The sequence below is a fragment of the Molossus molossus genome, unplaced genomic scaffold (genome assembly GCF_014108415.1).
Source record: "Molossus molossus isolate mMolMol1 unplaced genomic scaffold, mMolMol1.p scaffold_m16_p_20, whole genome shotgun sequence".
Lineage (NCBI taxonomy): Eukaryota > Metazoa > Chordata > Mammalia > Chiroptera > Molossidae > Molossus > Molossus molossus.
The window spans coordinates 11,243,182-11,312,192 of NW_023425356.1; the positions used below are offsets into that span (position 1 = coordinate 11,243,182).

Sequence of the window (69,011 nt, forward strand, 5' to 3'; positions counted from 1 at the left end):
GGTAGCTGGTAGCATTTGACAGCATGGGAGTGCAGGCAAGGAAAACACCTGGGACAGATCATCCTGTGGAAGTTGCATTTCTGGGTGAGCTGGAGGAAGGAAGGCTCTATAATGCCACCTGGCAGGCCAAGCACCAAGTTCAGGGTGATTTTTTTTTTTTTTTAATCTTTATTGTTGAATGTAGAATGTATTACAGATGTTCCTCATTTTTCCCCCATTGACCCCCTCCTCCCCACTCCAGCCCCCTCCCGCCTTTTCCCACACTATTGTCTGTGTCCATTGGTTATGCATATAAGTTCTTTGGTTTATTTCTTCCCATCCCCCAACCCCTTTCCCTTTGAGGTTTGACAGTCTAGCAGTGAATTTGTACTTCTTAATCCCTTCACCTTTTTCACCTATTCCCCCAACCCCCCTCTCATCTGGCAACCAACAAAATGTTCTCTGTATCTATGAGAATGTTTCTGTTCTACCTGTTCATTTTGTATGTAGATTCCATTGTCAATAAATATGTATTCATTGCCATTTTGTCTGTTCATATATTTTATCTTTTTCTTCAAAAAGACCCTTCATCATTTCATATAATAAAGGTTGGTGGTGATGAACTCCTTTAACTTTTTCTTGTCTGGGAAACTCTTTATATGGCCATCGATTCTAAATGACAGCTTTGCAGGATAGAGTAATCTTGGTTGTAGGTTCTTGCTTTTCATCACTCTGAATATTTCTTGCCACTCCCTTCTGGCCTGCAAAGTTTCTTTTGAGAAATCAGCTGACAGCCTAATGGGAACTCCCTTGTAGGTAACTAGCTGCCTTTCTCTTGCTGCTTTTAAGATTCTCTCTTTGTCTTGAACCTTTTGCATTTTGATGATGATGTGTCTTGGTGTGGGCTTCTTGGGGTTCATCTTGTTTGGGACTCTCTGTGCTTCCTGAACTTGTATGTCTGCTTCCTTCACCAAGTTAGGGAAGTTTTCTGCCATTATTGTTTCAAACAGGTTTTCAATTTCTTGTTCTCGCTCTTCTCCTTCTGGTACCCCCAAGATGCGAATGTTGGCATGCTTGAAGTTGTCCCAGAGGCTCCTTACACTATCCTCATTTTTTGGATTCTTTTTTCTTTTTGCTGTTCTGATTGGGCATTTTTTGCTTCCTTATATTCCAAATCGATGGTTTGCTTCTTGGATTTACATACCCTACTATTGAATCTGTGTAAATTATTCTTTATTTCAGTTAATGCCTCCTTCATCTCTGATTGTGCATCCATCATTTCTGACTGGTCCTTTTTTATGTTCTTGAGGCCCTTACTAAGTTCACTGATCATCCTTATAAGCAGTATTTTGAACTCAGCATCGGGTAGGTTGCTTGTCTCCATTTCACTTAGTTCTTTTCTTGGGGTTTTGTTCTGTTCTTTCATTTGGGACCTGTTTCTTTGTCTCCTCATTTTGGCTGCCTCTCTGTGTTTGTTTCTGTGTTTATTACTTAACGAGAGGTATGGGGCTAGCTGAGACCAGATGCTGCTTGTTTGAAAGAATTTAGGAAAAACCTGAAGCAGGATCCAAGACAGGCCAATCCATGGTTAAGCAAGTGGCAACAGCTTGGGTGGGCCTGAAAGTTGGGTGGGGCGGGGCCTCAGGGAGTCACAGGGCGGGGCTACCAGTGTGAGCCAGGTTGCTGGAGTCCCAGATATGGCGGCTGTCTGCCGCCCCCGGGAAGGGCTCACCAAAGGAACAAAGGCCTCTGACAACATGTCTGTCTAAGAGAAAGCCCCCTCTCCAGTCCTCACTCCAGTGCCAGACAGCTCAGTTCTTCCCTGTGTGTCTCTGGTGCCCCTCGAGCTGCCTCCCCTCCGAGCTTAGAGGGAGAGAGTCCGATAAGTCTGTGCGCGGGCCCTTTAAGGAGCTGCCTGGGGCTCCAGCCGCCTCAGCTTCCCTGAGCCTCAGTTCCCACTGGTTTTTCCAGCCAGAAGTGATGGGGATTCTCTTCCTGGCACTGGAACCCTGAGCGGGGCACCCGGTGTGGGACAGGGACCCCTCAGTCCTCAGGGAGGACCTTCCCAGCCGAGGTGTCCTCCTGATTTGTATCCGCCACACGTGGGTGTGGGACCAGCCCTCGCCTCCGCCCCTCCTACCAGTCTGGATGTGGCTGCTGCTTTAATTCCGTAGTTGTAGGACTTCCATTGAGCTTGATTTCAGGTGGCTTTGAATGACGGTTGTTCTGTAGTTTAGTTGTAACTTTGATGTGGTTGTGGGAGGATGCGATACTGCATTTACCTACCCGCCATCTTGACCGGAAGTCTGAATTTTTTCTGGATGTTAAAGTCTGAGTGTGGCCATCCTCTAGCTATTTATTCACAAAAAGCAGCTGCTGCTGGCTAGGCAGGATGCCCTCCTTGTCTCAAATTTGGCTTTAACATTCTCAATGATGTCACTGGGTTCAAAGCAAAAGCAATGATCTTGTACATCAGGGTCTCACAAAGATCTGCATCTCTACATCTGCTGATTGGTTGCCTCATTGAAGAGAAAAAGCTAAGTCTACAGTACTTTTAGACTCATGTGTTTTAAATTCTGTTTTCTCTCCTCTTTGAAGGAGAATAATGATTGTGAAAAGGGAAACAAAGATGGAAAATCTCAGCATGCAGGCTAGTTTTCAGGCAAATAAATTCTAGCAAACTGTACATAGTAAATTTGAGAATCTGGACAAGTATTCTATTTAAAAAGGGTTATTAGACATTCTAGCATCAGGTGTGAAGGCACAGGGGAGAGAGAGGAAGGGTGAGAGCACGTTAACCTGCTCCTGGAAGGGACCGTGGAAATAATTTGCTACAAATATATGAGGGTAAAATAATCAGTTAGTGCTATCCAAACAGAGAGTATAGTCTGCTGTACAAAACCATTTTGAATTATCTAAGCTATTCCATAATGGAGCTTATTAGTATAGTTCTGGGCTTGAGCCCAATCCTTTCTTCTTGGAAAGTGAAATCAAGATAATATGGTTTCCCTGTCAGTAATGGACTTGAGGTTTTAAGTACTGCCAATATCAACGTTGGCTTCAGAGGCAATCATGCTAACGGTGAATCTGATAAGTCACGGGAGGGGAGGAAGGGGTATAAAAGGCATGTTGAACTAGGGAGTCTCTACCACTGAGGCAAGATGATCAAGCTCACCCTCCTCACTGGTAAGGAACCACTCTCTCCCTCCTGCTTTTCTGCCCCTTTATAACTTTCTTTTTCCTTCTAACTCAATAAAGTCGCCCGAGATGATTGCTTTGGGGAAGCACAGAGGCACAGATCCTTCCCTGGCAATAGGTCTCCCATTGCCCTGCAGTCCCCTCCCTTCCCCGGGCCTCAAGGCTCATGGCCCTTAGTGGTCTCGTGAGCCAGCGTAGAGGGAGTGGGCTTCCAGGAGAAACCCCGAGACGTGATCAGCCTCGGTAGGTTGGGAGTCTACAGAGAGTGTTAAAAAGACTCGAAGAGTAAAGCCCAGTCAACATGCCCTACTGCAAAGGGACTCGACACGGCGTGGAAAGGCCGCCGTGGCCGCAGATGCGTTCCTCCGGCTCACTGTCGTCTCTCTCTTGAAGGTCTGCTGCTCGTGCTGACGGCTGAGATAGGTATGCACCCCGCTCGGCATGGCCCCGTTCTGCCTTCGTTTCTTCATCATCTGGAAACTCAGCACAGCCCTCTGTCCTTCTACATTCATTAATTCCTTTAGAGTCTGAAATCCTCTAACCAAGTTAGCAGTTTGGGATCATTGGCCTAAAACCCCAAAGCTGAAACCGACTAGACAGTGGTCTTACAAATAAATGTTAACAATAAAAAATAGCGTGGTGAGACATCTTCATGGTGCCTTCTGCTCTGTTAAAACTTTTTCAAATCTGTCATCTCACTGAGTCTTTTAAACAACTCTTCTTTAAGAGGTGGACAGGAAATGTATTACCACCCATCTCGCAGCCCAGTGAACCAAGAAACATAGGGAGGCCACGGCAGAATCCAGCCCTGAAGCCAGGACTTGACTCCGAGGGGATAGTCCATTTCCCTCCGAGTGAAATTATTGCTCAGGGAGACAGCAATCAGTGCTACACTGACTTATACTCTCATCCTTTCTGGGTTGTACTTTCCAAATGAGTAAAATGAGAATAATAACCTCGTAGGGTTTTGGTGACGATTAATGAATGAATTTAAGTAAATTACTGAGAGCTGAGCTTAGTACAGGAATACTTAGTAAGCATTACTGATTGCTAGTGTTAGCATACAGAGGAGACTAGAATACATTTAAATCAGAGTTTACAGCTTTCAGGTTTTTTTTTCAGCAAAAGGCACTGCTTTCTAAGGCTCTTAATTTTTTAATATGTTTTTATTGATTTTTAGAGAGAGAGGGAGAGAGAGACAGAAACATTGATGAGAGAGAAACACCCGTCTTTTGCCTCCTGCACACCATGGCCCCACACTGGGGACTGAGCCCACAGCCTGGGCATGTGCCCTGACCGGGAATCGAACCAGTGACCTCTTGGTTCATGGGTTGGTGATGCTCAATCACTGAGCCACACCAGGCAGGCTTTTATGTATTTATTTATTTTTTACTATAAGGCTCCTTAATTCTCTCTTGAGGGACAGAGCTGCCACTGAGAGATAGCTGCAGCCCAGATTGCCTGCTAATTAAGGGTTGGTTGCAATAGACAAGGCTCTCGGCACATCTTTCCCTTCCCCCTGAGAACCAACAAGAAAGTTATCTGGAAGTCTGTAGTTTCTTAGGCAATCCATAACTCCCCAGGGAGCTGGCCCTGTCACTGTCTCACCCTCTTCCTCTGGCTAACAGGTTCTGCCTACCAGCTGATATGCTACTTCACCAACTGGGCCCAGTACCGGCCAGGCCTGGGGCGCTTCAAGCCTGAGGACATTGACCCCTGCCTCTGTACTCACCTGATCTACGCCTTTGCCGGGATGCGCAACAACGAGATCACCACCATCGAATGGAATGACGTGACCCTCTACCAGGCTTTCAATGGCCTGAAAAACAAGTAAGTGATGAGAGGACTGAAGTTTGAAATCTTTTAACCTTCAAGAACAGTTTAAATAAGACCTTCCACAGTAGCCTCCAGGCTGAAATTCCAGACAGGCCTACGAGCAGCACACAGATAAATTCCGAGCTTTCTTACTATTTCCATTACAGGGGTGACTTTAACTTAAGGGCAGTGGGTGGTCACAGGACGGGGTTATCAATCGAAGTCCAGCTCAGTTGCCAAGGGAAATTTAGAAAAGTCCAAGTACTGTGGACTCAGGTGAGAACAATCTTGCACTTGGAAGCAACCCCAGGCTGGCATTGGCCAAGCACTCAGTACCCTTAGTGGCCTCGCTGCAAGGGGAGTCATTAGAACCATAACCACATTGAAACTACCAGCCTTAGGTCACCTGCTCCAACTGCTCTCACAATTCAAGGGAAAGGATGAGAATGAAGAAACCCGTATGAAAGGCTGCATGAGGCTTCTCCTGGCTTCTCAGTCATAACAGCTGGTGTTGAAATGCTTTATCTTTCTTTTCACTTGTTCTGACACACTCTTTGCTTCTTTTCCCTCAGAAACAGTCAGCTGAAAACTCTCCTGGCTATTGGCGGCTGGAACTTTGGAACTGCTCCGTAAGTTTTTCAACATGACTGCCTATACTGATATTACGACCAGGTTTGGGGACCACTGAGGCATGCCCTCACCCTGCCTGGTTGGGGTCTCCCTTAGTTTCACTACCATGGTTTCCACTCCTGAGAACCGCCAGACTTTCATTAACTCGGTCATCAAATTCCTGCGCCAGTATGAGTTTGACGGGCTGGACTTTGACTGGGAGTACCCTGGCTCACGTGGGAGCCCCCCGCAGGACAAGCATCTCTTCACCGTCCTGGTGCAGGTGAGCTGCGTTCCTTGTCGCTTTGTAAAATTTAAAGTTCATTTTTATTTTTTAAATATGTTTCTATTGTTTTTTTAGAGAGAAATAGAAATATCAGTAGGAGAAAGAAACATTGATCGGCTGCCCCTTGCACGCCCCCTACTGGGGACTGAGCCTGAAACCCAAGCATGTGCCCCAACCAGGAATCAAACCAGGACCTCTCAGTCCCTGGGACAACGCTTAATTCACTAAGCCACACAAGGCAGGCTTAAAGTTCATTTTTAAATTTCAGTTTACATTCAATGTTATTTTGTATTAGTTACTGGAAAGCACACCACCAATCTCATGTGAAGGATCACTGAGTCCATACAGAAAATCTAGCTCCTTGCAATCTCGGTGGGAGATGAAGAACCTGGATGTCCTACTGCAGTGAGAATGTTGAAGCATGAAAGATGGAAGATTAATTCAATTGAATTCAAAGAGTAGTCATGAAAGTTAACTTAGAGTTCATATTCATCAACGTTTTCCTACTCCTGTATAGGAAATGCATGAAGCTTTTGAGCAGGAGGCCAAGCAGGTCAACAAGCCCAGGCTGATGATTACTGCTGCAGTAGCTGGTGGCATCTCCAACATCCAATCTGGCTATGAGATCCCCCAGCTGTCCCAGTGAGTGATCCCTTGTCCCACACTCCTCTGTGCCACTTGTATAAGAGATGCTCATCCTCAGTCTATCTTGCTATTCAGGGACCTTGTTGAGGAAACTTTGGAAGTGGTTTCTTTGCCTGCAGAGGTGTGGGAAATGACCATCAGAGATAATTTTAACTGCTGTGCCTGGACTACAGGTACCTGGACTATATCCATGTCATGACCTATGATCTCCATGGCTCCTGGGAGGGCTACACTGGAGAGAACAGCCCCCTCTACAAATACCCAAGTGACACTGGCAGCAACGCATACCTCAATGTGGTGAGTCCCTACACAGACACATATTTAGACCAGAGATGGTGTCATAAATCACATGGAAATTCAGGAGCAAAACAAACATAGATTCTGCAAATATCTCACTTGTTATAACTGTCCTCTTAAGTGGCTGATCAAATCTAACATTCCACCAAAATGTTTTCTAAAAATACTAACAAATCCTCTTTCATTAATATCAAACAATCTGCCTGCTAGAAAAGGGGTCTAATATAACCAAACCCTGGGCCATCAGCCTGGCGTCCTCTTGCTAACCCACTGCCATTGCAGGATTACGTCATGAACTACTGGATGGAAAACGGGGCCCCAGCTGAGAAGCTCATTGTTGGATTCCCAACCTATGGACACACCTACATCCTGAGCAACCCCTCCAACCATGGAATTGGGGCTCCCACCACTGGCCCTGGCCCTGCTGGGCCCTACACCAGGCAGTCTGGGTTCTGGGCCTACTATGAGGTATGCCCCTGGAGTCTGAGAGAGAGAAAAGCACCTCTCTCTAGGCCATGAGTTTAACAGCATAAACAACTCAACATTTCTTGGCTCACTTAACAAGTAGTTGGCTCATTATGGGAGGCAAATGAGCACTCACGTTGCACATTAGGCTGGATTCCAAATGCAGGGAGCGTAGGAAAGATCAGCGTGCAGACACTGCTGGCGGCCTGCTGAGGCTCTTTACGAGCTCCTCCCACATGGCGACAAAGACTTAGAGTCCTGATGAACGAGAAACTGGCTGACAGAGCTCTAGGCCTTCCTTTGCAAGTAGCTGTTACATATCTCTTCTCTTTTCCCCTCCCTCGTGCCCTTTACCCCTGCTACGTGGATACCGTGCCTACCTTTTGACCTCCGCCTTATCCCCTCTTAGATCTGTACCTTCCTGAAGAATGGAGCTACTGAAGTGTGGGAAGCCGCTCAGGATGTCCCCTACGCTTACAAAGGCAACGAGTGGCTTGGCTATGACAACACCAAGAGCTTCAAAATCAAGGTAGACTGTACTCTGTGGACTGTTGTTGCCTGAGTGTGTTCCCCCTTGTAGCCCTGGAGCCCCATGTTGGCCTTGATGTCTGCACTTCATTGGATTTCTCCGTAATTACCACAGGCTGACTGGCTGATGAAGAACAACTTTGGAGGGGCCATGGTCTGGGCCATTGATCTGGATGACTTCACAGGCACATTCTGCAACCAGGGCAAATTCCCCCTGATCACCACCCTGAAGGATGCCCTGGGCCTGCAGAGTGCAAGTGAGTGACAGCAGGAGGAGCTCCGGGTCTGTAAATGCTCCTTCTCCAACTCAGTCACAGCTCTCACACCTGCCCATACCCACTGACCAGGGAGCCGCTTCCCCTTCGCCTCCCTGCTCCTGAGAGACAAGCACTAAATCTTTCCCTGTCCTTGGACCTCCACGTCAGAAATGTCATGCTCTTATGGGAAACCAAGCCCACCTGGGTGGCTTTCACAGGTCTGCTAAAGCTTAACTAAAGGTGTGGCAAAGCCTCAAGAAATGAGGCTGACCTTATAACATAAGCGTTTACTTCTCTATGATCCCCTTATTAAAAGTCTCTTTCAGCCCACCTGGGGAGATTCAACAAGAGATAATACTCACATATTTCCATCTGTAATTCAGGAAAGGTATCAACTCCCTGAACTTTTTCCATATTTTCTCTTAGAGCTTATTTGCTAAAGACTTATACTCAGATCCTAAAAAGTATTTTGTACCGTTTGGTGCTCAGTAAATTTGTTTTACTGATTATGACATCCTACGGGAAGAAAGAACTGTATAAATTAGAAACCAGACTGGCCTGAAATTTTAGCTTTCCTTATTTCTCAGTGTGGATCTATCTTGCCATCTTTTTAGTTGTAGGGGTCCAGAGCTGACTGTACCCCACCTCCAGTCCTCACCCCCAGGTCCACTAGTCTCCACACTCAGGCCAAAGCGGGAGCCTGTGCTGGTCACTAGCCTGCTCTTGTATCATTCCAGGTTGTACTGCTCCCTCTCAGCCCATTGAGCCAATAACCACTCCTCCCAGCAGCGGGAGCGGGAGCGGGAGTGGGAGCGGCGGCAGCGGGAGCGGCGGCTCCGGGGGCACTGGTTTCTGTGCTGACAAAGCCAATGGCCTCTACCCTGTGGCGGACAACAGAAATGCCTTCTGGCAGTGCCTGAACGGAATCACGTACCTGCAGCACTGCCAGGCTGGGCTTGTCTTTGACACCAGCTGTGACTGCTGCAACTGGCCCTAAACCTGACCTGTCTCCTTTGCCAGGGTTCTGAGCGGTCTGCATTCTTTGTTACACCTTGCTTCTACCTGGAGTTCTGCAATAAAATTCATCAGTCAAAACACGAGTGGCCTTGGTGTTCAGTGTCTGGGTGGAAACCTCCCCAGATGTGACAGTGCAGGCTGTGCACGGAGTGGCGGGAGCGCGTGTGTGAGGAAGTGGTGGGGATGGCCGTGCACTTCTGTCTGCCTGCTCTGATCCGCACAAAGGCTGGGGCTGTCGGTGCTGGGATGGAATGAGGGCATGAAGAAGGGAGGTCTGTAGCCTGGTGAGTGTCCTCAGAGAGGAGCCACAGTGATTGTGTGAGACTCTGGGGCACAGGCCTGCTTGGCTCACTCAGAGCAGAACAAAGCATTCTCTTCATGTCTGCTGAGGTCCTAGAGCTGGTCCAGCACCTCCTGGATTGTCAGCTTTGGGGAGACCTGTACAGTGGACTCCTTTTGGGGTGCCTGCCCAGCCTATGGGCAGCAGTTCCCTTTCTCAGGAGAGTGCCCCCCTTCTTGAACCCACAGCGGTGGCCACCAGCTTCTGGGCTTGCACTGCATCATGTCCTCCCCTGGCCTGGCTGGTTGACTGGCGTGGACATCAGACTCCAGGGCCAATCAGTTATCACCTCTTAGAATCTGCAGGGGGGAACAAGGACTGGTTGTCAGTCCCTGAGAGTGGCTGGGACTGTAATCTGCCAGCTCAGGAGCTGTAGTGAGAAGGTAAGAATGGAAAGTTGCCTGGACGCAGAGCAAGGATGCTAACGGGGAACCACAGAGGAAAGCCACGGCACCACGGCCACAGAACACCACCACCAGCTTTCCCCACTCGATTCCGCCTCCTCCTGAGGCCCGGATGCGTTTCTGCCTGTGGGCTCTGTGACACACCCCTATGACTACACAATAAGTTCTTTGCTGCTTAAGATGGCCCAATTTCTTTCTTTCATTTGAAACTAAAAGAACTTGAATATAAAAAGAATGTGATGGCTCCTGTTTTTTCCTGGCATGCTTGCTATGTGTCAAACTCTGTTTTAAATGTTTTACGTGTATTGACTTATTTGTTTCTCCCAACAACCTTGTGAGGAAGATAATAGCAATTCCAGGAAACTGAGGCACAGAGGAATTAGGTGACCTGCCCAACATCACACAGCTAATAAGTCGCAGAGCCAGATCCAAAGCCAAGCAGGCTGGTTTCAGAGCCGACAGTCCTAGCGACTCCATTTTACTGCCTCCCTTGACGCTACTTCGCGGTGGAAGGCAGCCTTCTGGTAGTGGTGAGGCACAGGCCCCAGCTTTCCAGGTAATCACCGTTCATGAGCTCACAGCATTGACTGATTATTTACTATATGCCAGCTAATGTCCTAGATAATACAGTAATCAAGTTTAAATTTTATTGTAAGTGAGCTGCGAAGCCATTAGAAGGGCGTAGCAGGGATGAAGGGATGATGACAATTCAATGTTGATAAGAGGGGCCTGGAATAGAGTCACAGAACATAGGGGGAAAATGCTCGCTGTGACTGTAGCCGATGTGTTTTCTGAGTCCTCACGTAACATGCCTTGGAGATCAAAGACATAGACATGGGAGACCAGGGTACTCAATGAGCAGGTGATAGCAAGAGTCAGTAAAATTATGTATTGTGATAAATGTAATTACACTTCTAGTTAGATAATGACAACGCTTGGAGAAAAATTAACCTCTGTGAAGACAAGAATTTCTGTCCCGTGCTATATTCCCATTGCCTAAAGCTGTGCTTGGCATATTTCAAGAGTTTAATGAATGAATGAATAAATCAAAGAAGGCAGAAAGGGACATTGAAACTAACCAGCTGAGTATTCCAAGCTTTGGACTAGGTACTTTTTATAGGTCATCCCCCATGTGGTGAATATTGGTACAAGTGAGAAAATTGAGATCTTAGGTGGACAACTTGTCCAAGGTCAGGTAGTTCATAATTGGCAGAGTTGCTTTTCAAGGTTGGGCCTTCCTGGCTCCCTTTACACCACAATGTGTTTGTTTGAAGAAAGCCATGTCATAAAGACTTGAAAGGGGACCTCAAAGGTGGGACTATTGCTTAGCAGCCGGTTTTAGTTTCATCTTTCATTTTCTTGGTTGAAGTCCACTTGAGAGTGGTGACTCATGGAGCTTAAAGATGAGCACAGCTGGATTTTTGGAACCTCCTCTGAGACAGAGCTCTGCTCCAGAGCTTCTGGGAAACTTTCCAAGTCCGTGCAGTCCGATCAATCGAAGAACAAAAAGGGCAAGAGAATGATGCCACAGATCGCCCACCCATTCCTTTGGAACTTTGCTAATGGTAATCATGTCCTTGAACTCTAGTACATTATGAAAACTCATTCTTTTAACACTGGAGTCTAACTGGAAAGAGGTGGGGTATGCAAAAGATTACATAAGGACCCTGATCCGGGTCGGGAGGGGGAAGTGGTCCTCTCACAAAGTCATAAGCCTTGGCATGGGGTGGCACCCATTCAGATGAAAGGGCACCATTTAAAAACTTTGCACGAGCCCTGGCCAGTTTGGCTCAGCGGTTAGAGCGTCGGCCTGCGGTCCGGAGAGACCTGGGTTCGGTTCCCGCTAAGGGCACGTACTTCGGTTGCAGTTTGTCCCCGGCCTTGGTTGGTCGTGCGGGTGGCAGCCACTCGATGTGTCCCTTCACGTCAATGTTTCTCTCTCTCTCTCCCTTCCTCTCTCTCCCTCCCACTCTATCTGTACAAAAAAATGGAAAAAATATCCTCAGGTGAGGATTAAAAAAAATAAAAAAATAAATAAAAACTTTGCACGAGCCCGGCTTGTGTGGCTCACTGGTTGAGCATTGACCCATGCACCAAGAGGTTACTGGTTCAATTCCCAGTCAAGGCACATGCCCAGGTGTGGGCCCAACCCCAGTGGGGGGCATGCAAGAGGCGGCCGGTTGATGTTCTCTCTCGTTGATGTTTCTATCTCCCGCTCCCTCTCCCTCTCTCTCTAAAATCAATAAAGAAAAAAGAAAAAAAATGTACGAAGGTACCTTTGGAGTTAGCTGTAAGCCTGGGCATGGAGGTGATAGATTGGAAGTACACTGACATTTGTTAAATGCCAAAAGTCCTTTGAGTGCAAGATTTTTCCTGCGGTGTCTCCTAAATTCTCATGGCAGGCTTAAGAGGCAAGAATAATTAGAGCTATCTTATAGATGGACCAAGGTTTATAGATGACCTTGTAGATGAGTAACTTCCACAAGGTCATGTAGCTAGTAAACAATAGACCAGGGCCTACTGGGAAACAGCTCTGAGTGGCTTCAAAGCTTGTGTTCATTCTTCTAGCCCCAGAAGAGAGATGCTGGTATTCAAGAAAGAGTGAAAAGTGGGATTTAGAAAATCTGTTCCCTTCTTTTTTAATCTAGTTACATTCATCCTCCAGCAGAGTCCAGATCATGGGTTTGCAATGCTATTCAGACCCAAGTCCTGCTTTGAGTAACAAATTATTTTATAACATTTTTGGTAACCTTTTGAAATATTATTTTGTCATTATTTTGTCCTAAAATCAAATTCATGGATAACATAACCTACCACATATGATTTCATAAATAATATAATGCCATACTTTTAATGTAAAGAAAAAATAATAATTCCTAATAAAATAACATATATAAATACTCAGATATGACTAATTTAGAAGACAATGAAGTAGTCAGGCTCTTGCACAATATAATGACTAATAAATAAGTCTAGAATTAAGAGAGAAGGTTAAATGACATTTCATACAAGCAGTGTAGGAAAATAAAAGAGAATAATTATCAACGAATACCAGAATTCATACTAGGAGAATTAGTAACACTCCAGATTTACTGGTTTCTGATAACAGAAAATGGTAAATAGCTTTGGTTAGAGTAGGGGTAATACTCAACAAATTACAAACCATTGAGTTAAAAAGAGGAAAGGGGTGTGACTATGTTATCTTTTTTTGTGTGTGTGACTGTTATCTTTAAAAAATAATAGTATTATTAATGTCCTTCCTCTAGGGTAGCCAGATTTTTTAAATAAACTATTTTATTGGTTTTTCATATATACCAAAAAAGACCCAAATTACAATTGAACAGATTAATGAAATACACAAGTTGAACACACAGGTATAAGCAGTCAGTACCCAGTTGAAGAAATGGAACATCACTATCCCTGCAAAAGCTCTTCTCACATCCCTTCTGATACTGCTTTCACTCTCCTTTGCAAAGCTATCACCATTCTGACTTCCAACACGTAAACAGTTTTGCTTATTTTTGAACTTTATGTAAATTTAGTGTATAAATGTTCATGTCTGAATTCATTCAACATTATGAACTTAATGTATATTACTATATATGCAGGATTTTATTCATTTTCATTGCTGTATAGTATTTTTTGTATGAATAGCACACAACTTATGTTTCCATTCTGCTGTTAATATACAGTTGGTTATTTCAGGTTGGGACTACTATGGATAATATTACTTCTATTGTTCTTGTAAATGTTTTTTGGGACACAGTTGTATGTATTCCTGCTGAGTAAATACCAAGGAGAAGAAAGTATTAGGTCAGAGGGATGTCAATGTTAATCTTCAGTAAATATTGTCAAACAGTTTTCCAAAGTGAATGTGTCAATTTACTCTTACATTAAAAGTGTACCAAGAGCCCTGACCAGTTTGGCTCAGCAGTTAGAGAATTGGCCCATGGACCAAAGAGTCACAGGTTCAATTCGGGTCAAGGACAGGTGCCTCGGTTATGGCTCGGTCCCCAGCCTTGGTCGGGTTCCTGCAGGAGACAATCAGTCCATGTATCTCTCTCACATTGATGTTTCTCTCTCTCTTCCTACCTCTCTCTCCTCCACTCTAAAAAATAAATAAATAAATAAAAGTGTATCAAGTGTAGTTTGACATCCTTAGCAGCACCATTTCTGTATTTATAATTTTAGCCATCTGCTGGGTATCTCATTGTGGTTTTAATTTGCATTTCCTTTATGACTATTGAAGTTGAACATTTTTTAAATCTATATTGAAGTTGAGCATTTTATATATTTCATTTGTGTAGTCATTTTTCTGAGGTACCCATTTAAGTCTTTTACCCATTTTTATTCATTGTTTTTTTCTTATTAATCTGTAATAGTACTTCACATATTCTAGATCAACACTATCTAATGGCAGTATAATGTGAGCAATGAATTTTAAATTTTCTAATATCCACATTAAAAAAGAGTAAAAAGAAACCAGGGAAGTTAACTTTAATACTGTTTTATTTAACCCAATATGTCCAAAATATTATCATTTCAACAATTACCAATACAAGATTCCTTAATGAGATATTTTTCATTCTTGTTTTTATTCTAAGTCCTTAAAATCTGGTATATTTTACACTTTTTACATATCTCATTTTGGACTAACCACATTTCAACTCAGTAGTTGTATAGATAATAGTGACTACTGTGTTGGACCTCACAGGTCTAGACAAGCTTTTTTTCTTTTGCTTATATCTTCTCCTAAACCTTGGCTTACTTTCTCACTCTCTTAATGGTATCTCTTTAAAAAAAAAAATTATTACTTTGAAACAGTTTCTAACCTAAAGAATGGTGCAAAACAGTACAAAGAATCCTATTATCCCCTTCACCAAAATTCTTCAATTGTTAAATGTTACTTCTCTCTCACCCTCTTTCTCTATATATACTTTTTTCTGAAACAATGCCCCATTCTACAATGCCTCATTCTCCCTAAAAATTAGTGTAACTCTCTCAGAGATTCTTTCCTACAGTATGACCATACTACCCTATCAATCTGAAAATCAACATTGATATAACACTACCATTAAATTCACAGACTCATAAAATTTGCCAATTGTCCAAACAACATACCTTTCCTATCTCATCCAGGATCCTGTTCAAGAATACGTTGTATGACATTGTCATGTTTCATCAAAATTCTACAATCTAAACTAATTATTCAACTTTTCTCTGTCCTTCATATCCTTGATTGTCTTGTTATATACACATTCACTTTATTTGTGCTAGAATTCATATGAAATATGTATTCCATTCTTTTACCACTATTTCTTTTACCATTCCATTGTCTCCTGGCTTCTATTGTTTCTGTTGGAAAGTCAGCCATCTGGCACATTGTTGCCTCTTTCAAAGTAACATGCCTTTTTAATCTGGTTGGTCTCAAGAATTTCTTCTTTTGATTTTCCTCAGTTTTACTATAATATAATCAAGTAAAGTTTTCTTTGCATTTGGTCTTGCTTGAAATTGCTGCACTTGCTAATCTCCAGTTCAATGTTTTTCATCAGTTCTGGACATTCTCAGCCATTATCTCTTCAACTCTTGCATCTGCCTCTTGCATCTGCCACATTCTCTCTCTCTCTCTCTCTCTCTCTCTCTCTCTCTCTCTCTCTTATTAGTCATATCTCTTTAATCTCTTCTAGTCTGTAACAGTTCTTCAGCCTTTCTTTGACTTTCATCAAAGGGATATTTTTGAAAAGTACAGAGAAATTATTTTGTGGCATTTCTCTCTCTCTCTCTCTCTCTCTCTCTCTCTCTCTCTCTCTCTCTCTTCCTCTCTCTCTCTCTCTCTCTCTCTCTCTCCCCAGTCCTCAAGAAACTCCAAATACCTGTGTATTAGACCTTATCATTGTTTTCATCTGTCTTTTACACCTTTTTTCCTGTATTTTCTGTCCTTTTTCCTCTCCAAGCTTCAGTCTGGGCAAATTTTCCTGATTCATTTTCTATTTCATTTACCCTTTTATAAGTGCTGTTAAACTCAAGTATTGAGTTCTTACTTTCAGTGGTGACACTTTTTATTTCTATAATTTTTATTTGATGTTTTTATTGCTTCTAAAATTCTCCATCTAGTAGTCATTTAGTTTCTGAAATATCCCCTTTACTGAACTGATTTATTATCATTTATATAAATAAAATTTTAATGAGATAAAAATCAATTTAAAACATTATACCAAAAATCAAATCTATTTGTCCCCATTCAATTAGATCACTGCAACAGAGCAGGTGGTTTCCTGGAATGATAATTATTATAATGGCCTCATAGTAGCCAAATGAGAAAAGCAGATAAAGCTTAACAGACAGTCTCCATAAACATCAGGCACGATATTTTAACTAGGGGTAGAAATGTACATGATGGGAACTGCTGAATTCTTTCCTTAAGGGCTTCATCAAAAGTATGCACAATATAAACTTTTATCTAAGTATTCCTCTATATTAAGCAGTCACCTGCATAGATTTTTGTGTGTGCATGATTATCATTTAAATCTTGGATCTTTGACAGTCCTTAGCACTACCTGAAATTCTGCGTTAACTTCTCAATTTTACTGTTAGACCATTGTTTATATAGGAGATACACATACCATATAGACGGTCCATCTTCAACTGCACTATATTTGGATTGGCTTTACAGAAAAGCTGACAAATTTGCATCAATCAGGATGTAAGTGTGCCCAGTGTGTGTTTTAATAGTAACATGAACAAGAAGATTGATGGGGGAAAATACTCTTTCTTTAATACACTAGGATCTTTATTGACTTTGTCTTTAGAGTCTGATCTATCTTTTTCTTTTAGCCTCTAATCTATCTCAGAAGACAAGAATTTACATCATAATCACCTCTTTCCTTGTCTTTTGCTTCCTATGTTCACCCTGCAGTCTTGAGGCTTCCTCCAAAATCTCAAGCCAAGTACAGTTATTTTAAAATTCATGTTTGATAACTCCAAATATCTAGGTTTATTTCTACTCTTTTTATTTTGGGTTGTTTTATATTGCGTGCCAAACATTTTTCATGAGGGTCTAGACGATGTTATATTCAGAGATGATGTACTTTTGTTTTTAGTATGCAGTAAGGGTAGAAGCAGATCACCTTAATGCAATTAGGAACTGAGTTGATCAAATCTGGACATCAGGGGTTTGTGAGAGCTGGTCCACCTTTATTTACCCATATTCTTAGGGTTTATCTCTTTAGGGCCCCAACTAAAAGACCAGGGTATTTTCCAGTTCTCTCTCCTCCACAGTCAGCCTAATTTTTGTTCCCCAGCTTTCAAAGGCTTTGTTGAAACTTCTGTTCAAATCTTCTGCTTTTCAGTTTTTTAATTAGCAAATATTCAAAGGAAAGAGTAGCACCAACTGTTGGGTTCACCATTTTGGGCTTCCTCTCTGTCTGGGATCTTGGCCCTGCATGTTTTTTCTTCCTTGGTACATCTCTTGATACCTTAATATTTTATTTAGTCTAGCTTTTTTAAAAATCTCTTCTCAGCCAGAGGATTAGTTGGAACTAAGCCAAATCACCAATGAGAGAATGAGTCATCATATTTTTTAAGTATTTTGTAAGATATGTTTCATATCACTAATAATGTAAAAACTAATTTCAAAAATAGTATTAATTTTAAAATATTAATAAAAGTGAAAGTTATCAATCAATGCCAAGATCGCATTTTATTTACCATCCATATTACTGTAATTTGAGAAGACAGAATCCTTGGAGTAAATTACACAATAACTCTGAGACTGTATCTTTGTTTCTCATAACAACATTCTATATTACTGGGATTTCTGCATTGCTTATTATTTTAAAACACATATTTGATGTTATTATTTATGTCAAGTACAACCGTAGAGTCCAGCAGGACATGTGAATGTTATGCAGGACATGAGACTATGCACTGCCAGGTGTGCAGCCTCCCTGGCCCATTGAGCAGGGGCATCTCTCCAATCACTTTTAACAAGTAAAATGTTTCCACAAGTGTCCAAAACATCCTTCAGGACTCAGAATCACTTCTTTTTTTTTTTTTTGGAAACCCTGCATTAGATTTATAAAATTATCCCCTGCATACAATGCTAGCCCAGTGTAAGTGTGGATCCCAGGGTGATCCTTAGGGGGCAAAAGGTTGTATGGACCAGTCACACAAGTGTTCTGTTGCCTCCCACACCTGACACTTCCTAAAGCCATCCTAAAACCAAGTGAAAACAAGTTAGTGACAATATCCAGGACAAAGGTAACAAAGTCAACACACACCCCTACACTTCTTGGGTTGGGATAGGAAGGTCTTCAGTAATAACAACCTCTTGCAATGTCACCTACCAATTACCAGACACTGAAATGCTATAATTCTGTTATCTCAATCCTCTCAACAACTCTATAAAGAGGAATTATTACTCTCAATTTAGAGATGAAGAGACTGGGGCTTAGACATTTAAGCAACTGCCCAGGATTTTAAAATAATTAAGCACTTCTGTGATTTTGTTACACTCTTACTGCTCCACTTAAGCTTCCAGCCCTGTTAAAACCTTGTGCTCTGTTTAGGGGGACAAGGGGACAACCTGATGGGCAGCTTGAGGAAAAGGAAAAAAGGGGCTAAGAGGGGCCTAACGCGGAACTACCTAGGCTCTACTGAAGAGCATTCGGTCCAATTCCCCTGCTCTGATCTTCGCCCTGGGAGCCCACCTCCACAGCCATCACTGCAGCGGCTACGTTCCCCTAGGACCTGGTCCCAGTAGCCCGAATTTCCAGGCATTCTGAGCCCCAGTGTCCCTCTCAGCTCAGCACATTCCCGGCGGCCCAGTTTCCAAAGCCCTTCGGCCCATCCTTGACCCCCGCAGACCCTACACCAGGGTCCCGCAGAGCCACCCACCCCAACCCAGCCGAAGAGCCCAGCGCCCGGGGCTCCTGGTCTGGGAGGTGCAGGTTCCCGCCCCCACGGTGGCATCTCGGGTGCTCCCACTAGCTGCGCAGACGCACTCGGAGCCAATCGGAGCTGCGGTCCGCCAGGCGCGCCTCCGTTCCCTTGGCAACGCAGTACACACCTGCTAACCGGAACTGCGCGCGCGATGTGCTTCAAAAAAGCCAGTGAGGAGGGTTGCGATGGAGGGGTCTGCAGTACTGGGCAGGAAGACTGGGGAGGCTGGGAAAGACCAAGTGGAGGAAAGGCAGTGCGGTCCCCTTCATGGACTTCGGTCTGGTTTTTGTTAAGAGGTCGGAGGCGAGGCTATGTCCTCTGCCCCACCTCCCCACACCCTCCCCAAACCCTCCAAAGCACCCACTTAGATCCCTCATGTGGAGTTTCTCTTCTTTCTTGATCTTCAGAAACGCTGGTTAAATACCCCTTTGGAACATGTCAACAGAAGAAGATTTTTCCTTACTCTTACCCCTACAACTTTTTGGGGAACAAGTTTCTCCCTCTCAGGGGAGCACCCCACAGAGGGCCTGGGTGTTACACAACAGAAAATGTGAGTATTCACCTTTCTCTGGTGGGTCTCCGGTCCCCATCTATTTAAAGATAGCCACGTTTGGTGGAAGGAAAACTACAGAATTTGTGATTTTCAGGGTCTCAATATGAGAAAGTGCCCTTGTTCTCTGCAACCAGCTGTCAGGGTCAATGTCAGAAGTTAAAGGACCGTTGCTCCCCCTTTCTAACCCCTTTGCTTCATATAGTTAACAGGATGGTCCCCACTCGTTCCCACCTACAAGCACTAGTGAGCCAATGCCAGTTACCCCCTCATTACTTCAAACCTGGATTGTAGATGTGCTGGTAGGTGAGTTTATTAACTAATTTGATGAGACACATTTGCATGAGAGCAGATTCAGCTCTGTGGCTCAGAGGACTGGATTCACTGGAAGGCATAGAAATATCACTTACTCTACCTACCCAGGCACATTCCTCTGCAAAGTTACCTGCTATTTATAACATTGTTCCTATGGTCTTGATTCAGAGAAATCAAGAGAGAGCAACTTTTGCAGAACATTCTAGGTTCACTGTTTTTATTACTATAACATTCTCTGTGTTTTTATTTCTTTCTTTTTTTAATATATTCTACCCAAAGAGGTATGACTGGGTGTACAACCTCTCCAAGATCCCAACCAGTAGAAAAGGATATACTTTGGGAGCCAGAACAACCCCAAGATTTAAGCCAATCAACAAGGTTAGAAATGGCTGCATGTGCTTACATTTTTGTGTGATTCATGATGTTGCATGTATTTGCATTGGGGAACAGAGGGTGGTGAGTGGGAGGTTACCTAAACAATATGCTCTGAAATTCAAGAAAAACAGACATTTAGGCAAAAACCATTAAACCTATGTGAAAAGCTTGGGCATTCGCACTGCAAGTGTGTGCGAGTGTCCTGGGAGAGTGAGGAACAATTCCCCGAAGAAGTGGTACCAAATCAGAGTTTCAGTGCTAACCAAGACACCTCGTTAAAATACTGAAAGCTTTGTTTATATGTATCAGATTATCTTGTCAGTTAAAAAACAAATTTTGGCCCTGGATGGTTTGGCTCAGCTGTTAGAGCATCGGCCCGTGGACCAAAGAGTCTCGGGTTAGATTCCGGTCAAGGGCACGTACCTCAGTTGCAGTTTGGTCCTCGGCCCTGGTCAGGGTCCTGTAGGAGGCAACCAGTTGATGTTTCTCTTGCATCGCTGTTTCTCTTGCATTGCTGTTTCTCTCCCCCTCCCCCCAATCTCCCTTCTTCTCTAAAATCAATAAACCTATCTTTGGGCAAGGATTAAAAAAACAAAAACAAATTCCAACTTTTCCATCCTTTTGTTTGGTTGGATTTCAAGTCTAAAAGTTTTCAGTATATCATCCTAATCTTGTGGACCTTTTCCTGACAAAATTTCTGTGTGGGATGGTGGGGGTGGTAACTGCAAATATGTATGTTGGTTCTTTACCCAGCTTGATTTCTACAGCCTAAGCGTGATGTGTCTTTAGGTAGTTGAACCACACCTATCTTGGTTTTCTACCTATTGTAGGTCTATTTCTGTAGTTTGAGGTGGTTAAACCATAGCTGATACATGAACCAAAAGAGGATGATTCTGGTGTGTGTGTGTGTGTGTTGTTGTTGTTGTTGTTTTACTTAGAAGGCTGTATATGTATATCTGTGTATCACCCTCTAACATATTAATCTTTTTCTTGGAAACAGGATATGACACCTCACCCAGGAACTTATCAGACAGTAAATTTTCAGGAGCAAAAACCCAAGCAAAATTTTGCTCCATTTAATGTCATGTTGCCTCGATTTAGGACACACTCGAAGGACATGTATTATCCTGGGTATGTCTCCTCTTTTCTGGGCACTTCAACAGAGAGTGATAGGAAAGGGACAGCTAACTAGCCACTTAAGATTCAACCTCTTGCCTTCCAGACCTCTGGCATCATAGAAGTGTAAATCATAGTGATTCATTTAATGAATATTTATAAATGTGTCAGGCAGTTTTGTAGGTTCCAGAGATTTGGCATTAAACCCATCACACAAGGCTCCTGATTTCTTGGAGTTTACATTCTAGAATCCAAACAGATTAGAAGCAAATAAACAAGGAAATATCAACAATAATAATGAGAGTGGCCATATAATTTGTTAGTCTGACCGTGACACATTCGAGAGTCAAAGGGGGTCTTATTAATCATTACACTGAGACAGTAGCCATTAGCTAAGAACGAACCAGGAATAATAGTGACCTGGTGATGTGCTATGAGGACAATAAAAGAGGCTGATGATATGAGGCAGAGTGTGGATTGGAGGATATTTATCACCGATTGTCAAGAGAGGTCTTTCTGGGAAAATGACACGGTCTGAAATCAGAATGAGAAGACTGAGCCAGCCTTGGGAAGCTCTGGACCCAGAGCTTCCCAGGCAGAAGGCTGTAGATTGGGAAGGGATTTGATGTGAGGGAAAAGAAAGAAGGCTAGCGTGCTAGAGTGTAGTGAGTGAGGAGGAAATGAGCTAGAGGAGGAGGGGCGGGGCTAGAGTACAGAGCCTCTAGATCAAGGGACATAGTCTAAGTGCTTCTGAGAGCCATTCAGAATGGGTGGAATTATAGGGCAAAGGGTGAAAGTCTTTCTTTTACTGATGAGTATCAGAGAGTGAATGTAACTTTCTCAAGGTTGCAGTAAGGAAATGGAAGTGTTAAATCTTGACCCTCATGTCCACTCTAAGCATTATTTCCACCACAGCAAAGAGTCTACACCAAAAGACAAAGTGTTATGAACAAACGCAATTATAAAACAATCCCACTATAAAGGAAATTTAACTAGTTCTGCTTTGCTGTCCCTAGATTGCGAATAGATTCAATGATCACGGAACTTTTATCCCCAGTTTCGAATCATGGGCAGTGCTAATTCATGACTGTGGTAGACTGCTCTTAGCACCCGCCACTTCTGGATCCTCTGGTCTCTCAGCCAAGCATACTGAGTTGCAGAAATAGAGTTGATTTTTACCTCAGCTGGATGTCAAGACTAGGTATCTTCCACACTAACACCTAATTAGAAATACATTAACAGGCGAAGGAACCCTAGGCTTGCCCACCATTAAAAACCTGATCAGTCTGTTGCCTTCTACCAAGGAGTTAGACCTAGTTAAGGGGTAGCTGTGACATTGATGGGGTTCACAAACTGTCACTAACTCGTAGACACCATGTTACCTATTTTTATTTCTAGCCCTGGTATATATAACCCAAAGATAAAGCCACCTCCAAAAGTCACCTGGCCAATGAAATTTGGATCTCCAGACTGGGCTCAGGTTCCATGTCTACAGAAAAGAACCTTAAAAGCTGAGGTAAGCCCTGGCCAGTTTGGCTCAGTGGTTAGAGCGTCGGCCTGTGGTCCAGAGAGACCCCGGTTTGGTTCCCGCTAAGGGCACGTACCTCGGTTGCAGTTTGTCCCCGGCCCTGGTTGGTCGTGCGGGTGGCAGCCACTCGATGTGTCCCTTTCACGTCAATGTCTCTCTCTCTCTCTCTTCTTCTCTCTCCCTCCCACTCTACCTGAACAAAAAATGGAAAAATGTCCTCGGGTGAGGATAAAAAAAATAAAAATAAAATAAAATAAAAAGCTGAGGTAATAAGACTGGGCCTCTTTAAAACACCATCTAGTTCTCCCATAGGGTTCCTAACCGGGAGTCTGTGAATGAGTTTTAGAAAGTCCTATTTCCCTAAAATTATATGCACAATTTTCTGTGTATATGCATAGGAGGATTTGGGGGGAAATTTGCATATTTTTATGTTTTTATTGATTTTTTAGAGAGACGAAGGGAGAGAAAGGCAGAAACATCAATGTCTGAGAGAAACCTGGATCGGCTGCCTCCTGCACGCCCCCTACTGGGGATCGAGCCCATAACCCAGGCATGTGCCCTAACCAGGAATTGAACAGAGACCTCTCAGTCCATGGGGATGACACTCAATCCACTGAGCCACACTGGCCAGGCGAAATTTGCATATTTTTATTGGATTTTTAAAGGTGTGCATGACTGTACAAAAGTTACATTTTCTTATTTAATCCTCAAATAATCTGTGGTAGGTACAGAAGAATTGTATGACATGATAGAGGAGGAAACTGAGACTCAGGCAGCTTAAGTGACTTGTGCAGGCTACACAGCATGAATCTAGATCTAGCGACTCCTAAGCCCCTCACACCACTTGAGTCTCAGATCGCCGGGGGCTGTCGAGCACTCTGGTAAGAGCATGGATTCCAGGGACAGGCCGCCTGTGCTCAAGTCCCAGCTCCAGTACTTACTTGCTGTGCCATCTGGGACAAGTCCCCTGATTTCTCTAAGTCTCAATTTTCTCATCTTTAAAATGAGTATAATAATAGAATCGATCTGATAAGGTTGTAAAGATTGAAATAAGGTAGAAAGCATTTAACACAGTGCCTATAACACAATAAATGCTCAGTCCATGTTAGTTATCTACAATCCCAAAGGTGCCTTTTATTTTCTAGTGGAATTTTTGATTAATTTCACAAATATTTATTAAATATCTGACATATTAGTATACTGTGCTAGGGTTTAGAGGTAACATTCAAGAATTAAACATATAATCTTTGTTTTCAAGAAGTTTACCAGAGCCCTGGCCAGTTTGGCTCAGAGGTTAGAGCGTCGGCCTGCGGTCCAGAGAGACCCGGGTTCGGTTCCCGCTAAGGGCATGTACCTCGGTTGCAGTTTGTCCCCGGCCCTGGTTGGGTTGTGCAGGTGGCAGCCACTCGATGTGTCCCTTTCACGTCGATGTTTCTCTTTCTCTTCCTCTCTCTCCCTCTATCTGAACAAAAAATGGAAAAATGTCCTCAGGTGAGGATAAAAAAAAATAAAAAAATAAAAAAAAGAAGTTTACCAGAAACACCAATCAGGAAGAATATATGTACCCCTATGTTCATAGCAGCCCTGTTTACAATAGCTAAGATCTGGAAACAGCCCAAGTGTCCATGACGAATGGATAAAAAAGCTGTGGTACACATACACAAGGGAGTACTATGCAGCTATAAGAAAGAAAGATCTCTTATCTTTTGAGACAACATGGAGGGACCTGGAGAGTGTTATTTTAAGTGAAATAAGCCAATCAGAGAAAGACAAATATCACATAATCTCATTTATTTGTGGAATATAATGAACAAAATAGATGCAGAGACATGGAAGTAGGGAACTGACTGACAAAGCTCAGAGGGAAGGGGAGGGCAGGGGAAGAGATAAATCAAGAACTCATGTACGTATGGGTATAACCTGGACACAGACAACAGTCTGGGGAAAGCAGGAGGGGAGTGGGAGCAGGCAGGAGGGAGTTAATGGGGGAAAAGGATGGAATCTGTCATTTAAAAATTAATAAATTAGGTTTTAAATAAATATAAATAAAATTAATTGTATTAATTAAAAATGGCTGGTGTGGTTAGAGCGTTGGCCCGTGCACCAAATTGTCCATTCCAGTCAAGAACACGTACCTGAGTTACAGATTTTGTCCCCAGCCCCAGGGGGCTCGTGTGGGAAGCCGATCGATGTGTCTTTCTCACATCAAATGTTTTCCTCTCCCTCCCTCCCTCCTTCCCTTCCACTCTCTCTAAAAATCAATGAAGAAAATATTCTCAGGTGAGGATTAACAAAACAAAACAAAAAGTTTACCAGCTAACTTTTAGATATTTACCAAATAAAAAACAATTCTTGGCACGATAGACACCCGAGTAAGATGACAAAGGGTTGCTATGCATCTGGAAGTTGAGTCACTGAGCTGAATGACAGCGTGGGTTTAGCAAGGTCACGGCAGCTGCCGTGAGCAGCTCTCTGTGCACAGCCAGGAAGACTGGAGGCAGAGGGCGCTCATCGGAATTTGCTCTGAGACATCATTTTTTCCTTGCAGCTGCCCACGGACAAGGACTTCAGAAAACATCGGAACCGTATGGCCTACCTGAGCCTGTTTTACGACTGAGAAGCTGGGACTTCCTTCCCAGGCTCCTCCTGACCACAGAACCTCCGGGATGGAGGCCGGAGCGGCTCTCCCCCCTCTGCGCAGCTGTGGTCCTCTCGGCTGCCAGCACGGCCCAGGCAGGGGCACGGGGCTCCTTACCACTATGTCGGAGCATAAAGACCAGTTCGGAACGTTTCTCTCCGCGTGCTGGTCTTTTGTACACATACATAGGTCTGGGAGCTCCTACTGCGTGTTCCGTGGGGTGGCAAACACTGCTCATCATCTATCAGTCTCTGCATTTTCAGCACAGGATTTGACCGAGTGCAATCAATTCAAGTTGGAATGGAAATGACATTATTTGCGTCCCTGGGCTAGACTATTGATACCCTTCTCCCGCTGACAGATGTAATAGAACTGAGTGTGGCTTTGGGGCTGTGAGAAACATGATGCCATACATTTCAAAACCCAAAAAGGAAATTCAGATAGATTTTTTTTTTTTAAGTGAAAAGTGTTCCACGGCCATCAACCTGCCTTTCCCCAGGCTGCTGATGCTCAGAGCCATGACAAGCTGGGGCAGGGGACCTGAAGAGGATAGTTGCCCTGGGCAGATGGTTCAGTTAGTTGAAGTATCCCATACGCCAAAAGGTTCTGGGTTTGATTCCAGATCAGGACATATACCCAGGTTGTGGTTTCAGTCCCTGGTCAGGGTGCACACAGGAGGCAACCAAACAATGTTCCTCTCTTACTTGTATGTTTCTCTCTTTCTCCCCCCCTTCCTCTCTCTAAGCATGTCCTTGGGTGAGGATTAGAAAGGAGAAAAACTAGTAAATTACCACTAACCCCATCTATAAAGTCAAGTTCCACCCTATGCTATATGTCAAAATGATTCCAAAATTAATAGTAATGCCAGCAATTTAAATGTTAAAAAACAAAAAAAAACTCTGGCTCCAGTTAATCCCTGTTGTAAGACAGTAAATCTCGTTTCCCGATTCTGTCTCTTTCCCTGTTCTGAACAATCTCCGCCTGACACATCGCCGGGATCTCTCATGCCACCTTCATTCACCATGTTCTCTCCCTTCAAACCGGCTCCAGCTCTATCCTGAGATCAGCCCCCATTCACCTCCCCGTAGGAAGGAGCTGTGTGCTCTGGGTGCCAGAGTCCCTCCTGCCAGCCGCCAGGCCTGCAACAGGTTTTCATTACTAATGAGGGAGCACAGAGAGATGACGAAGTGAAATTTCCTTTTAGCCACTGAAGTCAGAGTGGCCTTCTCTCAGCTGCATAGTTCTGGCACAAAAACACGACAAAAATGGAACCATGTCTGTCCCCAGGAACTCTCCTCTGGGGAACCTCATCTTAGCTCTCAAAGGATCAACTTCACGCTAATCATTTAGATTCAGCATCTGCACTTGAGTTATCAGGCCCACACGCCACCCCAGTCTCCTTGGAGCACAGACAGGGTGAGACTTGTGTGTGGGATCTTGTAGACAACTTTGCTCTCCGACGGGAGACAGTTACCCAGAGACACGGTGAGCCTCTGGAGGTTGAACTCCCACCACCACTGCCACACAGATTGTCAATTGCATCACCCTTTTGAAAACAGAAAACGGGCTCTTCCCACTAGAACTGACTCCTCCCACCCTGCCATCTAGAGAGGTCATGCTCCTGGAAGTTCTGAGCGGAGACCAAGCTCAGTCGGTCTTTGAAGCTACTCTCTTTTGAAGTCCCTCAGCATCCCGGACTGCCCCTGGCTCACCGCCACCAGCCGTGTGGTTTCAGAGGGACACAGGCCAGGGCACCACAGGGGCTTCTAGTTGGGAAATAAGGGTGGGGAGAGGGAACTAGAGGATTAGCACAGTGAAGCCGATTACTCTGGCAGATAACGGTCCTGCGGAGGAAAGGAAGCCGTTTTGGGTTTTGTCGAGGTGGCTCATCATTTTCATTCCTCTGTCCTCCAGAGCCCTCCCCCATTCCATACGTGTGCTTTGCCCTGTGGCTGTTGCTCTCTAAAGACTCCCTTTCTCCCAACCTCTGTGGATCTGTCTCTCTCTTCCCTCCCCAGCCCCTCCCTCTCCAGTCCTCCAATTCTCTAGCGCAGAGGAGGTATGTGCAGGTCAAGTGAATAAGAAAGTACCAGTAGGAGGTAAAGGGGGCTGTGAAAAGACCGAATAATATCCGAATGTATTATACGTAGGCTTCCGGTTTGATCCCCAGTGGGGACGCACCCGGGAGGCACTCTTACATAGATGTTTCTCTCTCTCCCCCTCTCCCCACCCCCAACATCAATAAAAACATATTCTCAAGTGAGGACATATATATGCTGTTCCCTTCTATTAAAAAATAAAAAAGTGTTTCTGATCAGATTTCAGCCTTTGAATACCTGGTTGAAATGTTAAGGTTTCTTTTTTCTTCTATAACTTTCTTAAGTCGGAGATGGGTCTGGTTCATGTTCTCTTCAAGAAGTGAGACAAAAGTGTTGCAGGAGAGAGTGCTGGGAGGGGTGGTGATGAGTGCCACCCACAGATGTCACCTCGTCCTGTCCTCACCTCTGCGGAAGGGGGCGCGCAGGCCTCCCCTTCCGGCTTCTCTCCCATCGCTCGGTTAACGGATCCCCTGACACAGCTGCTTCTAAGTTTCTACTTAAAATTAACTACTCAAAGCAGAAGACACACAAAAAAGACATTTTGGAAGGAATTTCACAAACATTTGGAGGTTCTTGATTTATTAGTTGCAGGAAGTAAGACTGGTGAGCAGAGGGGTCAGGCCAGTTACAAAGGCGCTGCGAGCCCAGGACCCCTGGGGCGGCCCGAGTCCCGCAGCCAGAGCTGCCTGTCGCTTAGGCGGAGGAGGCAAAGCCCACCCTGTTGTTGGCCATGTCGTAGACAGAGTAGTACTCCTTGAGGAAGACGTCTCCCAGGATCCACAGGGGCTGCCCGTTGGGGGAGGGCAGGTAAGTGGCCTCAACCCCCAGCCTGCAGTAGCCGTTGTTCTGAGGGGACAGGACGTGGGGATGTGACCAGCTGCACTGTAGAGACCTCCCGCCACTGGAACCCCCCCACCCTGTATTCCATGGCTCCCGCTGGGGTTTCTGAATTCTTGTCCACTCTCAGCCCCGCCGCGGGGGGTTCCCAAGAGCTGCCCCGCTGTGAGCTGAGAAGGGGACAGCTGCTGGGCCCAACCATCCACATATCCAGGGAGCCTGGGCGTGACTACGTACGTTGAGGACGTAGGCAGAGGGAGGCAGAGGGAACTGGGACCCGCTGATGATGAAGGTGACGACAGGCAAGCTCTGTACTGAGTTGCAGTTGACCACAAACTGGGAGACAGAAAAGGCAGCTGGAGAGCCCAGGGGGCTGAAGCCCAGACAAGGGCCGAGCCCCCTGTTCCTGCGAGACTCTCGTCTTGACCTTCCAGCAGAGGCTCTTTCAGAGCATGGGCGGCAGGGCCTGACCCCCGCTAACCGCGGACCAGACCCTCTTGCTTCTTGTGTCTTCTCCTGAAACATGCCTCAGCTCCTAGACTGTGGTTGTATTGATATGGCCACCAGGAGTCAGGCTCAGTCCAGAACACAATTTCTAACCTCGGAAAGTACACATTACAGAGAAAAGGCACAGATACACACCTGTAGAAGCGTGCACACACACGCACACGCACACGCACACACCCGGGAACCAGGATTCAGTCGGGGCTCAGACTCTCGCATGCAGGGAGAAGCAGACTACCAATATGAGTACAAAGAGGAGGAGGTGTAGGGACAGGAGGCTTCTCAGAGTAAAACCCACAGGTGTATTCCTAGTGAAGACAGAGACCCAAGTGGGATGGAGAAATGCATTGTGCCTTGATGACAGAACAAATGACAGTGGCCAGACCAGGCCGGCCTGGCCGGCGTGTGTTCCTGAGACCTGCAATGTATTAACAGCACCTTCCAACAACCACAGTTCACTCTCACCGTCTGGACGGAGTCAGCACCACTCACTCTTCCTTGCACTGAAGGTTCATGCCTGACGTGCCTGCTGGGCCCCCACCTGACCCGCCCTGCTGGGCTCAGGTGCCCACCCAGCCCGCCCTGCGATTCTGATGGACTCATTGCCCGAGCTCAGGCTCCTGTGTTGAGGGGTCTGCATACACAGAGACACCGTGGCTTCCGGTTACTCACGTCACCATTCTGAGCCTGCTGGGCGCCGGTGGCTTGCAGGAGGGAGCCCATGTACTGCTGGGGAACTGCCAGCAGGAAGGTGCCCGTGTCCACAATGGCCTGGCAGCCCTGGGAACACCAGCCGGTGGCCTGGTTACCGATGGCAAACCTGAGGGGACACCAGCACAGAGAGAATCAGGAGCCTCTGCTGCCAACATGACTCATGACCACCCCGCGCCCCAACCCCACAGCTGTCATTTGGCTCTTCCCAGGAAGCCGGCCCACCCTTAACACCTCTGCCCAGGTGACGCGTCTGTGCCTGTGGCCACCGGAGTAACAGCCTCAGTCTTGGTCTGGCCGTCCCTCCAGCTCCGGCTAAAGCTCTTGGAAAGCAGGACCTGGATCTCGTCTTCGTTAATCTACCCGGATGTGCCTGTACGGGGCCCAGCACACGCGCCGGACACAGGCAGGGCTCGGAGCCCATTAATAAACACACTGTGAGCATCTAACACATGCCGAACACTCTTACAGGGATTAAGGTGACATAAGGAAGGGTAAATTGTACTTACTGTTTTTTAAGGAGCTTATTCTAGTAGAGATGAGACAACATAATACAACAAGCCATGACTAACACTGTGAGGCAGTAGCTGATAAGCTCCCTATCGTGCGACATAAAGTCCTATCTGATTCAGTCCCTGATTCCTTGTCCAGCTTTTTCTGCTGCCCTATCTTTCCTCTTCCTGCCGCATCTGTTTGCGCGGCGCCTCTGTGAGCCAAGGTGCTTGGACATACAATGAACAAGACAGACACCACAGTCGGGTGGAAGGGCCAGACACTTACAAAAACACACAAATGATGTAGCCCTGACATGTGTCATGAAGGAACTTCTATGTGCCCAAGAAGAGGGACCTGATCTAGTTGGGGAGGGCGGAGGGGGAGGTCAGACAAGGATTTTTCTGAGCAAGTGATGCTTTTAAAAGGGTGAGAAAAAGACACCTCTATTCCAAACCATTTAAACTAGTCTCCAGACATGCCAGACACTTACCTCTCTCTTTCTTGCACACTGGGCCACTTCCCATAGTCTTACCCAATGACTAGGACACATAAGTTGTGACAGGAGCACAAGTAAATACTATCGGGTGGGGGGTAGAGAGAGATTCACTGTGGACTGGGCCCTGCGAGAAGACTGTTTGGAGGAGATAGGAGTTGATCCAGGCTCTGACGGAGGCCTAGAATTTGAGTGAGCACAGAGGAAAAGAGTCGCACGTCAGCTGATACATTCAAAAGAAATGAAGCAGGAAAGTCACGGCAGCTGCAAGGACTGGGCGGAGTCTGAGACGCGGGTCAGGAGCAGTGAGAGGCCGTGCTGACAGGCAGAGCCCTGACTGTGGGTCTTGGGTAGAGGCCCAAGGTGTTTTGCTTGTAATTTGCACGAGATGAAGAATTTTCAGGCCCTGGCCAGTTTGGCTCAGCGGTTAGAGCGTCGGCCTGCGGACCAAAGAGTCTCGGGTTCAATTCTGGCCAAGGGCACGTATCTCAGTTGCCGTTCGTCCCCGGCCCCAGGTGGGGTCGTGCAAGTGGCAACCAGTCGATGTGTATCTCTCACGTCGATGTTTCTCTCTCTCTCTCTCTTCCTCCCACTCTGTCCGAAGATCAATGGAAAAATATCCTCGGGTGAGGATGACACAAAAAGAATTTTTGAGGACCTTGAGTGCAGGTGTAACTGATTCATGATCGTGAGCTTTGGGATCGGATAAACTCAAACTTTGAAATTTGTGAAAACTGTGCCTCGGGTAAGCTGCTTAACCTCCTCCATCTCCAGAATAAAATATACTGCTGACCTCTCTATGTTGCTGTGGAATTTATATACAATCATACATGTAAACTATTTAGCACAGTCTCTGGAGCACAGATGACATCGATGACAGCTATCACTTTTACTGATGGTGGGCATGGTGAAGACGCCGCCGACTGGGATAAGGGACCTTCCCTGAATGAAGGTGGGCTCACGGCGCCCAGGCATGGACCCATCTGCTCTCATGACAACGCTCAGTGACCAGTTGAAAACATTCAGCCAAAAGCCGGATGCCAGAGTCTGTCTCCGCCAGAGGACGTGGTGATTCTCGGAGGAAGCATGCGTCACAGGAACAGGAAGTGCTGCCACGTGGAGAAACACCCTGTGAGTGTCCATAATCCAGAGGGATTGTCTGCTCACTTACTCCTGAATGGCGATCTGCCAGTACAGTTCCTGGGTGACAGGGGCCCAGACAATCTGACCGGAATAAAGTCGGCTGTCCACACCTCCCAGGATGAGCTCCCCACCGTACTGATAGGTTGGTTGGCTGAAAAGAAATGTAGATGAACATGAGTTTCTGCAACACACGTGGGCCAGCCATTCCTTTCCCTCCTTCCCTCCCTCTAACACAGGGGTACCACAGAATGAAGGGGTGCTCCTCAGACTTCACCTGGCTCAAGGTACAATGGAAAGGGAGGTTTTCAGCCCTGGCCAGTTTTGCTCAGTGGTTAGAGTGTTGCCCGTGACCAAAGAGTCATGGGTTTGATTCCGGTCAAGGGCACGTACCTCAGTTGCAGTTTGGTTCCTGGCCCTGTTTGGGGTTGAGTGGAAGGCAACCAATCGATGTGTCTCTCTCATGTCAATGTCTCTCTCTCTCTCTCTCTCCCTCTCTCTCTCTCTCATTCTCTCTTTAACTCTCCTTCCCTCCCTCCCTCTCACTCTAGCTGAAGATAAACAGAAAAATATCCTTGGGTGAGGATTAAAAAGAAAAGAAAAAAAAGAAAAGAAAAAGAGATTTTCAGAGAAACACCCAGAGTATTAGAGAATTGGAAACACAGACTATGTCCATAAAGAATATGGAATTGGACACCAGGCACCAAAAAAAAACTATAAAAGTGTCCCAGAGAAACCTGCCTGAGCCAGCATGAGAAATGGCTCTGCGGTACCGGGGTGGACGGACAGAGGTCCCGGGATGCCATGGTCAGTTGGCCACTAGACAATGTGAAGAGGATTTAGGTCTGTTTTGTTCACTACCCTGCACCTGCCACTCACAGAGGAAAGACTCGGGTTCCCTGAGGGCCGTGTGTGTAGAAAAAAAATCACGGAGTAAAGTGAGTCACCGAAGTTCAAAGCCGGTGGAATGGGAGAAGCACCGATTTCAGAATAAGGTATTTGGGTTTGAGTCTTGGCTTTACACCTACCGGGGTGACCTCCACATTCACAGCCAGTGTGAGCTTCCATTTCTGCACTGGCAAAGGAGGCTAATAACAGGATGTTAAAGATGTCATCCGAAGTCATTGCTCCAAGAACCCGTCACCAAGCCAGAGGTGTCCTTAGAGGTATCATCTTGTTATTGTTCTCCTCACCAGTAAGTGTCTGTGTGGCTTGTTCTACAGCTCTGCAGCTGTGCCAACCTAATACAGCAGTCTCCAGACTTACTGAACAAATACTGAGGGCCGACTGCTTTTTTTGTTTGTTTTATCCTCACCCAAGGACATTTTTCCATTTTTTGTTCAGATAGAGTGGGAGGGAGAGAGGAAGACAGAGAGAGAGAGAGAAACATCAACGTGAAAGGGACACATCGAGTGGCTGCCCCCTGCACGACCCAACCAGGGCCAGGAACAAACTGCAACCGAGGTACGTGCCCTCAGCGGGAACCGAACCCGGGTCTCTCAGGACCGCAGGCCGACACTCTAACCGCTGAGCCAAACCGGCCAGGGCACTGCTTATTTTTAAGAAAAGAATCATCGTATGGTTTATGGCCATACTTAAAAATTCTTCCAGTGCATTTAAAATAAAATTCCCAAAAAAATATGATTATAACTTTTCCAAAATACACGGATTGTACGTAGCAAGTTATATCCATTGCATCAGAAAACTTTATAACCTGGGCCTGTCTGAGGCTGAGTTGTCAAAAGCCCCACGGACCTCATTTGCTGAGTCTTCCCAGGACAGGCTTCTTACCGGGAGAAGTAGAAGCTGAAGACGGGCGCGGTGAGCTGTCCCTGCTGCAGCATCCCCTGCATGACTGTTGGGGCGCTGCCCACCGCCATGTTGGGGTAGGCCATCCCCAGGATCCCATCGAAGTCCGAATAGTAGAAGGGGTTGTTGGGCTCGCTCTCGCTCAGGCCGAACTCCTGGTTATTGACGACGATGTTCTGAACCTGGGCGAGCAGACAGAAGAGCTGCACAGTTCACGGGGCCAAGCCTCCCCGGACGTGGGTGCCCAGGGTCTGGCATCTGGAACCTCTCCTGGGGAGAGAGCTGGCGTCTTGCCTGCTGAGCTCGCTCGCTCCCGGGTGTGGTGGGGAAGGTGGAAGGGCAACAGCGCCACCCAACCAGGGGGGTTTTAGGGAAACGAGTGGTTGTTTCCTGGAGTTCTAGCCTCCGTTTCCGTGGACAGAGAGTGTTCTATATTGCACAGTCCATGTGCAAGGATGGTAGACGTAAAGGCATACGGAACAGTGAAAGGACAGGCCCTGCAGTATCCAGTGACCGTGGGGAGGGGGAAGCGACGTTCTGCGTGGCTGCAGAGGGTAGAGTTGGGACCAGGAGCAAAGCCACAAGAAGACACACAGCTTTAGCACAAAGGGCGTTCGCAGCCAGGACGGCGGTGGAAGCACTTCCTGTCTTGGGGTGAAGGTTCCAGGAGATGACCTTTGGCATCTTTTTCAACTCTCAGCTCCTGGGAAGGTTCAGGCTAACTAGTCATCGTGGGTTTCCCTGACAGTTTACAGCTCTAGAAATGCGATCAAAAGCATAGACCCTCTGTGGCTATGAAAACGTCACTCACAGTCACGGTGTCGTATCCCAGGACCACACTCAGGCTGCCACTCCCATAGGACAGTGTATAGGTTTGTCCATTGTTTCTGAAGGTAGAGGACAGGCTGGGGTTGAACCTGTTGTGCTTGACTGTAGAAAGACAGAGTGAAATATTAGTGTAATTTACTGCAACCCAAAATACTTGGCGGAAACTTTCCTTCCATGGCCTGGGATGTCAGACCAAGTCTGGGGTGGGGCTCAGCCTCGGAGTTATGATATAGACAAACTGCTAGCCCCAGAAAAGTCTGTCCCCTTGAGTAGCAAACATTGCCTGGACTCCTTCCAATGCATCCTTCCCTGAGGGATGGACCTCCTCGAAAGCATCAGGAACTCTGCCCACTGGGGAAAGCGGAGGGGAAGGGACAATGTAGGAAAAAATGGGAGTTTCAGTCTAGTTCTCTCTCCAGAACAGTCAGTGCTTCTGAATGCAGCCTGAGGGCCTGGTTTCTAGATGCTCCTAATTTAAGAAGAATGAGATCATGGATATGCACCAAGAGCTCTGGACGGGACAGTATTCGCTCGGGCTCAGCCCTGACTCGTGCCCCCCACTCTGTGCCCTCCACGGGCAGGCGGTGACAGACGGGGACTCACCGCAGGCCTGGCTCTGGCAGTAGGTGGAGGGCACCCACAGGTTAGAGGAGCCTGTGTCAAAGAGGACCAGGAAATTTTGAGGTGGAGTCCCAATGCTGATCTCCCCAAAATAGAAAGCCTGCAAAGAAAGGTATGTCACCCTCATTAAGCAGCATAGCCTTGTCCTAAGGTGGGGATGAGGCTGACCCACTGGGAGTCACATTTGCCCAATCATCTCCTTGGGGGAAGAAGAGGCTTTCCCCACAATTTCCCCGCTCTGTGTGGAGCCAACTCCTCTCAATAGCTCACCTTTGGCCAGCTGAGACAGTCTTGCAAGACAATATCCCCTTCTAAATGTGTTTTCCACTTTGCAATAAGGTGATACTGCCATGGATTTACCGTGCGGTGCCAGAGCACCCGAAGTTGGAGCAGCGATCACTTTTTTCTCCTATCCAGTATCCATCCCCCCTTCCCCCTACACACACACTCTCACACACACACACACACACTCACTCACACACACACTCACACACACTCACTCACACACACTCACTCACACACTCACACACACTCTCACACACTCACTCACACACACACACTCACACACACACACACTCACTCACACACACACACTCACACACTTCTCCCCTTTCCTTCCAGTGTCAGATACTTCCACCACCACACTCCTCCCTCTGGTCACACACTAGCAAAGGATGCTGGGATGTCTAAGATGAGAAGTCACATGGAAAGCAAGACGAGAATTTGCTTGAGAGGCAACTTAAGTTCTAAGTACATTTGGGGCAGTCATGTCACTTACCTGCCTCTAGTTCCTCCATCTATTAAATGTGAGAGCCTACAGTGGCTTCCAGCTGTGATGTTGTGTCAGATCTCACTAAGAACAGCCCACAGGACACCAGTAAGTTGTAAAGCCCTGAGCAGACATTGTAGCCTCAAGAACATTCAAATACTTTCTCTGGATAACCGTGTATCTCTCCAAACAGGGAGGTTTCCCCTGGTGCCCTGGCATGTGTTCCTGTCTGTCTCCTGCAGCTCATTGCTGGGACTCCTTGAGGTCTCTCGGTCGAGTCAGACAGTACTGCTATAAATCTCTTAGCCATAAGGATGAAGCATCGGAGAGATGAGCCAGTAATGAGAGGAAAGGAGGAAGAAAAGAGAGCTACTGTCCTGTTAGATAATACTAACTCATCATTTATTTAGATACTTTCCATAGGAAAGTGAGACTTAGGGTTAGTAATTAATCCAAATCAGAGCTAATGAGGGATAAATTAGTATTTAAAAATGCTTATCAGCCCTGGCCGGTTTGGCTCAGCGGTTGGAGCGTCAGCCTGCGGTCCAGAGAGACCCGGGTTCGGTTCCCGCTAAGGGCACGTACCTTGGTTGCGGTTTGTCCCCGGCCCTGGTTGGTCGTGAGGGTGGCAGCCACTCGATGTGTCCCTTCACATCGATGTTTCTCTCTCTCTCTCTTCCTCTCTCTCCCTCCTGCTCTATCTGAACAAAATATGGAAAAATGTCCTCGGGTGAGGATTAAAAAAAAAAAAAAAAAATGCTTATCAGCCTGGCCAGTATGACTCAGTGGATTGAGCATCGTCCCAAGGACTGAGAGGTCCCTGTTTGATTCCCAGCCAGGGCACATGCCTGGGTTTGGGGCTTGGTCCCCAGGAGGGGGCGTGCAGGAGGCAGCTGATCAATGTTTCTTTCACATTAATGTTATTATCTCTCTCTTCCTTTCTCTCTCTCTAAAATAAAATCAATAAAAACATATTTATTAAAAAAAAAAATGCTTATCAGCCAAGACTTATAGACACTGCCTCTGCCTTCACTCACATCCAAGTAGTTGGTGATGGGCTCGTAAGCAACAGCATCATTATTGAAATGATACTTGGCGGCTGGGTCATCCTTTCGGTGGTTCTTCAGGAATTTCTCCAGGACACCCTTCTCCTCCATTGTCTGGCGGATAGACTTGCCTTTTTTCAGAACGATTCTGCAGAGAATAGGGTTAAAGCTGAATGAACTTCACCTTGAGCATTAAAGCATTATCTTCAGTGATCTGACCTGCAGTTTTCAAACCTCTTCATTAAGAGTCTCATACAGGAAATCCACCTGGATTTCAGCACCTCACAGTCATTCCAGTATTCCCAGCACAGAAATACACTACCCAATATTTGGGGGGGTTTGTGCTTATATGTTGTTTCTAGAGAATAAATGTCTGCTTCTCCCCCGTGCCTCCTATAAGCTTGGGACAGGGATTGCCCACCCTTCTTAGCCAAAAAAAACACACACCCACCCTTACACACACACACACACACACACACACACACATGCACACACATGTATGCATGCACACATACACACACCATCCATTCATTTCAAGTCTTGGCTCCCAATGGGTGTTCAGTTCATGGCACCGAAAACAATCTGACTGCCTCTCCAAGAGCCCAGCACCCTTAGCTCTTCCCTGCTTGCCATGCTCCCTTAGGGCTGGAATTCACAACGAGGCTAAATCCCAATGCACACCTTTCCACACCCTCCGAGAGGTGTAGGCAAACCAAGACCACGACCAGGATCTTCATTGTGCTGGTTTTTACCAACGCACAGGACATAGTGACAGACTCCCGCGTTGGGACACACAGAGGGAGGACGGGTCCCTCTCTTATACCCTGATCTCTCTGCACTTTCCATCTCTAGGCACGTGGGCTTTTCTATCTTTGTAATAGCCTGTTCTCCTACACTGCCCGGATTCTGTTTGTTTTTCCCTTTGGCAAGCATGAAGGACTTTAATATCTACCCTGTGGTCTATTTAAAAAGCAATTAACGGCTTTGCTGATGGAATCTAAAGATTACGATGTGATAACAAATGTAAAGTGTACTGGGGACATAAAATACTGGTGCCCGTGTTCTACTGGGGAATGGGTGCTGCCAACTTTGGCCAGAACAACGGAACAGTTTGCTCTTTCGCTCCAAAGGGCAGGTGCTCTTTGGAGACCTACAGTTTTCTCTCTACTTCTTCTCTTTCTCCTCCCTCTTCCTCTGATCAGTCTCGTCTATAGCTTTCCATATATGATTCCCCTAGTCTATGACTCTCTGCTCTTTTTCTTAACGTCTCAGTTCATAAACTAGCCAACATTTATCGAATGCCTCCTTCATGCTCACCTCCATACTGACTTCTGGAAGCGCCGAGATAATTGAGAAATGGTCCCTGTTTGCAAATGTCTGCATTCCTGCTGGGATGACTGACACACAATCAAACCATGAGGTGACGGCATTACCCCAGGCATTCAAATGTGTGTTGAGTGAATAAGAGGTGTAATAACAGTAGTCACGAAGCAAGCGGGGAGAGGGGATGATAGCTCCTGGTGGGATGGGAAGGCTTCACGGAAGAGGTAACATGGGGTAAGAGTCTTGCAGGATGCCGGACGAGGAAGCAGGGGAGTGGAAATCCATTGGAGCAGGAGAAAAACGTGACCAAGGATCAAAGGAGTGAAAATGTGTGATGAATGCAGAGAACGTTGTGAGCAACAAGCCAGAAGAGCAATTTTCAGCAGGTATCTGCACAATTCTCATCATGTTCATTGTGGTGTTGAAAATTTTTCCCTGGCCGGTGTGGCTTAGCTGACTGAGCATCGTCCCATGAACCAAAAGGTCACTGATTAGATTCCCGGTCAGGGCACATGCCTAAGCTGAGGGCTCCGGCAGCCGATCAACGTTTCTCTCTCATATTGATATTTTCCTCTCTCTTTCTAAAATCAATAAAAACATATTTTAAAAAAATAGAAAATGATTTTCTACTCCAGAAACCATTTGAAACAGAAAGGACTACAGTGCTAAAATACGGATACTCTTGAGTCTACAATGCTATTTTAATTGATTTTTTTTTTTTTTTTTTTTAGAGAGACAAATAGAAACATCGATGTGAGAGAGAAACATGTATTGGTTGCCTCCTGCATACCTCCTACTGGGGATCAAGCCTGCAACCCGGGCATGTGCCCTGACTGGAAATTGAACCAGGACCTCTCAGTCCATAGAAAAATGCTCAATCCACTGAGCCACACTGACTGGGCTACAATGCTATTTTAAAGCAGTGCTTAGTATTTAACTATTATTCTACCAAATTACTTACGACATGCCCCGTAAGTGATTACAACACACCATGGCTAGAACTCCTGGACTACAGTACTAGGCGTCTATCTGGGCATGACCAGATTGTGAGGCAGACCCTTCATGCCAGGCTGAGCAATATTGACTTTATCCTGTAAGAAGTAAGGAGCCATTAAAGTTTTTTAAATCCAGCAAATGACACACCTAATACCTCTGTATACTATTTATACAAAGTGGTGTTTCAGAAGCTTTAGTGGAAATGGCCAGATACCAACATGATTCTCTAAGTAAAGTTGTAGCTGGCATGAGAGAAGTTACCAGGACTTTGTTAGGAATCTACTTGAAGCCACTGAGCTATGCACAGACAAAGAGAATTTTCCTATTTCATGTGTATGACATGTTTCTTCATAGAAATAAAATTCTTTAAGGGAAACTTAAGAGCTACAGAGGATATGCTTGTAAGAGTAACTCCCACTCATTGAGCACCGTCTTTGTCCCAGGCACGTATTTCTTGTAACCATTGCTAATTGAACTTCTTCCCGGTGATCACAGAGTTAATAAATGGCAGAGCTGGGACCTAACCACAGCCTCCTCCTCTAAGCCTGGTGTGCACAAGCTCTAGTTGCTTCAATGCGCATGAAACTATGGACTTTAACAATAAAGACAATGAGATTTATACTTGCTTTCCCTTTTCTTGTAGAAAGATACTTTAATTGCTTTTTTCGCATTTCCAACTTCTTCCTGTCCACAGAAAGAATGTAACTCTGTGTGCTGCTGCCACCTGGTGGCAACATTTCTAACTTACAAAAAATGTTTCTTGAAAATTCAAATTAGAAAGTGACAAAAAAGCTTCTAACATTTTCTCCTCCGCTCACTTTGCTGGGTGTAGACAACATGCCCGATCACCAGCCATGCCCCTTGAACCTGCGCCCGACCTCTCCCCCCGCCACATCAATCAGTCAAACTGTCACCTTGCCGTGATTTCTGAGACGTCTCCCATTCCACATCTGTGCCTCGGGCTACTTGTCTAGTCTTTGAGACCCTACACTGTTTCTTCGACATTTATTGACTGATGTCCTATTGTAAGGAGCAGCTATCCCTCCTCCGCCATTTGTATATTCAATTATTCATTGATAGCCAATGAACTCACGACATTTACTTTACTCTATGGGTTAAAATCCATTATTATCATTATTTTGTTGCTCAAATTGTCCCAATTTCAGCCATTGGGAACTCCCTCAAGGTGGCTTTTGTGTCCCTCTGACATGGCCCCGTTGTGTTTTGAGTACTTCCTGGAAACAGAAGCTATGCCGGTCTTTTCCTGTGCCTTCCCTGCCCAGCCCAAGAACTAGCCATCTCTTTAAGGGTCCGCAGGTCCTTCCACTGGAAAACTAAATTTAGAAATCAAGATCTGGGCATTCCATGTGCTATTGCTTCTGGGATGCCATGCTCCCAGGCTCTCTCAGCAGTCCGAGCTAGGAACATTTTTATGTATGCACATACTGTATTTTTCTATCGATTTTTTTATTGACTTCCCTGCATATACTTTTAGAACCATGATTTCCTATTGATACCTCAGATTCCAACACCACAGGGTTCATTCCAGCCCTTCCCTGTCTAATCTGTTCAGTAAGTCACTATGTTTTGGGGTTAGTTTGTTATGCAGCTTAAATGACTTGTGATTTGTGCTGCGGCAACATGGGCCTGTGGTCATGAACCCACACATGGGAGTGTACACTCTTCACCTGTTTCAGTGATTTTTGATAGGTGCCTGGCCCCAGGGGCATTTTATTTATTTATTTATTCATTTAGTTATTTAATTATTTTTATATATTTTTTCTTTATTGATTTCTAGAGAGAGGGAAAGGAGAGAAAGAGATAGAAACATCAAAGAGAGAGAACATTGATCGGCCGCCTCCTGCATGTCCCCCACTGGGGATCGGCCCACAACCCGGGCATGTGCCCTGGACAGGGAACTGAACAAGTGACCTCTGGGTGCATGGATTGAATCTCAACCACTGAGCCCCACCAGCCAGACATTTTAATTTGAGACTCTTATCTTAAAGACTTGGAGACTGCACTTCCAAAAGAAAAGGTAACATCAGTGACACTCACTCTGAGCATCGTTGTCTCCTAAAAGGGGAGGGCTAGAAATTGGTCCTGGGTCTATGCTAACTTATCAGGGTCCTTCATGCCCAGAAAAACACCCCGTAGGTAGATTGCAGTGTGTAGTAAGTGAGAATGGATGTTTCTGGAGGAGAGCTAGGAGAAGCAAGCAGGTAACACAAAAATACAGCATTTTGCCTTCCTCTCAGCCACTTCTTATGGAAAGAATGGGTGGGGTATTTTTTCAGAGACAACTAAGATTTTACTAAGCAGGGAATATAATTGGAAGATTCAACTTCCTCCTGTCTCCCTGCCTCCCTTAATTATGGAAAACTCCTCCAGAAGAGATACGGCTTCTGACCAAAGTGAAGTGGGTGGTTCGTGGCAGAGAGAAGCGCACATTCCCCTGTAGAACAGCAGTGTGGGCCAGACAACCCCCTTTCCAAAAGGAGCAGCAGGGAAAAGTGACCTTGAACAGGGGCAGCTGAAATTGGGTTGCAGGTCATCTCAAGAAAGTAACTTCAGACAGGATGGTGAACACACAATACAGATGATATATTATAGAATTGTACCTCTGAAACCTGCATGATTTTATTAACCAGTAAATTCAATGGAAGGAAGGAAGGAAGGAAGGAAGGAAGGAAGGAAGGAAGGAAGGAAGGAAGGAAGGAAGGAAGGAAGGTCTGAGAACTCAGATGGATTCTTTGTTTCCAGTTTATTCAACAGAGAAGAGATTAGCTCACTGTGGCTTTGGGACCCGCTTCACCCCATGAGAGGTTTGTGAATGGTTGGGCACAGGACTTCTGCCAGGTGACCCGGAAGAAAAGACAAGGGTTTTCCCCAGCATCTGCTCCTTAATCCACAGCAGAGTTTACTTTCTTTAGAGAGAGAGGACTGGTTGGAGGGTCATCAGGTTGACAGAACGGTTTCCGTCAATGGGAACAAAGGGGTCGTCAAAGCAAGAGCAGTGTCCCGGGAGCGAGAGGCCAGAGGGTAGCATCCTGTTTTCAGCTTCCATCTAAAGACCAAAGTAACCCATCAGGGGTTCATGTCCAGCTCAGATGTCAAATTCTCCCCTCTTAGAGTCTTCGTCTTCCTGTCAGGGGTGACCGTCATCTTTCCCAAGGGGACTGTCGTCTTTACAGGTGCTGCAGCCTTCCTTCCACTGACCATGATCCTCACTCCAGAGGTCTCAGTCTGAAGATGCACAGAGGTCATAGTCATTGATTCAGGGGTCACGGGGGCCATGGTCTTTTCCCCAGGGGTCTCATCAGTCTTCCCTTGTAGAGCTGCTGTGTGGTTTACAAAGGATGCAGTTCCTCTGGTAGGGGTCACAATCCCAGCTCCGGGGACTGTAGTCATATTTTCAGTCTTTCTCTGAGTCTCAGTGGTCACACCCTCTCCTCTTGGGAGCAAAATCCCCATATCAGTGGTCAGTGCCTTGGTCACAGTCACCCTTCCAGGGCCAGTCCTTGAAGAATTCATAGCAGATGAGGGCCAAAATTTTGGTGAAAAAGTTGAACTGGACTCTACAGAAAATCATCAGAAAAGGATGAGAGTCTTACCTCTTCCTTCCCATCCCATAATTACTGGCAAGGCTGAAGTACCTGCTCTCCAAACCCAGAGTTGGAGAGTCCCATGATGCACCCACTTGAGGACATAGATAAAATCACACACACACAGAAGCCCTGCTCCCCCACCTCATCACATTAACACGATCTCAGGCACCCATGGGCACTCGGCGGGTTTGGTACATTCCCGGTAAATGACCCCAAAAAGGAGCCAATTGTCTACTCTTAAGCCCTCACTTTGACCTCTCTGATGGCACCTTCGGAGAGACCTTGCCCCCAAGGCCTCATTTCTCGCTTGAGCCCTCGAGGAGAGCTGCCTGTCTCCCACGCAGGAGGCCCGGGGACAGCTCCGAGGTCGAGACGCTGCGCCAGACCGCATGCCATAAAGAATCAGGTCGCAGTCCTGTCTCCACCCCTGACAAGCTGTGCTACCCTTTTGAGCCCAGTCCCCTTATCCACGAAATGAGGGTTATAAACCATCAGCTCCAGCACGCCGCGTTCCATCTGCTAACTGCCAGGGAAGTCTCTACTATCAAAGAGAAGCCACAGAAATTTAATTTCCCTTTCAGGCCCTCGGCCCATAAAAGCAGGAGGGGAAAAAAAGACAAATAAACTAATGTATACTGAGTGCTATGAGCTAGCACAGTCTTCATTCCACAGTTCATTGGGTCTTAGAATGATGTCAGGAGCATAAGGATCGTTCCCATTTTATACATACAGAAATCCAGGCCTGGAGAGGTCGAATGAGCACACATCCAAGCCACGGTCTGAAGACAGGTTGGCCTGAGAATAATCAAAGCTATTCTCTTGTCTCAATGTCACGTTGCCTCACAGGCCTTCAGATCAACAGAAGAGACCCACCCCTGCTGCTTAGACAACTTCCGACCCAGCTGCCAGGTCACAGCTACTTACCAGCCTGCAACAGCAGGTCACTCAGCACGCAGACAAGGGGGAAGGGGCCAGTGCCGCAGAAAGTGCCCCTGACGTCATCCAGGTCCAGCGTCCACACCATGGCTCCCCCATAGTGCTCTCTCTGGATGAACAATGCCTGCGAGGGGAGAGCCAGTCAGCCTGCTATGCTGGCCACCCTCCAGACTGGGCACCATGGTGAAAACCAAGACGGACTCCCAGGGGACAAGGCAGCAGGGTGGGTGGAGTATGGCCTCTATTTGAATCTAGCCTCTACCACTTACTAGCTATGGGATCTTGAAAAACTGAAATTTCTTCACTTCAAAATAAGAGGGTTGGACTAGATGAGACTAGGAAACCCCATTTAGTTCAGGTATGCCTGAAACTCACCTAATATAGTCATCCTCACCTTTTCATCCTCCACCCAGCACACACACACACACACACACACGCACGCACGCACGCACGCAGTACAGACAAGGGCCTCAGGGTAGCCAGAGAGGAACAATATGCCTGATCAAGAAAGACAAAGGCCTCACCTTGTGTCTGAAGCTGGTGACGTCATCATAGCCAACCCATTCCTCCCCCTTATAGGCGTAAGGGACACACTGATAATCAATCCAGCACCTCTTCGCCCTCTGGAGAAAGGAGCAAACCTGCCAGGAAGACCACAGGTTGGTTCTGGGAAGGGCCATGGAGAGGCACCCCAGCAGACACGCTGTTCCTTGCCCAGGAATAAAGAACCCCAGCCCCCCTCGTCAGGCAGTGACAAGGTAGACCAAAAGGGCATGGGGAAGCCATTCTATCTATTCTGAAAAAACTCCTGCTATTGCACATTCCTTCCTCTAATGTCCATGGTGAAAAGACAGAGAGAGGACCAAGGAGTGGATGACTTCCCTAAGAAACCCAGCCTGGGGTGGTAAATAATGCCAACACCATGGTGCCAACAGTAGCATGCCTGGCCCTCGACCAAACCTGTCTGGTGTCAGAGAGCCTTCATGAACAAGTCTCTCCTCTGCTCACTAGACGCTGGCGGACACTGCCCCCTCGAGGCAGAGATCAAACGGCCTTTTGAGCCTCTAATGAGCAAGTTCCCGAAGGCGAAGCGCAGGCGGGACGTCCGCTGGGTTCCCAGCACTGGAGCGAAGGTGTTCGAGCCGGGCTGCAGACGGTCATGACTCTTTTGTTTTAGTCCTTTATCATCTCTGCCAAAATCTCTGACCCATCATGCCCTTCAAGAGCACTATTCGACTGTGCCATCATCCACCACTGTGCTTCCCCGGGTCCGCAGGCGAGCGTTCCGCCAGGGCAGCACAGGGCAGGGACACCGGCCCCTCCACTGCCGCTTAAGGCAACGCTATGGCTCTCCCTCGGCACCCCACACGCCTTGCACCCTTGTACCTGCTGTCTTCTACCCGAGACGTCCTTCCCATCTTGTTCAAAGCCCTGCTCAGAATCCACCCGCTCCGCGAGCCTTTCCGGCCCACAGCCGCACACTCGGCGCCTCTCTGCCTTCCCGGCCCTCGGGCCCTGCGACTCTCCTCCGCAGGCAGCAAGCCTTGCTCAGACTGGGATTAGAGGAGTGGAATTGGGGTAGTGGGGAAAGAATCTGTAGTAGGGGGCACTTCTGGAACTGCTTCAAAATAATCTCAGAGCGAGGAGGGAGAGTCAGGGAGCAGAGAGGAAACGAGACTGGCCAGGAGAGGTTGATGAATGCAGCAGGGTGAGGGGTATGTGGTAGTGCGAGAGGGGGAAGGAGGTTATACTAGTCTTTTACTTTTGCAGATGTTTGAAATTATATACATATATATATATCTCAAATATTAATTATTTTTATTTAGGTCATATAGTAAGTCAGGATTGACTTGTATGACATTAAGATTCTTTGAAGGGGTGAGATATCTGCCCCCTCTTTATTCAGATTCCATCTAGCCCCTCATTCCTTAAACAGGACTCAAATAACTTCCTGAAGAAAACAGCTACCCAGAGACGGATTTCCCTTGCCCGGGGAACAGCCTCGCGGGCCGCCTGTGGCCTGCACCCTCGCCTTTGCCCTTGTCCTTGCTCCTGCCCAGGCCGCAGGTGGGGCCTTAGCTAACAGACAGAGGTCCCCGTTCCTGTCACCTCGTAATAAGCCAAGAAGCCAGGCTGCTTGGTGTACTTCCCCGGAGATGCAGGTCCCAAAGCTTCAGCCTGCAGCCAATTCTCAGAGGCCTTGAGGAGGCGAAAGGTACGTCCGTAGGTGGGGAGCCCCATGAGGAGCTTCTCCGAGGGGGCCCCCAGCTTCCGCCAGGAGTCCATGGCGTATGCCTGCAGGAAATCACAAAGCCCCCCTGTGACCAGCCTGGGCTGGGGCAGAGGTCCGGCTGCCTCCGAGATCTTCCCTTCTCTTACCGAAGATTTGGGGTCTCCACGCCGAGAGAACAGGGGGCTGTTGTGTCCTGTGAACCCTTCCCAGCTCCCATGGATGTCGTAAGTCAAGACGCTGATGAAATCCAGGAGTCTTAAAGGGCAGGAGGACATATGATCAAGTTTGGGCGGGCTAGATTTTCAGTCAGATCATCACAGTGCTGACTAGCTAACTAGCTAACTAGCTAACTAGCTGTGCATTGATCACCCAAGCTTCCCGGCCATTTCCGCCTGGGGGGCCTGCCCAGGCTGTGCCAGCCACCTAGGATGCTGCCACTAGGGCAGACTGCTGGTTGGGGAGCGCAGGCCTCGGGGCCCAGCCACCGGGGGTGTCCATGGAAACAGGCAGGAGTCAGACAGGAAACGAAGGCACGCAGGCCTGACGCAAGTGCCGAGAGGGGTCTGCAAAACTGTCGTGAGTTAAGCAGCACTGTCCCACGGCGTGAGAGAGCTCTGTCCGCCGGCCACTCAAGGGACCGCCGACCCCCTCATCCGGAAAGCGGTCCTGGCGGCGAAGCGGGTTGATCAGGTCACTGGTATAGGGTTTGCGTGGATCATCTCATTTCATTTCAATCCAGCCAATTCCCCAAGCACCGTAACTGTCTGCAGTGCGGAGCTGAAGCGTGGGCGGGCTGGACCAACACGAACAAACTGCCCAGGGCCTCCCACCCTTCTGCTCCCACGGAACCCACTGTCCCTGTGTAACTACACATACAAGCACCCTACCCTCTCTCTGTTCTGCATCTGCCTCAGTGTTCCCACCTGTAAACACTTGATTCTTAAAATTTGAGCAAACTAGTCCAGAGCTGGCCTGTCCAGAAAGAGTTATGAGCTGTTCCATGTCTGGCTTTGGAACTTTTGCATGTAGACCTGCGCTCTGAAAACGGGCCGGCGGGGCCTTCCTGGTCTCGGTTCTGTGGCAGTGGTTAGTGATTCCGCTGCCTCTCAGTGCCAGCCATCTGCCAAACAGCCAGTGTCCACAACTGTCCTCTGGGATGGCAGAGCCAGGCACGCGGGGCGCCCTCCTGTAAGACCCGGCGATGGGCTACACAGAAGAGTGCCCCCAAGATGATCTTGTGGGGGCTGGTGCTACAGCACCTCCCTCTGACTCCTAAAGAAAGCCTGGGGTCTGATGGAGCCCATCCCTGTCCCCACCATGCTCCTTGGCCCACCCCAAACTTGCACCTATACCAGGGCAGGCACAGGGAAAGCTCAGGGACAGTGCGCAGCTCTGGGGTTCTGAACTTGAAGCGCCTCCTTCCCTTCAAAGCCTTGCCTCCCAAGGCAGCCCCACTCACCTTCCTAGACGGGGCACATCATAAGCTATTTGGATGGTGTGCGGGTCCCCAGAGACAGCAGCAGAGAGCAGCAGCCTTGGACGCCTGGTGAGCTGGGCCTCCCTCTGGAAGGCAAGCAGCAGCTCCTGGGAAGTCAGAGAGGCAGATGCAGAGACCACCCAGGAAACCTGTATTTACAGAGCCTTGAGCCAGGTTCTGGGAACAAAGGTGAGTCAGACGCAGGCCCTGTCCACAGGCTCTTTAGCAGGGCAGGCATGCCCTGGCTGGTGTGGCTCAGTTGGCTGAGTGTTGTCCCATCACCACAAGGTTGTCCGTTTGACTCCTGCTCAGGGCACGTGGCTGGGTTTTGTGCTCCATCCCCAGGGGGGCGTGAAGGAGGCAGCAGATCAATGTTTCTCTCTCACATCAACTTTTCTCTCTCTCCCTCTCCCTTCCTCTCTTTCTAAAATACATAAAACATATATGTTTTTAAAAAGAGCAAGAAAGAAAGGCAGACATGAACAGTGTGGCAAGTGGCTTCCCAGAGGGGTGGCAGGCAAGCTCAGGGGCACGGGGCCAGCTGCCTGCCTGCGGGAGTCCAGGGAGCTGCCTAGAGGAGGCATCGCCCAGGCCGGAGACTGGAGCGAGAGCTGGACAGACAGCAGCTCTTCGGTCCAACATCTCTAGGGGGAGGGCAAGGAGAGACCCTTCCATCACCTCTCTCCTGCCCTTGCCCTTGGCCTCCCTCCTCCGAGCCCAGCGCCCACACAGGGTAGAAGTGGAACGTTGGCAGATTCGGAGCTGCCAGACTGGCCTTACTTGAATTAAGAAGAGAAAATTCCACCGGTCATGCCTGGGGCTGCCTCTGAGCCCAGGGTACAAGAAGCAGAGGTCCAGACCATCAAAGCCATGTGTCCTCAGGAGGGGTAGGACCGAGGCGATAAACTTCTCCCGGCTGGCGGATGTGGACAGCATAGCGGTGAACCTGTAGGGAGCCAGGGTGGGGTGAGGAGCACTCTGTGGAACCATGGCCTCGGGCAAGGTCCCTTGGTGCCTGCCCCTGTGAAGGGCACAGGGATGTGGCTGGAGGAGAGGAAGGCAGGTCTTTCAAACTCTCAAACCATCTCCAAATCCCCTCCCAGCACCAGGGGCTGAGCACGCAGGAATGGGATTCAGACAGCCAGGGGAGTTGCCTATGTTGACCTGGCCCTGGGCAGACAGCGCAAAGCCAGCCTGGCCTGGGGTGGCTACAGAAATCAGTGCCCGCTGGCCAGGCCCTCTGCCCTGCTGCTCCTTCCTCATGGGGACTACTCAGTCCCCACCACCTGTGCTGGCACGGACATTGTCCCCTGACCGAACTAGGAATGGAGCCCCAGCCACAGGCAGCATTCCCACTGAGATCCCGGACCCAAGCTGGATCTGGGCTGCAAAACGCGGGCGAGAGGCCCAGGCTCCAGGAGCCGTTCCGGTCTCTGCTCTTCTGTCCATTGGCTGTTTGACGTTTATCTATTTTTTCGACATTGTTGAAAACCTTGTAATTAATGGGAGTTGAACTTGAAGCAATTCTGGGCTAGTTCTGTGGGCACTGATTAGACAATCGGCCAGATTTGGGGTGAGGCAGGCCCGGGGTCCGTGATCTGTCTGCCACCTCCCATCTTTGAGGGACACCTGTGTGAAATACAGCAAATTCCTGACGACCTCCCACTTCTGCTTTCTTTTTTGCAAACGTGGAATGCAACCAGCCACTCTGTGAGCCTCTTCTGAGTAATCATGAGAGGATGTGTGCAAGGCCCCTGGCCCAGCGTCTGCACAGGGTGCTCAGCACACGGTGCAGAGGGAGGGGGGAGCCTGGGAGGGCAGAGCCTGGGAGGGCGGAGCCAGTTCCCATCCCACAGCCCAAGTCCTCCCCCACTGTAGGAGCAGGCCCCTCCTCACACCCCGCTGCCCCTGCTCCTGAAGCTCCTTCCTCCCAGGCCAGGAGGCAGGTGGGGCCTCCACCCTGGCCTCAGCCATGAAACTGGGGAGACGCTTCTTCAGAGGACATGAAGACAGTGCTCATCTCCACCTGCCTCGCGGAAGGTAAGGTGTTCATAGAGCAGCCCCGCATGCCAAGGCCCAGCAGGCATTTCATTTACACTACTTCCTGCCTACCCCCACCTATCCTCCCCAACCACACCCCTGCAACCCTTTGAGGTGCATATTTATAAATATCCATTTATAAAGTGAGGAAACCCAGGCCCTATGAGGTTGGGGGTTTCTTCTTGTCCTAAACAGGACTCCCCCATCTGACACAAATCCCTGCCTCTTATGAAGGGTTGATGGGACAACTGTGAGGACCCCATTTTGCTCCTCATTCCCTCCCACCCCCTTTCTCCATCACCTGGAACTTCCCTCTCTCACTTAGCATGGAAGAAAGGTCAGGGCAGGGCAAGTGTCTGCACTAGGCCTTCTCCCCCCACCTGTCCTCACTGCCACCTGCCCACTGCCCCCTGCCACCTGCCCACTGCACCCTGCCACCTGCCCACTGCACCCTGCCACCTGCCCACTGCCCCCTGCCACCTGCCCACTGCACCCTGCCACCTGCCCACTGCACCCTGCCACCTGCCCCATGCACCCTGCCACTACCCACTACACCCTGCCACCTGCCCCATGCACCCTGCCACCTGCCCCATGCACCCTGCCACCTGCCCACTGCACCCTGCCACTACCCACTGCACCCTGCCATCTGCCCAGTGCACCCTGCCACTACCCACTGCACCCTACCACCTGCCCCATGCACCCTGCCACCTGCCCCATGCACCCTGCCACCTACCCACTGCACCCTACCACTACCCACTGCACCCTACCACCTGCCCACTGCACCCTGCCACTACCCACTGCACCCTGCCACCTGCCCACTGCACCCTGCCACCTTCCCACTGTACCCTGCCACCTACCCACTGCACCCTGCCACCTGCCCACTGCACCCTGCCACCTGCCCACTGCACCCTACCACCTGCCCACTGCACCCTGCCACCTGCCCACTGCACCCTGCCACCTACCCACTGCACCCTACCACCTGCCCACTGCACCCTGCCACCTGCCCACTGCACCCTGCCACCTACCCACTGCACCCTACCACCTGCCCACTGCACCCTGCCACTACCCACTGCACCCTGCCACCTGCCCACTGCACCCTGCCACTACCCACTGCACCCTGCCACCTGCCCACTGCACCCTGCCACCTGCCCACTGCACCCTGCCACCTGCCTCACTGCACCCTGCCACCTACCCACTGCACCCTACCACCTGCCCACTGCACCCTGCCACCTGCCCACTGCACCCTACCACCTGCCCACTGCACCCTGCCACCTGCCCACTGCACCCCCACACACTTGCCGCACCCCCTCTACCCCGGAGAAGACAGGGTGGGCAGGGCCTCACCTCAGTGTGCCGAAGTTCCAGCCCCCGATGGACAGCAGCGTTTTCAGCTCCCTGTTCCTGTGGTGTGGCAGAGAGGGGCAGCTGCAGTCACCCTGTTTGTTCCATTCATTCAGTGGAACAGTGGGAAGTGGGGTAGGAGGGAGGGAAAGTGAAAGGGCAGGTGGAGGGAGGGAGCAGAGCAGAGCGCAGGAAAGAAGAGAGGAGCACGATCAATCCACAGGCATCGCCCCCAGGAAGTCCCAGGCTGTCCAAAGTCCCTCCAAGTCCCCCCATCATGTCCCCATGGAAAGGAAAAGAAAAACATAGTCTGAAATGTTGCTCTGCACTCGTTTTCTTAGTCAACAAATAAGTGTTGAGCAATTACTATGTGCTCTTGAGTGCTTTAGGTGCTTGAAATCCAACAGTGAGCCAGCCAGGCAAGCTCCTCCCTGCTCTCGGGGGCTGAGTCTGGTGGCGGGGTTTCTGCCCTGCTCGTCCAGAGCCACCCACGCAGTGCCGGGACAGAGCCAGGAGCTGTGGAGAAAGGACCACCCACACAAGCACTTCCTGCGCGCCAGCTCTGTGCCAGGCACTGACTTAGCCACCAGGGCACAAAGAGGAGGAGACCTGCCCCTTCCTTTGGGGGTTCACAGCTTGAGGGTCGCAGGTGACAGGTGGCAATAACAAGGCCAGCATCTGTGAGGCATCTGTGATGTGCAGGCCCTGTGAAGCACTGTGAAGAATGAATGCATGGCACCCTCACCACAGGCCTCAGAGGGCGAGTTGGGGTGGCCAGGCCGAGACGAGCTAGGAGGACAGTCCAGGCTGAGGCAGCAGCACCCACAAAGGCACGGGGACAAGAAGGAGGCAGTGTGCATCAACAGGGAGTTCCCAATTCGGGGAAGCGCAGAGTCTTGGCTGCGGGAGGCTGGAACCGGAGGAATCGGAGGGACAGAATGCTGACGAGTAGCAGGAGAAAAGGCTTAATTCTCTTCCATCTGTAAAATCTGAAAGACGGCCCCCACATTCAATATGAACGCACCTCTCCTTGAGCTTGTTGAACTCTGGGTAGAGAATTTTCTCGTCTTGGAGGTCCTTGGCCACCAGCTGATTGTCATTCATTGAGGCAAAGGCAAATATCAGGTGGGTGCAGAGAAAGGGGTCTAGGTCACGGGGCAAGATGGAGGCAGGGCCGGGTCGATTGTATGCCCAGTTGGTGAAGTAACACACCAGTTTGTGGGCAGCGCCTGGCAAGGGAGAGCACGCATTAGGTGGCAGAGACCAAGGCAGGGCACGGAGCTCAGCTTCCACAGGGCAGTGTGGACACAGCCTGAGAGGCCCGGCCACTGCAACATGCCCACTCCCCTCAACACGTCCCCCAAAGCTGCGCTGAGGCCCCCACTGTGAGGTCCCAGAAGGAAAAGAATGCCATCTGCAACCCTGGTCAGAACAGAACCACGGGTCTGGATCCCAGCACAGAGAGTGATACACACAGCAGGGGGCAAAATCCTCTGCTGAACTGGATTGGGTCAGTGACCCCTGACAGGACCAAGGCAGAGTGAGGACACAGGAGACACTCGGTGCAGCACATGGCTCAGCCAGAGAATCAACGTGCAGAGGGGGACACAAGTTCCTTACCATCGTGGTGTTTCAGCACAAGAACCAGCCCTGCAGAAAAAGGAAAGCATCACACACGGACTCAGTGCCTGCCCAGAGTGACACGCCCCAGCGTGAGTGACGCCCCTAGTGTGCCCTCCAGCCCCAGAGAGCACCCACCCACCGGCACCATAGCCAGACACAGGCTGTGCACTGGTTTCCTTGTCTCTAAGCTGAGCCAGTGGGGCCAGACCTAAGCTCCTTTCTACTCTAATAAACACATGTACACACACAAAATGTGCACAGGGACAACCAAGCCCCAGCGAGAGCTCTAGGCCAGTGCTTCTCAACCTGGGCTGCAAATTGAAAAGTAGTGACAACCTGGCTCCTCCCCACAAAGATTCAGAGGTCAGAAACCAGACATAAGCATGTTCAACGAGCAGCCAAGTTTGAGAACCTTCACTCTGATCATGCCTCCGGCCCCTCTGGCCCTTCACTACGTCCCGTCCCACCTCCATCTAATCCAGGCCGCCTGAGGCCCAGGCTGCCTCCCAGGCACCAAAGGGACAACAAAACCATGAAGCCTGGCTCCGGGACTGAGTGGCACACTCACCAACCCACAGCAACAGTCTTCCCACGCGCATCGTGTGAGAGCTGCGAGGCTGGAGCTCAGGTCCTTTATATGAGCTTCCCCAGGTGCGACCGTGGGGCGGTACTGGAACGACCCAGCTGCACACAAAACAGGATCAGTGACTAATGGCTGCTGACCCAGAGTCACGGCAACCCCAGCAGCTCCTGTCCTCCCTCTCCGGTTCTCAGAGCCAACGGAGCAAAGCCCCACCAGACAGTGGCGTGGAGTGGGTGTCACCACGGCCTTGCGAGGGCAGGGCGGTGTCGGCCCCTCTTCCTGGTGCTCAGCCCACGTGGACTGAGTGTGAGGAAGAAGCATTGCAAGGGGGCAGTAAGTCTGTTGTTACAGCTCATGAGTAGGAAGCAATGTAATAGGGAGTTTTAAAGCCCCAGCTGGGGACTCAGACCAAAGTTTGAATCTCAGTGTCATCAATTAGGAGTTTTATAGTCTTGGGCAAGTTGCTTAGCCCTTTGAGCTGCAGCTTCCACACTTGTAAAATAGAAATGATAGCTCATACTTATAGCATGGGGTTTTAGAGGAGTCCAAGAGACGACGTCTGAAAAGTGCTGGTCGGTGCGGGCACATACCGTGAGTGGTAGCTGTTAGGGAAGGCAAACGAGTTGCCCGGCAGAGCAGGGTTCTCAGACTCAAGTGTTGACACTCATCAGGCAGGTAACATAAATGGCTGGAGGGGACACAGTAAAGTAGCTCATTCTCTGCCTTATTAAAATAATAACAGTTTGAGCCCAATGATACACATAACTGACATGAAGCGTCTCGGTCGGGAGAGCAGGGTAGGTGCGAACAGAAACATCACTCCCTAGCCCTGATGGCAGCCACGCAGTGAAACAGACTCGATGTTGGAAGAGTCTTGGATTTCTCAAGAGAAGACAAAAACCTGATCTTTTGTATGAGTCAAAAGTATTCCAGTATATGAGCCAATGGGAAGAGTATGTCATGAACCTGAGGAATATAATGAATTCAGTTCTGGATACCTGAGAGCCAAGTTTAAAAAGAACAACGGAGTAATAGGAAAAATAAACAAACAGGTCTGCAGCCAGAAGCTTTTATTATCCAACAGCTTCCTTTTTCTACTATGGAAGATCTCAGACCATGGGTAGGTCCCAATTTTCAGGCTCTAAATCTCAATGATCAAGGACCCAAAATCAGATGTGCTCAGAGACTGACACTGTCACCTAATCCACAGGTCACTGAGGTACTAACCAGATGTCAATATAGTAAATGACACAGAAAAATAACAATGACTAGTGGTTGGATTTGCTTCGTTTCTAGTATGAAGCAGCCAGGAGAATAAACCTTTCTATCAGCAGTTTTCTGGGATAGCAGAATAAAAACAATCAATGCTATAGAATGTTGAGGGCGAGGATGTCTCACGGAAACTGGGAAAGCCTAGTGGAATGCCCACCTAACAGAGATGGTGTCTCCGTTTGTGCAAATGTTCCCTGAGCACGCGCCAGGCCCTGCTGGGCACTCTAGGAGTATCTAACACAATGGTGATCAAGACAGTTTCTGCTCCTAAGAGGCTTCTAGCCCAGTGAAGACTGATCACACCCCAGGAGCCAGTGTGTACTCCTCTCTCAGAGAAGTGTGTGGGTCTCTCTCGGATGCGTGCAATGGGGAAAACGAGTTCTGTTGCTCTGAGGTCAGTTCCCTCTCTGCACCGACTGGGGCCACTGGAGTCCCACCTGCACACTCAGCGCCACCCTCCATTCCTCGGGTTGTTACCCTGAATCAGGGGACAGTTAAGCCTCCTGAGAGCAAAGTGGATCAGGCTTGGCAACTTGCACCATTGGTTAGATGACCCCTGGTGTGATTTCTAACTCGAGTGATCTTGCTGCCCAGTTTCTAGCCCATGCACCCTAAGTCTTGTTGCTGGGTCGCTGCTTTGGCTTCTCTTCCTGTCTGTACACTCACGGTAGGCACAAGAGTTGTTGCCTAGGGCCCGACTCAGCCTTGCCAGACTTCTGGGGCCTTACTGGCTATCTTTGAAGATCTCCTTGATGTGGAATGCCCACCTCTCTCATCTTCTGAGCCTCCCCTCCCCTCACCCCACCCCTGCCCCCCAGATTCCACATCACTGAGTTTGTGCCCTGCTACCCAGACTCCTGCCAGGGGCACGGCCATTAACGCTGCACCCAACAGAGCCAAGGTTGCCTGTCTGAACCTAATTCATCTGCACCTGGATCAATCCTCCTGTTTTGCTTCAGTAGGCAAGGCTAGATCTCAGACCCAACCGATTCATACCTACAGAAGTGACTGATAATGCTGGAAGGATGCCAAGATACAACAATGAATGCCAGCAATGACCTCTGCTTCATCCAGGGGTGACCGAGACAGAGCTGGCAACTCTGCCTCTGTGTGCACAGCAGATGATGAATGGTAAGATGATGGACGACGCTTATGTTGAAAACCAGTGTACCATGTTCTCAACCCTTCTCGAGTTCTTGCTGTCAAAAAATACCATTGTTCTTTATCTTTACACACCCATTTGGATACTTAGAAATACTCCTCTCTAGGGCTTACCCTGTTCTCGTGAAATGAGAAGACATTTCCGAAGGTCTCACAGAAGCTGAGAGGAAGCGCCCCCCGTGCGACCCTCTGTCCCACAGCACGTGCCAGGGGAAGGCAAGACCGCAGACAGGAGGTGTCGGGCTTAACAGAGCACGTTCTTTGCTTTTGGGGGAGAAGACTGTATTTTATTTTATTCATATTTTAAAATGTATGTTTATTGTAGAAATTATTACAGACGTTCCCCTTTTCCTCCCTTCCCCCTCCCCCCCTTCACCACACTGTTGTCTGTGTCCACTGGTTATGCATATAAGTTCTTTGGTTTGACCAAATCTTTCCTGAATTACCTTGAAAGATAGGAGACGTATGACTTGAACAAAATTAACTGAATGATCTGAGAACAGTGCTGACTACAGAGCAGTGTGAACGTCAAAGAGCCTCCCGAGATCTTTAAAACAAAGGAAATAGACTAGAGCAGTATTTTCCAACCTTTAACATAGAAGATGTTTAATTGTGCATGAGGATTTTTTAAATTTTTAACATTTATTTCAATGTGTATTAGAAAACGTGCTATTACAACCCCCCACACACACACACGCGCACATCATTTTCGAGATATTGTTTAAAAACTGAGGCAATTTTAAAAAGACTATTTTAATAAATTAGTAAAGGTTAGCACTATGTCCAAACAATCTTTCTTACTTTCAGCTCGAGACCCCAGGTGAGGGATTCTACTGAAATGGAAGAGTTGTGTGAAACTGAAGTCCCTAATGCTTATAACATGGTGCTTGCCAAGGGACATGCTTGACCAGAATCTGGCACCACCACAGGTGCCTGGCACCTGGCACCGGGACAGGTGAGCTGCATCGACAGTCACTGTCGACCAGGGGCACTGGCTGGGCGCCCACCAGGAAGCTGAAGGATGCTGTTGGGGGGATTAAACTCTATGTATCGATCTTTTTAATTTTAATGATCAATTCCATCTTGAAGCTGCAGGACATTATTTATGAGACAAGGAGTTTCCAGAATACGCTGACATCAAACCTTATTCCAGAAAACCTTACAGGCCTGTGAACTGCACTGTCTCTAGAACCTAAAGCAAGATTTAACCTGTCCTCTTCTGATCTTCACCCCAGTCTCTCTGGATTGGACCAGCAATGAATAATGAGGATGAAAAATTTCATAATTCCCCATTTTTGATGGAGAACTTGAGAAAATGTGTTTTGGGTCCAAGACTGGTCTGCTCATCTTACTTTTTCAAAACTGTGCTATATGGATTGCTAATGATCTTGAGAAATTCTAATTAACTCAAAAGTGAGATTAGAGCTAACTTACCCTTTTTTCCAAACACAACCAGCTTACTGCAAAAGTGTTTCTAACAGTGTATTGTGTGGCCCCCAGGCTGCAGTAAGAAACTCACTACAAAAGTTCATTGATCATGGACACTTCTGGTCAGGGTGGCGGGTAGGTAAACGGTACTCACCTCCTCCCACAACCACATCAAAATTACAATGAAACTATAGAACCATCCTTCAGAACCGCCTGAAATCAAGCTGAATGGAAGTCCTACAACTATGAAATTAGAGAAGCAGCCACACCGAGACTGGTAGGAGGGGCAGAGGCACATACAGGCTGGTCCCACACCCACGTGTGGCAGATAAAAATCAGGACACTTCAGCTGGGAATGTCCTCCGAGGACTGAGGGGTCCCCGTCCCACACCAGGCCCCCCAGCTCAGGGTTCCAGTGCCAGGAAGAGAATCCCCATCACTTCTGGCTGGAAAACCAGCGGGAACTGAGGCTGAGGCTGCGGAAGCCCCACGCAGCTCCTCTTAAACAGCCAGCACACGGACTTACTCGGACTCGCTCCTTCTGGGCTCCAGCATTGGGGAGACAGCTTGAAAGGCACCAGAGACATACAGTGAAGAACTGAGTTGTTTGGCAACGGGGCAAGAGCTAGAGGGGCAGTTCTCTCCCGGACAGACTTGTTGGCAGGGGCCATTGTTCCTTTGGTGAGGCCTTCCCTGGGGAGGCAGACAGCTGCCATATCTGGGGCTCCAGCAACCTGGCTCACAGTTTGCCCAGCGCTGGTGATTCCCTGAGGCCCTGTCCCACCCAACCTTTGGGCCCACCCACGCTGTTTCCAAAGGCTTTACTAGAGAATTGGCCTGTCTTGGATCCTGCTTCAGATTTTCCTAAATTCTCTCAGACAAGCAGCATCTGGTCTCAGTGAGCCCCATACCTCTCGTTAAGTGGCCCCAGGCCTGGCACTAGAAGCAGCCAGTCTTGGTTCACAACTTGGCTTTTCCTGGGCACCTCCAAGCCCAACACAAGCAGCAGCCATCTGCAGTTCACTCTGTAGCTTATGCCTGGTGGCCCTGGATAGAGCACAGGCAGTGGCTGACCTTACCCCAGAGCCAGCACACCCAGTGGACAGCTTCAGAACACTGTGAAGCATCACCTCCCAATCACCTCCACAAGCTACACACTCAATGAGGGGACTCAGTGGGTCCACTTACCTGCTGAAGTAAGTCTTGCTCTGTGTGTTAGGCCCCTACACCGCTGATCCTCCAAGGTAGTCAGAGGTCGGTGGTCAGTGGGCACAGTCAGTCCTTGCAGCTGATCAGTCTGAGTAAATCCCTCCCATTGATGTGCCAACAGCAATCAAGACTCAATGACAACAGAAGGGTGTACAGTCCACACTAGGGGTGCACCTCAAAGGCCGGGCTGGGGTAACCAGGGAGGCTGTGCCACTGGACCCTATAGGACACCTACAACAGGCCACCCTACGAAGCCTAGGAGACATAGCAACTCGACCAAATACATAGAAACAATCACAGGGAAGCAGTCAAAATGAGGAGACAAAGAAACATGTCCCAAATGAAAGAACAGAACAAAATTCCAGGAAAAGATCTAAATAAATGGAGATAAGCAATCAATCAGATGCAGAGTTCAAAACACTGGTTATAAGGATGCTCAAGGAACTTAGTGAGACCTTCAAGGAACTTAGTGAGAACTTCAAGGAACTTAAGGAGAACTCTAAGGAACTTAGTGAGAACATCAACAACATAAAAAAGGACCAGTCAGAAATGAAGGATGCACTAACAGAAATAAAGAATAATTTACAGGGAATCAATAGTAGAGGAGGTGATGCCAAGAAGCAAACCATCAATTTGGAATACAAGAAAGCAAAAAACACTCAATCAGAACAGCAAAAAGAAAAATTAATTAAAAAAAAAAAATGAGGATAGTGTAAGGAGCCTCTGGAACAACATCAAGTGTACCAACATTCGCATTGTGGGGATGCCAGAAGGAGAAGAGAGAAAGCAAAAAATTGAAAACCTATTTGAAAAAATGACAGAAAACCTCCCTAACTTGGCGAAAGAAACAGACATACATGTCCAAGAAGCACAGAATCTCAAACAAGATGAACACAAAGAGGTCCACACCAAGACACATCATCATTAAAATGCCCAAGGTTAAAGACAAAGAGAGAATCTTAAAAGCAGTGAGAGAAAAGCAGTTAGTTACTTACAAAAGAGCTCCCATAAGACTGTCAGCCGATTTCTCAAAAGAAAACTGCAATTTGCAGAGTGGCAAGAGATATTCAAAGCACCCTGGCCAGTTTGGCTCAGTGGTTGGATCACTGGCCTGCGGACAAGAGAGCCCCGGGTTTGGTTCCCACTAGGGGCACATACCAAAACAAGGAAAAAAAAAGAGACAAAGTAATGAAAAGCAAAAACCTACAACCAAGATTACTCTATCCTGCAAAGCTATCATTTAGAATCAATGGACATATAGTCAGACAAGAAAAAGCTAAAGGAGTTCATCACCACCAAACCAGTATTTATATGAAATGTTGAAGGGTCTTCTTGAAGGAGAATAAAAATATGAACAATAAAATGGCAATAAATACATATCAACAACTGAATCTACAAACAAAATGAGCAAGCACAACAGAAACAGACTCACTGATACAGAGAACTTTTTGTTGCCTGCCAAATGGGAGGGGGTTGGGGAAATGGGTGAAAAAGATGAAAGGATTTGGAAAACAGACTGGTTGTTAGACTGATGAACCTCAAAGGGAAGGGGGAGGGAGTGCAGGAAGAGATAAACCAAAGAACTTCTATGCATATATCCATAACCAGTGGCCACAAATAATAGTGTGGGGAAGGCAGGAGGGGGGCGGGATTGGGGAGAAGGGTGTCAATGGGGAGATATCTGTAATACATTAAACAATAAAGATAAGTTTTTTAAAAAGTTCATTGATCGTGAATTCTCTCAGCTTCTTGCACATAAGTGGGCTTTCCTTAGGGGCCCTAAAGCTTCCCTGAGCACATTCAAGTCTTCGGTGTGCGTCTTACTGAAAGAAATACGTAAGTATATTTTGAAGCAAACATTTCTATTTCTTTAGTTTTTAGATACAAAGTCAAGCAACTACTGAGATACAAATATATGAAAGGCACGATTTCAGCTGTTCACATGTATCAGGACCACAGCCTTTGCTTTCTCATCTGGACCTGGCAGGTTTTGGAGCTCTGAGAAATGAAACCACCTAACATGCTGCTCAGAGAAAACATGGCTGAGAGCCCAAAGCAGTCAGACCTTGAGTGACTTTGCTGCTGTAATGTCACTGTGAACCACTAGGTAGTGCCAGCACAGCTGTGTATTAAACAACCAGCCTCCCACCATCCTGTGGGGCAGGAGACTCCTCAGGCATCAATCCAATGCCTGGTGCCACCTGCATCTGTCAAGCCTTCCCGTGTTTGCTGTGGACATGTGCACAACCCAAGGGTGAGCTTCCTATGCTTCGGACCCGAGATCAGCAGTGGAATTCAGGGGTGAGCAAAAGTAGATTTATAGCTATAAACCTACTTTTGTCCACGTCTGTATAGTGAGTGGGTCAGGTCAACAGACTTCAGAGTAAGAACAGTGCCAACAGGGAAATGGATTTACTCCAGTGTTCAGACATCTGGGAACACTGGGAAGTGAAATACAAATAAATGCTTGTGTGATTTAAACACAAAATAAGACCAATTTTACCTGTTATCAGCAAGTCCATGCTCTCTACTGAAACTATTTTCAAGTCTCCATGTGACACATTTCTGATTTTGCAGTTACCTTCTACTCTGAGCCATCTCTTTTGCTCACATTCAACCAAAACTATGAGGTTTTGGTTAGGCTCACACGTGTCTTTATGGCAATTATTAATAGATGACTCATCAACACAGTTTTGAACTCAAACTGATATTTTTTGCAATAACAATACGGTTCTTCAAAACCTGTTTTCCTTCTTTGATGTCATTTTAACCACCTTAACACATACATACATTTCCTTGGATTCTTATCTCTTCCAGCGTTCTCTCTGTCATTCTGAAGTCCACGAATAGGGCTACGAAAACTCAATTCCTCCCACCTCACTCCTGGCCTTACTATCTATACATGATCACAAGTTTTAACCTTTTACCTCTGGGAAGAACTTATGTGTTTCAACCAACTCACTCTATTACCTCCCAAGAAATTATAGCTAAGAACAGTGAAGGCTTTATTCCCACCTCACCCCAAGCCTGGTAGATCATGTGACCACAATTCCCACGGATTTTTACTCAAGCGTAGTTGTGAGAACAGAGCTCAAGCTTGGCCAGGGTGAAGCATGGAAGTTTTACTTACAAAAACGTTGTCCATGTTCCTTCAAACTGCTCCAGTTCCGTGTGATTTTTAGCTAAGCTAAACTTGCAAAGCACGAAAGTACATGATTACACTTAGTTTCAATACAATCAACAATTGATCCATGATTTCTAACTGGCACTAGTAGCCAGTCCACCAACCCCAAATGTTCACCTTGAGTTCCAACCAGCTACTCAGGGGGGCTGGAGAAGCAAAAAATAATGGGCTGTAAGAATGATACCCTGATAAGTGAAATATGTCTAAATGCACATGAGACGCGCTGGAAAAGACAGGCCCACAAAGCCTAAACTTTTTATTTCATCAGCCAGTATTTCTGAGTCTCTCTGATGCTGCAGCCTAGTATTCAGAGTCCACAAAAACAGTATTCATGCTTCCTGTACCCACAGAAAGGGGCCCAGAGGCAGGAGAGGTCAGGTTGGAAAAGGGGCAGACATTTCTCTGCAAGTCTGAGTCAGTTTTTAACATAACCAAAGTGCCTTTAAGTCCCCCGCACCCCACCCACGACAGAAAAACACTACTCTCTCCTACACACAACCCCCGGGAGGTGGGGAGGCATTAGACAGGTACCAGTCAAACTTTTTATTTGGCCAGAAAATGGATTTTGGACTCATTTCAATGGCAAGATGATGTGCAAAACTGGTGAGATGAGAGTCCCGGCTCTCAGGTGAGCTGGGCTGGATTCTGGTGAATGGAAGCAATGCCCGTGTTTGAGGTGAATTAAGTTCTGTAAAACAAGTTGCTCCTCTCTCTCTGAGAAGGATGTGAGTTGCTCCTATAACCCAGAAATGCCCACCCCCACATCTCATCCAGACATGGCCAGCTCCACAGGCAACGCTGTGTGGGAAGCATAAAATCCTTTTGTGAACTCTTCTGTGGAGGGGCGGGGACGGTGGGCCTCGGGAACGATGTGGGATGGACTTTTTATCACGCCCTCCCAAAAACTACACACACACATACATACCTATCCATTTCCCAGACAGTATTTCTCTCCTATGACTACAGGATCCTAGAAACCAGCCACCCCAGCTGACGTGCCTAGCACTGCCCAGATCCGGTGTTATCAGCATACCGCTAAGGCTCCTGTGTGGTCTCGGACTGGGAGGGCAGGGCGAAGGGTGAGGTACCCGGGGGGTTTGCTTTTTGTCTTCAGTCCAATCTACTCGGCAATACTGTTCGGTCCGGGGGCTGAGAGAGGTCCTGTGGGCACCAGATGGTGGATGACCTGATGGTCCCAGCCCACAGTGGTGAGGAGGGAGCGATTGAGCGGAGACCAAGTAGCATCTCTCACAAAGTCTCTGTGGGCTGGGCTTCTAAATCTAGAAAAGAAAAGAAAAGAAGAGATTGAGCATGGTAGGGGACAGGAGGAAAAAAAATGACTTGGAGAAGAAAACCTAACATATCCAGGGCACAGTTTTTGGATGTATTACACACACTTCGCCGTATGTATGACCCCCAAAGGATTTCATCAATCTGTTTTCACAGATGAAGAAACGGTGGCTAGAGCAAGAGCAGGGACATGGTGGGCCGAGATCACAAGACCAGTCAGCAAATCGTGGCCAAGGAGGAACAAACAGACCTTCTGCCTGGTGCCCTTCATCTGACAATAGGCTGCACTTCATGGTGCAATTTTTTTTTCTTTTTTATCCTCACCCGAGGACATTTTTGCATTTATCTTGAGACAGAGCGGGAGGGAGAGAGGGAGGAAGAGAGAGAAACACTGACGTGAGAGAGACGCATCAAGTGGCCACCACCTACATGACCCCAACCAGGGCCGGGGACAAACTGCAACCGAGGTACGTGCCCCTAGGGGAAACCGAACCCGGGCCTCTCTGGTCCGTGGGCCGATGCTCCAACTGCTGAGCCAAACCAGCCAGGGCTCCGGTGAAATTCTTTATGTGAAGAGGGCAGACCACCCTTCTGGAGAAAGCACCCACCACCACATTCATCCTCTACCAGGGACAGAGCTGGCTGTGAATCAGCCCAGCAAGAAGGAGACAGCCAACACTCCGCCTGCTTCTATCACCCAGTCCCCTTGAAAGAGACAACGTACTTTTCTGAAGAGAAGGACCTGGCCACCACTGCTCCCTCCCCACTTCCTGATCACAGGGCCCCCTTGCACTTACACCTGGGACAGGCCCGAGTCCAGCACGGCGAGGGAGCAGTCTTCACTGACAGAAGCCAGGAGCGGAGCACTAGGAGAGGGGGGAGAGGGACATGAACGGTGAAACCCATGGCTCCCAAGGCAAACCCTGATTGGCCAGCCCCCAACCCAATTCTAAAGTGACCGGAGGAAGGGGGCCTGATCCCCAAGTCGGGTTAAGGTCTGGCTACCATTCAAGACCACATTATAAGTTTCAAGGAAAGATGAGGGGAATGGAGGAAAGCCAGGGTTGACAATCGTCCTGGCAACTAACCATCCCATCTGGTCCCTCCCTGCAGCCCCAGCAATAACCCAGAAACACAGGCTTCTCAACCACACTGTCCTAGAATCCCACAATATTAATCGTTTTGCGCACTGAGCAAGGTGTTAGCCATTTGCAGACCGGAACTATACAACCCAAACATAGACTACAGTCTTAAGAGACCTTTGATATTCTGAAACCTCAGCGGAGCAATGTCTGCTTTGAGGAACTACCTAATCAACTAATGTTTGGCCAACATAAGCATGCCCCTCGCTGGGCCCACACACCCCGAGCAGGCTCTGATGACGACAGTACCTGTGTGGGGAGAACACCAGCCCAGTGACACACTGGGAGTGCACAGTTGAGCTGAGGACACAGCTTGCACTCTTGGTTTCTACAAGGGAAACAGTCCCATTCTCGTCACCTACAGAAAAGAAAGAGCGCACCACAGCGGTTAAGAACAGGGCTCTGGAGTCAGCCAGACCTGGATTTGAATGCTAGTTCCTCAGTGTTGGACAAGCTAAGCACTCTGAGGATCATTTCTCTCTTTTGTTAAGTAGGAACAAGTAGTCACTGGGTAGTTGTGAAAATTAAATTGATGGATGATGTGATTATTAGTTTAACCGCAAACCACATCACCATGACAGCACCACAATCATCCAAGAAGAACAGAATTTCCTACACAGTAAGTCCTCACTCAACATTGTCAATGAATTCTGTGATTCTAAAGTGAAACAACATATAATGAAACCAATTTACCATAGGTTCATCGATATAAACAAGATTTAAGTTCCTGTGGCATCTCATCAACGTTATGACGAAACGTGTTGAATGAAGTGACATTATTCGAGGACCTGCTGTATAGTAATCCACATGCTTTATGGCCCACTGACTTCTAGCCATGCCCAGGACACAAGAACAAGAACAAACAATCAGGACTCAAATCCACTGGAGGAAAAATCATCATCTTGTCCGAAGCTAAACTAAAACCGCTTTCGGAGCATCCCCCCTCTCCAGCCCTCCATCAGCACGAATTCATATGGTGCCCGGTGTGCAGAGGAGACAGAGCAGATAGAGCCTTGAGTGTTATGGAGTCAGCACTCCCTCTCTCGCCCTCCCTCCCCTTCCCAGAGTCAACACACAGTTCAGGGTGCTCCCATACCCAAGACAAAGACTTCGCTCTGCTGAGGATGCCAAGCCAATGAGGTAGGAAGGTAGCCAGAGGCACCGCAGCCTGCAAAGGAAAGAAAGAGGGTTTGGTACAAGACCCAGAGCCCAGCTCTGAGAAGAAACTTCTCAGATGAAGTCAGTCTAAGTCCCAGGAGCATTTATTTGGCTTCCCAAACCCTCCTAAGGCAGCTGTGTCTTCATCTCTGACCCTCATAATCTCCTTTTATCCATCAGCCTCCTGCCTTTTCTAGACACAAGTCACAGGCAAGTTTCAAGCAAAAAGCATGAAGACATCAACTCTGGCCCCTCTGCTGACTTATCGAGGAAATGCAAAGTAAATCACCACCCAGGAACCAGCACTTCCTCTTGGTACCCACTGCACAAAATGGGGTCAGCAAGCCTCCGTGGGAAAGAAAGCGATTTATAACTCATGTCACAGTGATAAGGCATTTGGCAACTTTTCCTTTGACTCTGGCCAAGGAAAGCTTCTTCCGGGTGGATCCCAGTACCATTCTCCCACCACTGGCTCTCAGACTCACCCATCTGTGATGCTGGCTTGGGACAGCGGGTATCCCAGAGTAAAATTCTACTATCCTAGAAGAGGAACAGAAAAGAGCTTCAGAATCCACAGCAGCATCTGTGAGCCAGGAGGTCTCCATGCTAGACTTTGGCCTAGTGTGGAGACCTCCTGGCTGGAGTGGGGTTAGAGAGAAGGGAAGAGCCTGTATCTTACCTCACTGCATGAAAGAAACACAGAGTCCTGGTGGGGAGAGGCCGCAACACAGGTGACCTGCCCAGAGTGAGCTGTAACAGAGAGAGGAGAAATGACAGAAGAAGCTGGAGGCCTGCTATAAAGCAGCCCAGAACCTCTCAAGAGGTAGGAGAGAGTGTGAGAATCAGGCCTAGGCTCATGATGTAATTTTATCAATTTCATGACAGATTTTGATTTAAACAAAACCTAAGAGGAGCTGTTGATGGAGTTTATAAAACCTAACAAGGGCCTGCCTGGCCGGTGTGGTTCAGTGGACTGAGCATCGTCCCAGGAACTGAGAGTCCCGGTTCGATTCCTGGTCAGGGCACATGCCCAGGTTGTGGGCTCGATCCCCAAAAGGGGGCCGTGCAGGAAGCAGCTGATCAATGTTTCTCTCTCTCTCTCTCTCTGAAAAGTCAATAAAGCCCTGGCCGGTTTGGCTCAGCGGTTAGAGCGCCCAGAGAGACCTGGGTTCAGTTCCCGCTAAGGGCATGTACCTTGGTTGCAGTTTGTCCCCGGCCCTGGTTGGTCGTGCGGGTGGCAGCCACTCGATGTGTCCCTTTCACATCGATGTTTCTCTCTCTCTCTCTTCCTCTCTCTCCCTCCCACTCTGTCTGTACAAAAAATGTCCTCGGGTGAGGATAAAAAAAAAAAAAAAAAGAAAGAAAAGTCAATAAAAAACCTATTTAAAAAAAAAAGACAATTAAAATAAATAAATAAAATAAAACCTAAAAAGGGCTTGGGAAAAAATTAATTAGCAAAGACAATGAACGAGAAATTAGGAGTTAATAACAGTGAAAGAGTTCATAGATGCCTTGGTTGGTTTGGCTCAGCAGTTGGAGCGTCAGCCCGCGGACCAGAGAATTCATAGTTAACATCCTAGAATAGTAATTTATATACTGCAGGACACATGCCTCGAGGGAGTTCTGGACACTGACAGTTTAAAGGGAATAAAGTTCTTGAATGTTCTCTTTCCTAAATGGATTACTAGGTAGCTGCCTGTAGTCTGTCAGTGATCCTGTCCTACCTCCACCTTCACCATCACCATCACCCTTCGCCCATGTCACAGAAGGAACACGTCTATCACCCATCGCAAACCTTACCATGGTACAACACTCAGGAGTATAAAAACCAAAGGTATAATACAAAAGGGCTTCTCCCTGAAAGCCGAAGAGCAAAGGGAAGAGCACCTGGGTGCAATTCACCTGGCTGGTCTTGCTTCATCCACACTGCAAACACAGTGTGGTTCTGTGACTTATCTCTGCTTCGAGAACTTTGAAAAATGTGACAGATTCATAAACGTCCGGGTTCATACTTGGAGAATAGCAAGGATCGGCTGTGAGTGGGTTTAGCTAATTCAGAATATTTGAAGAGGGAGTGACAGTAAAATGGCTTGAATGCCATGATGAGAAAATGGGACTTTAATCTGCAAGCCACAAGAAACCAATGAAAGAGCAGCGCTCACAAATACAGAGGTGAGTGCCTCCATCTGTGTGAGGTAGTGCCTGAAAGCAAATGAGAGCGTAAGAAACGGAAAGGAAGGTTACTGGCAAAATGGAAAAAGAAATTGGTGACCAACTGATAGCGGGGAAGGAGGAATGGAAGATGACTGAGTTTGAGCCTCAGGTGGCCAAAAAAGTGGTGAGACCATCACCAGAAGTGGGAAAATTAAGAGAAGGGAGGGATGGAAACTGGGGCCCAGCTATAGTTTTGGAAGAAAACCATCAGGCAGGAGAGCAAGGACCTGTTGCCTTTAACATTCAAGCAAAGTTCAAAGAGCCAGAAGAGAAAATAAAGACAAAACAGCTAAGGCCGAGACGAGAAAAGAAAGAACAGGCACTTACCCCGGTATGAATTCAGTACCATCTGCTGAGCGAGGTCCCAAACCTTGATGCTATAAAAGCAAAATAAAATAGATACTTCAGTGGATTGCAGAATCTCTAGGGAAACCTTATAGATATGTCATAATTAGTCACTGGGTTCTTATAATGAGTCCAAAACATTATATAACAAGGCTAATCAAATAGTAAAGACATCCAAAGGAGGCCAAGAGACAGGAGTGATGAGAACAAGGACCCACCAGAAGTCTTTGCTACCGCTAACAGCTTGTGTGCCAGAGCTCAGAACACTGACTGTACACACTATGTCATCGTGCTCATACTTGCAGAACTTGCTGACAATGAGTGTCTCATTCTCATCCAGCTCCCATAATTCAACAGCACCTGTTGGGGATAGGATGGAGAGGGAAAAAAAGAAGTTTGAATTATACCAAAACAGTAATTCACTTCTAGGATTCAAGTCGTCCACTGTCACCAAACTAACACAGGAAGTTATTTCTATAAAAGCAAAGTCCCTATCATTAGTGGGTTTAACTGACTTCCAAGTCATTTGCCTTTATTCCGAACATCATACTTTTCCTAATAACAGTCCAGACGATTAGGTGGGGAAGGCTTCTAGAAAAAGATGGAACAGCTGGTAAAATCCATTACCCCGCTTCCAGTGAGAAAATTTTAGAAAATAAGTTCCCAGGAGAAAAGGATGACATCTCCACAGTTGTCTGTGTAGCACAGACAATTATAGCTTCCCAATTATAATAAATATTTGTTGAATAATTTTAATAAATGTCTTACAGAGTCTTTAAAAATGTATTGAATAACTCAATGTCTTGCACAGTGACCGGCTAAGTACTGAAAACACCCCCAAAATTGTCTTGAATATATGTAGTGTTCAAGCTCAACTGTCAGAGAGGCTCAATTTTTAATGTCCACACTTACTCTTCCATGTAATACCTGCCAACACCCAAATTTTGACTTTTTTAAAATAACAAAGTCTCCACTGTTGAGTCAGACATTCAAAACAAGGAAAGCAGAACGGAGACATTTAAGAAGAAGAAAATGAGAAGATATGGAGAGACTGCACAGATTGGCTTCAGCACCATCTTTAAGATTATCCTTGCTTTGGCTGGGGGAATATGGGACAGGTAGCTCCAACCCATTTCTTAATTTTGTTATAGATTTTGCTAGAAATTCCCATCAGGCAATTTAGAATCAATCTCGGAAAAGGTATTTCCACCTACACAAGAGTTCTCCTTAGGGACCAAAACCCTCAAGCTACCCCAAGCACTGAGTGTGGGGCACGAAAGATTGAACCTAGCTCGACCTGTACCCCTTGGCCTCCACTGCACCCATAAGGTTGAGGAAAAAGTGACTCACCTGAATCGGAAGCCACGAGGATACCTCTGTCCCCTACCCAAGTGAGGTCAGCCACTCCGGCCTCCGTCTGGACTCCAGCGGAGCAGAAGCCTTCGTTGGGGGCGGCACAAGGGTCCTTGAAAAGCCAGAGGGAGCCAGCCCAGCAGCGGCCGCTCAGGCTGGAAGCCCCAAGCAGGAGCGCCCCATCTAAAGGAGGTCAGCGCGTGAGGAGTGCAAGGGTTCGTCTCCATGGCGACCGCGCAGAAAACCACGCGGGCCGGGTCTGGATGTGAACTCAGGAACGCGGAGCACGGTTGGGAACTGAGTTCAGCGAGGGATGGGTCAGGATGGCAAGCGGGGCGGGGGCGAGCTAGAAGGATCAGCCTCGGGAAGGGTCACCCAGAGGCGGGGAGAGGGAGCCCCAGGCCCAGGATCTCGGCTCACCCGACCGGTACCGCGCAGCCT

At 47.7% G+C, this 69,011-nt stretch overlaps 5 protein-coding genes across 6 annotated transcripts in view; 2 read left to right on the plus strand and 3 right to left on the minus strand.

Moving 5' to 3' along the window:
• The first annotated feature begins 3,140 nt into the window (after positions 1-3,140).
• On the plus strand, positions 3,141-9,176 carry CHIA (chitinase acidic). 2 transcript variants are annotated; one of them, XM_036272777.1, is made up of 11 exons: positions 3,141-3,165; positions 3,571-3,600; positions 4,806-5,007; positions 5,565-5,621; positions 5,719-5,884; positions 6,405-6,529; positions 6,706-6,829; positions 7,112-7,297; positions 7,704-7,823; positions 7,938-8,079; positions 8,817-9,176. In XM_036272777.1, the coding sequence occupies exons 1-11, from the start codon at positions 3,141-3,143 to the stop codon at positions 9,074-9,076; spliced, it is 1,437 nt and encodes a 478-aa protein (XP_036128670.1). In that variant the 3' UTR covers positions 9,077-9,176. The 2 variants fall into 2 exon arrangements, with proteins under 2 accessions (XP_036128670.1, XP_036128671.1); XM_036272778.1 differs by lacking the exons at positions 3,141-3,165; positions 3,571-3,600; positions 4,806-5,007; positions 5,719-5,884 and having other exon boundaries at positions 5,572-5,621.
• Positions 9,177-18,931: 9,755 nt separating this feature from the next.
• On the plus strand, positions 18,932-25,281 carry PIFO (primary cilia formation). Its single transcript, XM_036273632.1, has 6 exons — positions 18,932-18,950; positions 19,188-19,330; positions 19,925-20,023; positions 21,021-21,151; positions 22,535-22,652; positions 25,213-25,281. The coding sequence occupies exons 1-6, from the start codon at positions 18,932-18,934 to the stop codon at positions 25,279-25,281; spliced, it is 579 nt and encodes a 192-aa protein (XP_036129525.1).
• Positions 25,282-28,094: 2,813 nt separating this feature from the next.
• Positions 28,095-37,391, minus strand: LOC118637873 (pepsin B). Its single transcript, XM_036273499.1, has 9 exons — positions 37,336-37,391; positions 36,646-36,802; positions 34,822-34,939; positions 34,202-34,320; positions 33,373-33,572; positions 31,613-31,735; positions 29,415-29,562; positions 28,476-28,574; positions 28,095-28,247 (listed from the first exon to the last, which is right to left on the minus strand). Exons 1-9 carry the CDS (start codon positions 37,389-37,391, stop codon positions 28,095-28,097), a joined length of 1,173 nt encoding a protein of 390 aa, XP_036129392.1.
• A 4,669-nt stretch (positions 37,392-42,060) lies between these two features.
• On the minus strand, positions 42,061-51,712 carry OVGP1 (oviductal glycoprotein 1). The gene is made up of 9 exons (XM_036273356.1): positions 51,633-51,712; positions 50,612-50,668; positions 48,008-48,173; positions 47,210-47,334; positions 45,897-46,005; positions 45,627-45,812; positions 44,042-44,158; positions 43,506-43,641; positions 42,061-42,551 (listed from the first exon to the last, which is right to left on the minus strand). Exons 1-9 carry the CDS (start codon positions 51,710-51,712, stop codon positions 42,061-42,063), a joined length of 1,467 nt encoding a protein of 488 aa, XP_036129249.1.
• Positions 51,713-61,323: 9,611 nt separating this feature from the next.
• The window catches only part of WDR77 (WD repeat domain 77), a 7,864-nt gene continuing 176 nt past the window's right edge, over positions 61,324-69,011 (minus strand). The window contains exons 1-10 of the mRNA XM_036272514.1: positions 68,991-69,011; positions 68,568-68,753; positions 67,436-67,577; positions 67,200-67,249; positions 65,338-65,408; positions 65,144-65,198; positions 64,597-64,668; positions 63,750-63,858; positions 63,156-63,224; positions 61,324-62,348 (exon numbers count right to left, since the gene is read on the minus strand). The exon at positions 68,991-69,011 is cut by the window's right edge and continues 176 nt beyond it. Coding sequence (XP_036128407.1) covers positions 62,189-62,348; positions 63,156-63,224; positions 63,750-63,858; positions 64,597-64,668; positions 65,144-65,198; positions 65,338-65,408; positions 67,200-67,249; positions 67,436-67,577; positions 68,568-68,753; positions 68,991-69,011 — 935 coding nt within the window. The 3' untranslated portion in view covers positions 61,324-62,188. The remainder of the gene's footprint in view (positions 62,349-63,155; positions 63,225-63,749; positions 63,859-64,596; positions 64,669-65,143; positions 65,199-65,337; positions 65,409-67,199; positions 67,250-67,435; positions 67,578-68,567; positions 68,754-68,990) is intronic.

What these genes read in the sequence shown, in the direction of transcription:
- OVGP1 (XM_036273356.1), bottom strand. Translation starts at nt 51,712, where the DNA reads ATGAATGACAATCAGCTGGTGGCCAAGGACCTCCAAGACGAGAAAATT. An exon ending in TTCAACAAGCTCAAGGAGAG is followed by an intron (nt 50,669 to 51,632) that starts GTGCGTTCATAT and finishes GCCACACCACAG; the next exon opens with GAACAGGGAGCTGAAAACGC. An exon ending in GTGGAGACCCCAAATCTTCG is followed by an intron (nt 45,813 to 45,896) that starts GTAAGAGAAGGG and finishes GATTTCCTGCAG; the next exon opens with GCATACGCCATGGACTCCTG.
- LOC118637873 (XM_036273499.1), bottom strand. Translation starts at nt 37,391, where the DNA reads ATGAAGATCCTGGTCGTGGTCTTGGTTTGCCTACACCTCTCGGAGGGT. An exon ending in CTCTCGGAGGGTGTGGAAAG is followed by an intron (nt 36,803 to 37,335) that starts GTGTGCATTGGG and finishes TATTCTCTGCAG; the next exon opens with AATCGTTCTGAAAAAAGGCA. An exon ending in TGGCAGATCGCCATTCAGGA is followed by an intron (nt 29,563 to 31,612) that starts GTAAGTGAGCAG and finishes GTGTCCCCTCAG; the next exon opens with GTTTGCCATCGGTAACCAGG.
- CHIA (XM_036272777.1), top strand. Translation starts at nt 3,141, where the DNA reads ATGATCAAGCTCACCCTCCTCACTG. An exon ending in TTCAATGGCCTGAAAAACAA is followed by an intron (nt 5,008 to 5,564) that starts GTAAGTGATGAG and finishes CTTTTCCCTCAG; the next exon opens with AAACAGTCAGCTGAAAACTC. An exon ending in GAGATCCCCCAGCTGTCCCA is followed by an intron (nt 6,530 to 6,705) that starts GTGAGTGATCCC and finishes CCTGGACTACAG; the next exon opens with GTACCTGGACTATATCCATG.
- PIFO (XM_036273632.1), top strand. An exon ending in GGTGTTACACAACAGAAAAT is followed by an intron (nt 19,331 to 19,924) that starts GTGAGTATTCAC and finishes TTCTACCCAAAG; the next exon opens with AGGTATGACTGGGTGTACAA. An exon ending in GATTTAAGCCAATCAACAAG is followed by an intron (nt 20,024 to 21,020) that starts GTTAGAAATGGC and finishes TCTTGGAAACAG; the next exon opens with GATATGACACCTCACCCAGG.